This window comes from Theobroma cacao, chromosome 1 (genome assembly GCF_053813885.1).
Source record: "Theobroma cacao isolate CCN51 chromosome 1, ASM5381388v1, whole genome shotgun sequence".
Taxonomy (NCBI): domain Eukaryota; kingdom Viridiplantae; phylum Streptophyta; class Magnoliopsida; order Malvales; family Malvaceae; genus Theobroma; species Theobroma cacao.
In genome coordinates, this window is record NC_142639.1 from 12,443,502 (window position 1) to 12,515,590 (window position 72,089).

The window sequence follows — 72,089 nt, forward strand, 5'->3', positions numbered from 1 at the left end:
AAGGGATGGCTTCCATGCAATATGGAAAACGTTTATTGAGGAAGAAAGATGGGAAAAAAATAAGAAGAAGCTACTGAAAGTAAGGAGAAAGTGCTGGAAAAAATTAGATAATTTTTCTATAGTTGACTACAACTCCCATTATTTATGAAAATGCCATTACATAGTTGGATCATCAAATTCCAATTACAGTACTTAGTCCATTTGTTGGATCATCAAATTCATTGTACTCCTTAATAATTTGAATTTCATTGTAAACCATTGAATAAAGCACAAAATATTTCATTCAATAATATTTGCGTGATTGATTAGGCATTCTACTTCATATTTTTGCCCAGAAAATGATGTTCTGCTCATACTAATAGTTGTTCTTGAGATGATGCAACTTTCATCTACAAGTATAAAACATAATATAAAAACGACATAATAACAAATATATAGTATACAATAGTTAATTAAAAATTAAAGAAGAAACATAACTTATCTAATTAAGAACAAATACAAATATGTCTCAATCAACGTAAATTTGAGTTATTACAAATAAAGCATACAATTTGTCATACGAAATGAAAAATTAAGTTTCATTTCTAAAAGCTATCAAATCATTTCACATTTCTTGTACCAAGTTATTTCTCCAAGAAGTCCATGCATTTGATGTCTTAATGCATTGGATCGTATTTGCATTTTCCATCGCTTTTGATTCCACATACTCTTCATCCATTTCATTCTTAAGTGGATCATGTGTCATTTCTCTCCTAATGTGATTATGTAATAATGCACAAGCAGAGATAATTTTACGTTTTGTTTTCACTGGGTACCAAGACTTCTCTCTAAGTATTGCCCATCTCATCTTAAGGAATCCAAAATATCTCTCAATAACAGTCTTAACACTAGAGTGTTTGTAATTAAACAGTTCTTCTTTTGAATGAGGAGTGCGATTTTGTCTCCATTCATTCAACTGATAACGCTGACCTCTATATGGAGTTAAAAATCCCTTTCTATTTGTATACCTAGCATCACATTAGAGAAAACCTATGATAAAAAATTTATTTTTAGTACATCACTCTAAACAATGTTAAGCTAAAATAGTTAATAATTTAATGTATATTTTCCTCATACCTTTTGGGACTTTCAATCCATTTCTTCTATATATAGCATCTCGAAGAACCCTAGAGTCTGAAGCAGAACCCTCCCATCCAGGTAAGATATATATGAATTGCATATCTTGTGAACATACCTCTAACACATTTGTAGCAATTTTATTCTTCCTTTATGTATCTAAGCTTATCAATTTTCAGAGCATTGACTTTAATGTAAGTTCCATCTAAAGCACCTAAACAATTCTACTGTTTCCAATAGAATAATGACAAAAATTATCCTTTAGTTACATTTTTAATAGGTTTTTATACTCAAGCTATAAATGATTAAGAAATTTTAGTTTACCTTAAACCATTTCTATCTGAAGTCAATTGAATTCTCGGGGTACAGGCTCTGGCTTCTTTAGCAGTATTGATTGCAATCTTAAAACAGAATTCAAAACTATACCAAAATGCCTTCTCACTGTCTCACCACTTCTAACAAATTCTCTCTTTATGATCTTATTCTTTGCATGATGAGAAATTATGTACAGAAAGATAGCCACAATTTCCTCAACATTCATGTTTTTTGTTGGTGTAAGCCTACCAATGCATTGAAGCATATTACATAGTTTATAAAATACAACTCTATCCATTTTAATATTTTCAATACATGTTAAATCAGAATCAAACACCATTCTCCTAAACTAAAATTGCCTAATAATATGTCTCTTATAGGTACTAGTTTTGGATCTTTTACGCTTTCTTATATACATTAAAATTTGATAACATCCTTAAACCAAAGTATTAGCTAAAAGAATCATGTTGAACAGCTCAATGGCTAAGACAATAGCAGACATGATCGTTGCAGTTTGCTCTTGAGAAAACCCTTCCATTGTGTGAACTACCAATATAAAAAAATAATTAAAATCATGAAATATAAACATTATATAAAAACAACATATAGTAAGCACAAAGTTAACTTATCATGTCCACCTTAAGAATATTCAATTTAAAAACAGCATATACAAGCATCCATTTTTGATATGCAGGGAATATGTTGAAAAATTTTAATGTAAGTTCAATTGATAGTAGAAACCTATTTAATGGTAGCAATCAATGGCAAAAAAAAGAAAAAAAGATTGCACTGCAAGAAGCAGGACTTAAACCCAAGACTAATAATGCAAGCGTGACTAAGCAGGACTCTTTTCCTGCACCTTAAAATCTTTAAAAAAATTACAATGGTTTCCTATTATCAAGACCAAATTACCCTAAACAAGAAAAAAAAATAAATGGGAGGTCAAATCTTAAAAAAAAAGCCATGAAAAGAGTACAAATTCAAATTTAGGGTTAAAATGAGGTTTTTTGAGGTCAAAACGGTAGCAGACCGCCTTCGGCTGTCTGTTAATGCATAGATCTAGAAAAGTTACATGGATTCAAAAAAATCACGCAATGCATTAACAAAAATTAGTCACGCAATGCCGAAAATAAGTCACGCAATGCCTTAACAATAACTAGTCACACAATGACTTATCAAAAACTAGTCACGCAATATCCAAAGTAAGTCTCCCAATGTCCAAGGTAAGTCACGCAATGCCTCATGTTGAAGATTAGCCCAGAAATCCAACCTTGCTTGCTAATCAAGGGCCAAATTGTTTCAGTGGTAAAAACTAAAATATAAATATGAAGAAAACCCAAATTAATAGAAAAAAGTCAGATTAAAGAATACAAGAAGGAGATTAAAAAAAAAAGAAGAAAGAAAAAGAAGAATGGGAGATTTCAACCTACAATTTCAGATGATGAAGAAGTAGAGCTAGAAGAAGGAGGAGCGACTTTAGCAAAATGGAGAAGAAGCAACAGACCCTCAACCCCAAAAACGATGTTTTGTTTCGAATTGTGAGTAATTTTTTTAAAAGGTGATGGGTAAAAATGTCCTTAAAGACATGAAAGATTGCAATGTAATGTGATTGCATTGGTTTTGGAATGCAATAACATTACATCAATTGGCTGCAATGTAATGACGTCACATCTCTTATACCAAACGCACATTTAATGTCGACTGTTATAATAAAAAAACAAAAAGGGCATACGATAGCTTCCAATTGTTTCTTTCATATTCCAGTCTTCTCAATATCTATCGATAGCTGCAGTTTCATATTCCAACCGTTCCAAACTTAGTTTAAGGGTGAACGGAAGTTAAGCCACCAAAGTTGAACCGTCCTGCATTGTCTTAAGCAATGGCCGCATCTTCGAGCAGACCCAATGTCCATGACAATGGCGACCAAAGTATGAGTGATGATGAATACTCTCGCCTACAATCAAGGAAGAAATGGAATTGTCCATGGTAATTGGCTTACCCTTATTCAAAAAAAATGACACAAAATAGGTGAGTCACGCGATGCAAGATCAACTTGTGACGCAATCCCATATCATCTACTCATGCGATTCAATAAGAATTCGCACCGCCACTCCATTTATACTACAGGAGCGACTCCATATCAACTAGTAACGTAATTCCATAATACCCAGTCACGAGATTTCATTTTCTACTCACGCGATTTTAGAATAAACACTCACGCCATTCTACAAAAAAGTCATGTCACGCGTTTTCATATTAACTAGTAACGCCACTCCATATTTACTACTAACGGGAGTTAATATCTAATAGCCACGCGATTCTAAATCTTAACGGTTCACGTGATCCATATTTAATACTAACGGGAGTCAATATCTAATACTCACGTGATTCTCAATCTTAACAGTTCACGCGATCCATATTTACTAATCACACGATTAGTGGATTAAAATTTAGTACTCACGCGATCAAGTGGATTAGTAACGCGATTCCATATTAACAACTGACATGATTTAGAATTTAGTACTCGTGTGACTCTATAACAAATACTCTCGCGAATCAATATCAGCTGGTGATTAGATTCCATCCACACCATTCATGCCATTCAATAGCAACTTCTTACAACCCTATGTCACGCAATGCAATTCAACATGTCTTATAGGTTATAAAGTAAAGAAGTAAAGGGGGGGTTAAAATATGTAAACGATTGATGTTTGGCCTGACTTTTGCTTTTAAGAGGTAGATAAGATTAAAGGGCATGTCGAACAGGTACTTAATAACCAATTCACCCCTCTTTCATTGCACTAATATGGCTGTAGAAAATGAAGAGTCATCATCATGTTTATAAATAAAGGGAACCATTAACCATTTGAATCAAATTCAATTATCTTAATCAATCTTAGATAATTGAAAAAATGACCTCTAGAGATCCAAGAGTAGATAAGGGGAAACAGGCAGCCTCTGAAGAAGAGGAGGTGCCTTTGAGTTTGAGGGACTAGTTACACATATTCTAGCAAAAAAGCAAATCTAAAACACAAGATGTCTCTTTGAAAGTGGATGGAACTTGTATGCAAGAGCAACCTGAATGGTCTGATTGAGGAATGAAAAGTTAGATACACAAGATGTTCATATGAAAGAAAAAACCTTCAAGTCCAATGGTGGAGCCAGTGGAACTAGTTGGGGAACAATGGAGGTCCAAAACAACTGAACATGGGACTTGAAGGTTTTATCTTCCATATGGATATTTTGTGTATCGTACTTTTCATTCCCCAATCAGATAGTTCAGTTTGCTCTTTCATACAAGTTCCATCCACTTTTAGAGCAACTATTGATATATTCATAAGCTATCGATACTCAAGTAGGTCCTGAACAACTGAACGTTTATTGAAACAGAAGGATGGGAAAAAGACGAAGAAGAAGCTGCTAGAAGTGAGGAGAAAGTGCTGGAAAAAATTTGATATTTGTATAATTCACTACAATTCCCCTTGTGTAAAAAAATGCCATTGCATAGTTGGATCATAAAATTCCAGTTAGAGTACTTAGCCCATTTGTTGGATCATCAAATTCATTGTACTCCTTCATAATTTGTTTTTCTTTGTAAACGATTTAATAAAGCACGAAATATTTAATTTAATAATATTTGCGTGATTGATTTTGGCATCCTGCTTCATATTTTTGCCTAAACAATGATGTATAATAAAAGTAATAGTTGTTCTTAATGTCGACCATTGTAATCAAAAAACATAAAGGGCATAAGATAGCTTCCAACCGTTTCGTTCATAACATGTGCTTTAGCTTTCATCTGGTTGAGGGTTTAGGGTGTTCAACTCGATATTTTGTTATGATTCTAAATGGGGTTGAGTTATGGTTTGATATTGTCAATGATAATTGGCTTACCCTTATTCGAAGAATAAGACACAGAATAGGTGAGTAATGAGATGCAAGCGTAACTAGTGACGTGATTCAATAATAATTAGTAATGCCATTCCATATATACAACTCATGCGACTCCATATCAAATGGTAACGCAATTCCATAATATCCAGTCATGCGACTCCCTTTCTCTACTCACGCGATTTTATAATACATACTCACTTCATTCGATAACAACTAGTAATGCCATTCCACATATTACTCACGCGAGTCACTATAAACTAGTGACGTGATTCCAAAAAAAAAGTCATGTCCCACGCTTCCATATTAACTAATAACGCCACTCCATATTTATTACCAACGGGAGTCAATATCAAATACTCACGCGATTCTAAATCTTAATGGTTGACGAAATCCATATTTACTGTTGACACAACTTTAAGTGGATTAGTGACGGGATTCCACATTAACAACTGACGTGATTAAAAATTTAGTACTCACGTGGCTCTATAACAAATACTCCCGCGAATCAATATCAACTGGTGGCACGATTCCTTCCACACCATTCATGCAATTCAATAACAACTGCTTACCACCCTATGTCACACAATGTAATTCAACATGTCATATAGGCTATAAAGTAAAAACGCGAAGGTGGGTTGGCATATGCAATCGAATGAATGCTGTCATGTAAATTATGTAAAATACTAACAAACTTTATGATATGAATAAGAAAAAAAACAATGTTGTTCTTATTGGACCCGTATGCTTATCACATGAATGAATACAAAGAATAATATGTAAATGATACAACAAAGAATAATATGGAAATGATACAAAATAATGTTAATGTTAATTACAGAATGAATAAGAATAAACAAATTCAAAAATTTAACAACTTGAGCTATTGGCAAAAATCTCAAGGGTAAACTTTGTTCGAATGCCCTCTATGGCGTTTGCCTTCAGCGTCTGATCATCCGAGCCGATCAACGACTGCAACGCGGCTATAACCCAATCCCCGCAACTGTACGAATCTTTTTGCATCAAGGTCTTCTCATTTAACTTATATTTCATCCGTGACAAAGGTCACTTTTGACGGTGCGACCTGACAAAGTACCCTGCCTGGTGGCATATAATGGGAAACAATGATGTTAGTGGACTCATCTGCTTATCACGCAAGCCAAAATTCAGTGCATCTTTTCGACCGTACGATGAGTCCATTAACATCATAATCCATTTCACCAAGTTAACGTGCACTACCACCTAGTGGCCGTAAAAAATGTACGGTACAAAAATTGCGTCAACCTCATGCCATGGCAAACCCCACGGAGGTCTCCCACCCCTAGCATACTTAAGCAGCTCGTATGATATAATCGCCTCACTCGGTTTGAATGTCTTCTCGGTGGGCAAAGGTCGCATTTCTTCGCTCATTTGGAGCAAAATAAGCTGTCAATTACGTTATGCATAATAGTTAGATGCAATTAAGTAACTCTAAACCCCATACATTTGAATAATTACAACTCAGTAAAATATAATATACTTACATAGAATGTGGTGTCAATGATTAATATTTTCTACTTGTAGTGTTGTGGATGGTGCTTGCGTGCCTACTTACACAACACATTGATGCATGCATCAATCTGTTGGGTGTCCATCAACTCTGTCAATATTTCCAATCTCCAGGAAAATCAGGGCCCTCATGCCCTTCGATGTCCAGAATGTTAACCCTGCAAATTTAAAATAAAGTTATATTAAAATTATAGTATTGCGGACTGTTTAATAAATAACCTAGAACCGTTAACCCTAATATGGTCTACTATTTTCATTTTACTTCGCTTCGTCGTTTTTCAAGAAGGACTCATATTTGTCCTTCAAATCGTCCTTCGCTTTACGCTGGACTAATAGCGAGTTAACGTACGGGCTTTGAAGGTATTTGCTGGCCAAGATCACACGTGCATCTTTGGGCTTAGGTCGAGGTGGAGCCTCAACAGAAGGTCTAATCTCACTATGTGGGGGGGCTTCTACTGGAGTTGGGACAGGAGCAGGACTCGCGGAAGTTGTAGTTCCACTACTCACAAGATGAGGTACCTCTTCGACCTTAGACGAAGAAGGTGGAGCCTCGGGAGAAGGTGTGGGATGAGAATGCTGGGCTGCCTCTATCGAAGATGGGATAAGTGCAGGATCATGTTCAATCGAGCTACCGGGAAGTGAGATTCAAATCTAAACGATCAAAAAAATCAAACACATTATAACAGTGTATTCATCGTACATGTCATAACTCACACGATGAATAACATAAAACCTCATACCTCAAAACGGTCGTTCAACTGATCGACAATTCGATCCTTCAGCCTTTGCAGTGAGTGCTGGATATGCTCATGCAGTGACTGTGTCTGTATCTACATCACTCACTGGATCTCCAACTGCATTGACTGCTGGATCTCTAACTGTATTAACTACATCTGCATCTGCATTACCCGCTGGATCTCCAACTGCATTGACTGTTGGATCTCCAATTGCATTGACTGCATCTGCATCTGTATATTCATCTGTAAGGACTGGAAGTCTTTCTTCCACTATATCCGCATCTTTTGTAGCTCTCCCTTAATGTTCGTAGTCATTTGTGGACGCAGCGCCCAATTGCGCATCTCAACATGAGGGGCAGTACCCGAAGCAAGAGAAGGGGCAGCAAAGAAGCAAGACGATCAGCAACAGGAGAAGTAGCATGATGAGCAGCAGGAGATGCACCATGAAGAGTTGCACCGGGAGAATGAGGTGCCTCAGCAGCACCTCACTTGGAATAGACCTCCTCGTCCGTGGTGCCTCTCCGCTTAACGGCTCGTCGTACTTGACTTTTCCCTTTGCGATTCATTATTTTCCTCCTTTGTTGGGGACCGAATTTTGGCCGACCCTCCAACTTTCATAATGGAATGTATTACTGCCCCTCGGAGATATTAACCTCAATGTCCGCCCAGTATGCAGTCAACATATCTTCTGTCATTGGCTCCAATGTCCTTACTGCCCATAACTGCACCAAAACATACATTGTCATTAGGTATAACCCTTGCTACCCTATGACAATCAAAATAAAAATTAATAAAATAAAAAAAATATGGTTTTTTTACTCACCTTGCCTTCTCTCTCCAAACTTGCAATATTGGCGTGGAAGCTTGAAGGCCTCTCTTTACATTGCCATTTAAGCATTCTTAACCAAATCTGTCCGGACTGCAGCTGCCTTTCGAATAAGCTTATGATTTTAGGTATTGCTTCTAATGCCTAAAGCTGCACATCAATTGCGTAACATTTTTACTCACCTTATAAATTCTTATGCAAACAGAATAATGATAATGATAAACATTAGGCTATGGCAGACTACCTGAAACACCCATATGAATCCGTAGAGGTGGTAGCGCTTCTTCTTTGCTTTGCCCGCAGCAAGAGGTTCGAAACCCCTCAGTAGGTAATCCACGGTCAGACTCCACACATATGTGCCCCATGGGAATGCATTCCACTCGTTGATGTTCTCGACCAACGACAACAACCATGGAACCACAGATCGTCTGTAGTCTTGACCGAATAAAACATTCGTCGCGATCAAGATGAGGGCCATCTTGTTCGTGTTTCCCTCCTGCTGAAACTGCCTTCCCTTCAACGTATCTAAAACCTATTGGATCTTCACCTCATTCCCTAGTCCCAATATCTTAGGTGAATTCCTCCAGGAAGGGCCTCGTATCGATTGACAATGAGGGTTGGTAGGGGACCAAACTTCAGTCTTGTGACCAGACAGAACTCCCTCTTAGAAAAGCGAGCTTTTGTTTTCCCTATTGTAAACCATAACTTTGCCTCTGTGGCATCGGGTTCATTGATTCTGCGCAGCATTAGATTGTGCATTAGACTGGCGCAGAATAAACCATTGTCTGCTTCGACATCCATCATGTGCCCGAAGCATGTTCTCTTAAAGTTTTCCAGCTCATTCACTTGACACAGCATCTCACGTATCACGTGTAGATGCGACCACTTATAGTGGATGTTAATGCGCGCATTGAACCCCCACCAGTGCCTTGGCACACAAAGCAAGGACTCCACGTTTTCCTACTCTGTTCCTGTGCTGGCCATCTGCAACATAAAACAAATAACATTCCCATTTTAGTCATGTCAATACCATCATTGTCGATTAACAAAAAAAACTAGAGAAATTTTTGAAAAATGACCATCCTCATAAGCTCACTCAAAAAATAACCCTAACAGTATTTTTTATTGTTTTTAGACATTCCTGAAACAGAATAATTAATCCAAGTGTGGAGCATGGATTATTAAGTAAATCAACATATACACATTAAAGCATTACAGTTGACCCAAAATAATACAGAATGAACCCATGCAGATAAATTTCATGCAGTTATGACACTCACGCAATTTCCTACAACAATAGTCACGCAATGCCTAATCAATTAGTCACGCAATTACTAACATTAAATCACGCAATGATTTATAAACAAGTCACGCAATTCTAAGAACAACTAATCGAGTCACGCACACACTAACTGACGCCATGCTTGAACAATATTCACGCAAAACATAGAAACCAGTCACACAATGACTTATCAATCAGTCACGCTAAGTTGAACCCTTGTTCAATCACGCAACCCCAACGTGACCCCATGCCAAAATCCGTTCATGCAAAAGGTGTCAACCACCTAAGCACGCCCTAACTCACGCAACATCTAAACCCTCAACCGAATTCCTAACACATACATATCAACCAGTCATGCATGGCTGGTCACCTTTCCACCCCTAAACATTAACAATACCACCTTCATGTTTATATTCAAAAATTTCAAACAACAAAAATATCAATATGAACGTGCAACATGTATAGGTTTATGCTAAAAAACCTTAACCCTAAACACAATCAATAACCATTTTGTCAAAAAGCTCCACATGGTACAAAATAAAATAAATAAATTCATAAAAAAATATTATACCTTTCTCAGCGTAATGTCAACTTCCTCACATTGCTCAATATGTGAACTACCTTTGTACGAATAATAACCACTCCAAAAGGCTCCTACCACTGCCAAAATGCTCCGAAGTTGAACTATCGAGGAATGCTTTTGCAGACTTGCTTCTGAGGATATGTACGGTCTCTCGATGAAAATCGAAGAGTTGTGGTCCACATAAAGGACATACTTGACCCGTTAATAGGTTTCGGGTTGAGATGCGGAGCCTAACGAATGAGTTGGTTTCATTAAGGATAATTTTATCATTTTTTTTTCTTGATTAAAAATAGTTAAAATTATAAAAAAAACTATTCTCAAAAACGTCTTATCCCTGAAGTCCATTTATGAAAAGCACTCAAGCTCAAACTAAGTTACAAAAATAAGGGCCCAAAAGCAGCCTGCATTTAATAGGCACAGCAAGGCCCTGGAGTAAGCCTTAAGATCAAATTCAAGTTACACTTATCTGTAATTTGTTGTTAAAATCTTAAAAGTTAATACATATAACCAATATAATTCAAATGAGGGATATATAGGCTTGCGCAGTCCTAGTCAAGCCGCCCGAACCGCAGACGGCTCCTAATTGGTTCATTACATACCGACAATTGCCTTATGATATGCTTTAGCAGCTCGCATCTAGCACCGTTTAACTATGCTGTTTTTGGCTGTTCTGTCTGTTATTACTTATTATTAGTGATTCTTATCAGAATGTGTTGTACGTATTCAGCTAAGACTTCGTTTTGATCGCCAAGCCATCTTTGGAATACAATGTAATTATCTATATATTGATTCTCTAGCTAATACTTCATGAACTCTCTAACAGTGAACAAAACCGCGACAACCGATTAGCAAAATGGAGCGTCTTCCTCAGGAGATTGTTGTCGACATACTATCAAGGCTTCCCATTCCAAGTTTAGTGCAATCCAAGTCCGTGTGTCGAGCCTGGCGTAGCTTGATACGAGATCTAGTGCTTGTCAACAAGCATATCTGGCGCATGATTCAGAACGATCCAAGTTTCATTTTACAAAGCTATAACCCCATGCAAAACCAGCTTTATTTTGGAGATTTCTCTAGTCAAAACGATGGAAACGTGATCATGAAGAAACTTGCTATACCACCCCTGCCTAAATTCCATGTGGTAGGATCATGTAATGGATTGCTATGCTTGCATACGTCTCAGCAAAGCTTTGAAATCTGCATTTATAATCCTTTTACCCGGGATTATACAGAGTTGCCAAAGCTAACAGAGCACCCTAGATATAATGTGGGAGTGCGAGGATTTGGTTTCGATCTTACCACAAAGGAATACAAAGTTGTCAAGATATCATATCAAATAAGAACTTGTGGAGGCTCCTTTCCCCGTATTGCTCGATCTACTAATTCTATCATTCGAGCTCCGGTTACTTCACCTGATCCAATTGAAGCGGTGGTTCATATTTTAACTCTTGGTAGCCCCACATGGAGAAATTTAGGAACCGTGCCATTCCATTTGATGACGTCGCAGCAATCTCAGGTTCTAATCAATGGGAAACTTCATTGGGTTGCTTATCCTAACAGAAATGAAAAAAATAATCCTATTATATCCTTTGACCTGGCAACTGAGCAATTCCAGGAGGTCCCTAGGCCTGATTGCATTAGCTTGTCCGGCAGGCGATTTGAGCAACTTGTGGCTCTACGAGGTTGTCTCTCCTCGGCTTCTTATCATGATGATAATGAACGGTTGGAGATTTGGGTTATGAAGGAATATAATGTCAAGGAGTCTTGGAGCAAAGAATTTAGCATTGGAGCTTACGTGCCACCAATTTTGCAACAAGATGATACGTTCAACAATTCAAGGTTTTATATGTATAAAAAATGCATGCGAGTCTTATGGCAGTTGAGAAGTGGGGAGATCTTGTTCGAGTGCAGAAATAAAGCACTTGTTCTCTATGATCCCCATTGCAGAACATTCAAGGATCTTCATCTTACATTTGAAGGAATTTCAAAGTATTTCAAAGTAGTTGTTCATGTTGCAAGCCTCAATTGGATTAATACCTTCATCAACACCTGAAGGGTGAAATCATAAAAGAAAAAAAAAACATGTTTTTTTACTTTTGTTATATGCATGGATTTGTGGAGGATGTGAATGGCAAGTTGGCACCATCACTTTGGGAATAGTTACTCCACAAATCCATGGACTTAAAACCTTTCTTCTTGATGAGATTGATCTTTGCTTTTATGTTCATCCACTTGTACTTTGTACTTACCTTTGCACTAGTTGCTGAATTTATAAGTTTTTGATAATTTTCTATACCTGAGGGATTACACCAATATCCTCAACAAATTCCACTTAGATCATATATTCATCTATGCTAATGTCCACACTCAGCTAAAGAGGCAGGCGTAGTGTTGGATGTTATTTAGGCAATTAGGAGCTTGAGATGTTCTCTACTAGTATTTGCTACTTATTTATCTTCTTCGAGTTAATAGGTGCTTGGAATAATTGATTATTTTTTGCCTAAAATATGCTAGAGCCCAAACCATCAATCAAAATAATCCAAGTAAAAGAGATTAAACTTTCTCACTAGAAGTTTTTATTATTCAAACACATTGTCATTATTTTAATTTAGTTTCAAATTCAAATCATTTAACTTCCTAAAATAAACCAATAGGTTTATGACAAAGGGGTTAAAAACTAAAACCAGCCATCTTACTGGAGTTCTCCTTATCCCAAAGGGGTTAAGCCAATGGATTTAACTTCCTAATCAATGAGAAGGGTGATTTAGTTAAAATTTTCAATAGAAATTAAGTAAACAAGTTTGAAAAATCATATCGTATTCATTGATGAATATCTTTTCTTCTCTTTCTTTCTTTTGTTTACTTTATTGAAGACAAAATAACATATTCAATTAAATCGATTGAGGTGTACCAAAAATTGATTAAAAAGTTATATTTATATGGAAAATTAAATTCATTTTACTATTACTAATGATAAAATATATTTTGTCATAACTGGTTGAAATAAAGATTTAAATATAATAATAATGATAAAACTTACTATTGCAATTGTTTTCTTCAAGATAACAAGTAATTAAGAGCAATGTATAACTCCAATTGCTTGTCTTTTCTTTTGTAGACCAATACTATAATTGAAAATTTTCATTGACGTCACCAAAAATTCAGTTATGCTTCTAGGCCCAAAAGGCCTCTCTGAAGTTTCGTTTCCTATTCTGATTGGATCAAAATGGGTTACCCTCGTGGCCCCGCTTCTTCCACCACCCACCCACCCGCCATTTCTCTTTCCATCTTTGGGAACGAAAGAAGACAAGAGAATAGCTAAACATCTGGCGTGGCTCCACCTCGCCTAGGAAATACCGAAAATGGAACATAATAGATGTATATGTCAAGTGTTTAGAACAGAACAGCAGAGAAAAACGCACCCCTAAGAACAAACTTCTACATAGCCAAAGAAACCTTAATTCCTGTTGAAATTTATTGCCTTGTTCCAATCGTGGAATATGTTCTCCAAATAGGTACGTTGACCGTATGAAATCAGTTTCCTTCTGTTCTAACTGATCTTCACCATGTTGATTATTCGATAGCACTTTTCAGTTTGTCTTTGGAATTTGTTTGAATCATCTGCTTATTACGTTTTATTTTCTGTATTAAATCTGGGTTTAGATAAGCTGAATTCTTTTTGTGAATGATCGAGCTAGTGAAGGGGTTTCAGCCGCTGAACATGTCGATCAACTACTTGACATAATTTTCCAATTTAGAGTCAGTCCAAAAGGGTCTTTGATCAGATGCTGACAATCTTTTTCGTTTGTAAAGGGTGAAACCAAAAACTGCATGAGTAGAAAACCTGATTAGCTCAGCCTTCCAGACTTTAGGTGCAAATAATTGGCATTCCATTCCTTGGTGTCCTAATAATCCCGGTGACTGATATCTTTGTGTTAAATGGTATATTACTTGTTAAGGGAGAGTGATCGAGTTGGGGTCTTTTGTTTTATTTAATTATTTCAAAGGGGGAGACGGTTTTTCTGGTTGTTTTTTTGGTATGGCCTGACATTGTAGTTTTAAAAACACTCGATGTGAAAATAAGCATTGCTAGATGTGAAGAATGCACCCTATATGAGTAGTAAGGAGCAACAATACTTAGACAGGAATTCATATGATCAGAAGATGATCTTGGCCATGTTATAAAGTAAGACATGTGAATAACATTTTTTAGTTTCATGTAGGTATAAATAGTGACGTTGTTATTTTATTTCCATACTGTTTTTATTTTCATTTTTTAATACAAGGGATAGCTGTAATGACCGATTTATTATTTTGCTTGATTCCATAACTTGAGAAGGCAAATATTTTACAATGAGATGTTTCTTTGGTGAATTCCATACTTCCATACAGTACTACTATGTCATTGCTCATTACATTTTTCTGTTTAATCAATAGGTTGATGTTGTCGAAGTGCAGTATGTTTAACTATTGATCACCAAGCCGTTTACAGATATTGTGCCTTCTAAATTTCTACTTATTAATGCACTTACTTTTCTTAAAAACAGTTTAAAGAAAGAACAAACTTGTAATGCAGACCAACTAGAAGGATGGAGTGTCTTCCTCAGGATGTTGTCCTTGACATACTATCTAGGCTTCCTATAACATCTTTGGTGCAATCAAAGTCTGTATGCCGTTCGTGGAGAAGCATAATACAAGGCTCACTACTTGCTAATAAGCATTTATCACACATGTCTGATTATGATCCAGGCATCATCTTTCAAAGTCACTGGCCCAGCCAAAACCAGTACTACTTTGTAGATTTTGCTGCTTACCCTGAAGGAAACAAAATCTTAAAGAAAATATCATTTTCAACAAAGCATGCTAATTTGGTAGGTTCGTGTAATGGCCTGCTATGCTTCTGCAATGCTTCACAAATCCACATTTGCAATCCTTTAACCAAGGATTCGATAGAGCTGCCAAAATTGTTGAAGGGTCCAGGAGAAGTGGGAATTTTAGGATTTGGTTTCAGTCCAACCACAAAAGAATATAAACTGATTGAGATAGTTTATCAAAGAAAAAGGCCTGGAGTCTGGTCCCATGTTGCTGTGTCTAATCCATTTCAAGCTGAGGTTCGAATTTTAACTCTTGGTGGCTCCAGATGGAGAAGTTTAGGGATGGTACCTTACAGATTTATTCGGCAACCATCACAAGTTATGGTCAGTGGGAGACTTCATTGGAGATCTCAACTTGGAAAATACAATATTGATAACCAGCTCATATCGTTTGATTTAGCAGCTGAGACATTCCAGGAGGTCTCTAAGCCTGATTGCAGGAGCTTTAACAGGGGTTTTTATGAACTGATTAATCTTCAAGGTCATCTCTCTGCAGCCGCTTCCAATGCTAGTGGGGGATTAGAGATTTGGGTTATGAAGGAATATAATATTAAAGAGTCTTGGATCAAAGAATTTAGCATTGGAGGTTACCTGCCAAAAGAATTACAACGGATCAATGCAAGGATCCATTCCCCTAGATCAGTTTTTCGAGCCATATGCCGGTTCAGAAGTGGTGAGATCTTACTAGAGCATAGAAGCAAAGCACTTGTTCTCTATGATCCGGTGCATGAAACGTTCAAGGATCTTACATTTGAAGGAGCCCCGAACTGGTTTAAAATGGTTGTTCATGTTGGCAGCCTCATTAGTATCTAGGTACTAACATAACAAAGAAACTGTTGTTTTCTGTGAGTTTTCTTCTTGTTGAAACTAAACTTTGCTTTTCCTATAATCTGTACTGCCTTTTAAATGGTTGTTAAACTAAGGAGTTTTCTTGCAGTCTTTATTTTCTAGGATTACATTGATGCTTTCGAAACTCATCCATCTTAGATTCTACTGCCTGTTGCGTAGCTCTTGAAGCATTTTTCTACTGTCCCCAACTGCCCCTTGTTATCGTTAATTAATTATTATGACTTTCTGAATTAACCAGTTAATGAATTCATCGTTATGCTCCTAGACTCAAAGCCTAAATGGGATCAGCGACCTATTAGCCCACCACTATGTGCTTGGGAGATAGACGACCCTTTTCCAATAAGGTTACGTGTTACCCAGTTTACAATTTGCACGAACACGCAAATCAGTTTCCCGCAAACCAGCTACAAAGGAATCTCGCGTGCTTGAACCGGTTTCCGTAACATTCTCCGCACTAATGAAATCATTACAGTGAAATGCAATCAGGATCATCCGCTCATTTCTGTGAACCATGTTGGCATGTATCTAGATGTCCTTTTCCTTAGGAATACGATAGCTGAAAGCGAGTTCAAAAGAAGCAGGTTTGCAACAACAGACCAACCAGCAATAAGGAGCATCTTCTCAGGATATTGTCCTTTACATACTGCCTACGCATCTTTGGTGCAATCAAAAGTCTGTATGCCAAGCTTGGTCAAGCTCAACAGGTAGCCTGGTTCTTTTTAACATAAGCATTATCAGCTAAGGTTGACAATGATCCAGGATTGACCGTACATGATTTGTCCTTCCCAAATCAGCTCTCTTATAAGATTTTTTTGGCTAATAAGAAAGGATATTAACTTGATACTGAAGAAAATTCCATCCCAGCAATCTATGCTTAGGTATATTTTTGTGGGTCAATGCAATCACTTACTATGCTTCTATGACTCTTCCAAATGCAAAGTATCCTAGACATGTGGGAGTTCTAGTATTTGGTGTATAGATAAGTATAACCAAGGACAAAGGAATAGAAGGTTGTCCAGATAGCATGTAAAATATAGCACATACATTACTTGATGCAGTTTGAGGTTCGCATTTAAGTGGCTGGGAGTCCTGATGGAGAAATTGAGGAGCAGTACCTTACCATCTTCTTTCAGCAGCAATCGTAGGTAATGGTCGTTGGGAGACTTCATCACCTTTTTCGAGAAATTCCACGAAATCCTTAAACCTGATTTTGAACGGTAAGAATGATACTATTGTTATGAAATATAAACTAAGAGAATAATTATAAAAAAAGTATTTTGAGAAAATAAGAAGATTTTATTGAAATGTGTATTTATAAATGAAGCGAGAGACCTATTTATAAATTAATAATCCATTCTCTAGATAGAATTTACAAAATAAAAGTAATACTAAAAGAATAGATGGATAGATTAAATTCTAATCTTAATCCAATTTAAATATACATAACAAAATGGATATTCACATATATGTTCATAATAATCCTCTTGAATATTTATTTTATTAAGAATACGAATAGCTATAACTTTTCAAGGAAAAAAACCTTATGAAAAAAAATCCGAGTTAAAGAAAAAGAGTATATAATACTTTTAAAGAATATGCTTTTGAAATGCTATCTCATTAAAAACTTTATCAAGAAAAACCCAGTGAGAAAAACCTTAATGAAGGAAAAGAGTATAATATATTTTTTATTCCCCTGATGATTGCATTATTTAAGATCTTTAAAACGACGTATTTAGATTTTTAAAGTAATACATTCCAATCTTTTGTACCAACTATTCAAATGTCGTAGTAAAAAGCACTTTGGTGAATAAATCTACTAAATTGTTACTTGAACAAATTTGTTGAACACCAATATCACCTTTTTCTTACAGATCATGAGTGAAGAATAATTTTAGCGAAATATGTTTTGTTCTATCGCCTTTGATGTATCTTTTCATTAACTATGCTATGCAAGTAGTATTATCTTTATATAATGTTATTGGAATTTCATTTTTAGTTGACAATTCACATGTTTCTTAAATATATTGAGTTATAGATTTTAACCAAATACATTTATAATTTACCTCATGAATTGCTAAAATTTTTACAAGGTTCGAAGAAGTAGCAAACATAGTTTGTTTTACAAAACACTATGAAATAATTGTACCTTCACATGCAAATAAGTAACTTGTCTGAAATCGAGTTTTGTGTGGATCAGATATATATTCTGCATTTGCATAATCAATTAAAGTGGATTTTGGTACATTTGAGTAATATAAGCCTATATCCATTGTTCTTCAAAGATATCGAAGCATATGTTTAATTACATTCTAATGTCTTTGAGTTGGAGAAGAATTATATTTTGCTAATAAATTTACAATAAATAATATATCAGGTTGTGTATTATTAACAAGATAGATTAAGTGCTATAATTGCACTGAGATATGATACTTTGGACCAAAAGGTTCATCATCCTCATGAGGTCGAAAATGGTGTTTTTTCCAAAAAGTTCAAACCATGGCGTGTCACATATTCAAGACATGACATGTCACATATGCTCACCATGCTGTGTCACACGATCCTAACTTGCTTTGCCACATATTCTCATCATATCGTGTCACACATTCCCACCATAGCGTGTCACAAACTCTGAATCTTGCTGTGTCACAGTCGTGCCACATATTCTTAACGTGCCGTCTCACACATTCTCACCCTACTGTGTCACAGATTCTCTCCATGACGTGTCACAAACTCTGAACCCTGCCATATTAGATATGCTCACGATGTCGTTTCACATATGCTCACCATGACGTGTCACATTCTCACACTGGCATATCACATATTCTCACCATTTTGCCTCACATATTTCTTCTAAGTCGTGTCACATATTCTCTTCATGGTGTGTCACAAACTCTAAACCTTACCATGTCACAGCCGTGTTACTTATTCTCACCATGATGTATCACACATTCCCACCATGTCGTGTCACACATTCCCATTATGCCGTTTCACAAACTTTAAACCCTGTCATGACACAACTGTATCATATATGACCCGCTGTAGCACAACCATTTCGTGTTTTAGATTCACATCTTCCTCCTTTCGATTCACCACTGTATCAGGAATTTCTAATTTTACATCATTTTCGAAGTTTTGGATTCATCACGACATGTTCCTCATTCGGTTTAATATCATCCTTCTTGTATTATTTAAACGTTATGTCTAAAATATCTGAAAAATCACCTCCTGCAATATGATTTTGTTTGTTTTGTTTTGCACAAGCTTCTCGAAACAAAAATGGATGTTTTTGCTAAAAATTAAAAAGAACAAATTCTTTACATATTTATTTTCCCTAATATGCGCGTGTATGAAAGTATTCGTCAATGAAGATGTCTCATTAAAGGTATTTCTGTCTTAAAATCTTTTTTTTTTTGCTTAAAATAGTTAAAATTATGTGAAAGGTTATTTTTAAAAACACCTTATATTTTAGGACTAAAAAAAAAATTACCTTCAAAAAAAGGTGGTGAAAAGACTCTTTTGTTCGTGAGCCTTGAGCCATCAAGTGATTGCTTTCTCCACCGTGCTTGGCCTTGAGTAACCCGTTCTTGCTGTGTGCACTACTACCTTGTGACACCTCTTTCATTGAAGATTTGAGAACTTTTTCTTCTTCCGAAAACTTCAGGGGTAGCCTTGTGACCATTAATCTCCATCTGTTCCTTTTCTGGTATATTAATGCCCTCACGCACTAAGATGAGGATTCTGGCGAAATCGAAGCGCTCAAGGTTGGTGGTAGCGCTACAAATTTTGATAACCCTCCTTTATAATCTACCAATTCTATTGAACACCTTTCTATGCCAGAGATGGATTGGGAGGTTTTCAATTTTGACCTATTTTAGTTTCCCTTTCTCATCATCAAAGTAAAGAAAGGGGGAAATGGGATCGAACTAAATGGAGAACATATCTAGGTAGTTCTTGAGGATTATTTTCATTTCCTGTTCATCCCTATAAGTAATGAGAGTTTTTAATTCACCCAAAGTTTTGATGTAGAGAGAGATTCCCTCATAAAACAGTCTTGATTGTATTAGTTTAATGGATAAGTTTTCCCACATTAAAGCAACTACATTACGTCTGACCCATTCCAGGTCATTTTCTGGAATATGAACATTAATACCAGTCGGCTCCTTTTGTACCTTTGTCATAAGCTTCTCATTAATGATCTTTTGCTTCGCTCTGGATTTGTTTTCCCTGAGCTTTAAGAGGTCAATGCTTCTTCATTCGACATCTTAACCCCCTCTTTGCGTTGCAGATATAAAATCGAACTTGAACACATAAAATTTAAAGGTTGTAATCGATTCACAAGTTGAGTTTTAATTTTGAACTTGAAACTTTAAGCTTTAATTTCTCTCACTAAAAATCAAATCAAACATTTTTTATAATAATAGGCGTGAGACATAATTTCACATTTTTAAAAAATTTAAACAGAGAAAGATTTTTGAATAGTTATGTTTGTTCAAATTATTATATTTGTTGAAACACTTATATTTATTCAAAATGTTATGTCTATAAAAAATATATATTTTTGTTTTTAAATAACACTTTCTGATTTCCTAAAAATATACAAAAACAGTTTACAATCACTTTCTCCTTCTTTGTGAAATACTTTTTAAATTATTTTTATACTATTTTGTTAGAAAAACATTACAATAATTTGATAATTTTATCATATGATAATAAGTGTTTAGTGATTGATTTCGTAAGTATAAAACATAACCAATCATTGAATTTTATTGTAATTCTTGAAATTCATCAATTATTACCCTTTTGTACACCGATACTGATATAAATAAAGCTTTAAAAATAACGCCATTGATACATGCCTTAAAATCTTTCTCTAATATTTTCGATTTTCAAGTCCTATGTTCTAGCAAGTGAGTTGCGGTTGGACAAAAGTAATTTTCAAGTTTTCTGCCTGTTAAAAGGTGGTGGGGCCTCATTGGAGTATGGATGCGTATGACTGGTTTCGTAGGGGCTATGATGTAGAACATCTAAGGATCTTAAATCTCAAGGAATGCCTAACTGGTTTGACACAACCAATCTTGTTGGTGGCCTTAATAGAATGATTGATACCTTTGTTAGACATGTGAGCATGAAAATTTTGAAGCAAAATGCATCTTCTGCTGTCAGTTTTTGCCCACTTTGATGGCTAACTTAATATGGCTGCGCACCAAACTGAGTTATTGCTACTGTAAATTCACTTACAACCTCAATTTCTTTCTGGGATATCACCATCGCCATGCCAGATTCTCTTAGGAGAAGGTGAACAATTGAAAAGTTTAAAATATAAAAGAAAGATTCAAGGCGATGCGACAATTACCCACCTTCGCCGTTGCCTGCGGCAAAACAATCGGCTCTTGCATGCTGATTGGCTTGCTATTTACTAGCTCAGCTTTTCCAAATAGTCTCTGCCACACGCTGCAGCAAAAATTATACTAGCAGTAGTATAGCTTGAGCTTTTGTGCATACCGTTATAACACCTTTTCTGTATGGTTTTTTCCCAATTTAATATAACCTTGGAATTGTTTATACAGAAAATATACACTGTTTTTGCATCTAGATGTCCAACACTGCATCTTTATCCACCATGGCATTGGTTTTTTTTCCCTTTCTTTTTCATCCTGTCCTGTGCACGGCAGTGTTGGTAAGTTGATGAGCAAGAAAATGGTGTGTAAAACTGTACAAGCACATGGTTGCATCTTTCTGAAGTGACCCTGAAATTTTGTTTGACGAAATTTCAAAGAAAGTCTTGGGGTAATAGACGGGCTAAAGTTAAGGCACGTACCGATCAAATGGCTTTTGAAATGACCACAGCTTGGCCTGGAAGCAAATTAATCAAAGGATCTCATCATATTCTGTATGGTACCCTGCAAAGTCTAGCTCCCTAGCACTTTTTGCCCGCTGAAATCTCATTGAACACATTGAACCCTTTAGTTCACAAATAATTTCTTGGAAATATTGTTGCAATTATCTTTTTTTTTTCCTATCAAATTGAGCATTTATTTTAAACTTGGGTGTTTGGTACATATGACAGCAAGAAATAAAAGATTAATTTAATCAGAGCAAAATGAGATTTTCATACTGTGATAGATATTTGGTCAAAACTGTGAGATAAAATTTTGTTTACCGAAGAAAAAATAGATTTAATAGAGAGAACACAAGACTGAGTCATGCCGTGTTGGGCATGAGGTAAGCCACATGAATCGTGACTGAACATTTTCTCTTATTTTATTTAATTTTCATTTTTTGGAAGAGGGGGATAAAATCATGGCTCTTTATTCGCCTTGAGGGCCTAATGCTACCTTTTTGTTGTAGAAACAGCAGCAGGGAGGTAATTTCTTGGATTACCTTCGTAGTATTTCCAAGAAAAGATATGACCCATATTGTAAAATAAACGGCTCTGTGCTATTTATTTACTAGCAGATGCAAAGTGCAACGAAACACATAGAAATCAGTAATGTTACTATACCTGTTGTAATCTTCCTGGAAGCTAATTCTCAACATGTTCTTCCAAACTCTGGAATCCAACTTTTCATGGATCTAGTGCTTTCAGCTTCCCTCGGTAGACTTTACAACAAGGATACAAACAAAGCAGAAAGTTACGGGAACTTTCGGGGTTCGTTTAGCTATTTCTCAGTCTCATCTTTTACTTCCATTGCCACACATATCATCACGTCATTTTATTATTTGTTGTTTTTTTTTATTTACCTTGAATTTATCGTCTTGAGTGACTCTTATTTTGTATTTTTGGACCTTTATAATTAAAAGGGGCCCTTTGTAAAAAGTCTTATTGATCGGTATGATCACTACCAGCACTTTTTGAACAAAATCCTTTTGCGGGGGGAGGGCAGATACATACAGAGGCATCTGTCTTTTGAAGAAGAAAGCAAGAGAAAATAATATTTGTTTATTGCTATTCCTTTATTTTAAATTTGTCAAATTTTTTACCTTCAATTTTCAAGACTTAATGTTGCAGGGTCACTATCAGTAGGGCCATCTTTGCATTGACATGGAATTGATTCATAAAATTTGCTTTTTCTGCATTCATATTTTGGCCATATATGCTTAATTGGACGGTGCAGATTGTTGTGTCTATCAATTCCCTTTTGCTTTGTCCCGGTAATCAATGGAAAAATTAGAACTTTTCTACAAGGGAGTTTGTTCAATGATGGGTTGCTATAGAAACACTAATTAATTTCCTTGTGGTTTCCGTCTCCCCTTTTATTTTCTCTTCCTCTTTTATAATATTAATTTGATCTCATCAAAGTCTACCATGTTTATCTTCAACTTAGCTTTTTGATCCCCAAACCTACTCTTTGTAACCCATGTGTTTTCTAAATCTCTACCTAGCCATGGACTCGGATGATGAGAAACATGCTAAAAGAAGGAAAACCAACCATGACGATGATCAACCACAGACAACTGGGATGGAAATCCTTCCACACGAAATCATCGTCGACATACTTTCAAGGCTACCGATCACGTCGTTGGTGCAATTCAAGTTTGTATGCAGAGGATGGCGTGCCTTAGCTCAAGATCCTCTTCTTGCTGGTATGCATCTTTCCTGGAAAGCTGATAGCAATCCGTGCCTCATCCTTCACTGTGATTTTCCCATCCGAAACCAGCTTTATTTTGTAGATTTATCTGCTCACAACCAAGACAAAGAGAAGGTAAAAAGGTTATATGTACCTTTCCAGGCTACCATGCCTGAATTTGATGTAGTAGGATCTTGCAATGGTTTATTATGCTTATCTGATTCATTATATAACGATGCACTATATGTTTACAATCCTTTTACTATGGATTATATAGAGCTGCCAAAATCTAGGCAATATCCAGATCAGGAAGTAGTGTTTGGCTTTGGATTTCATCCAAAAACAAAGGAATACAAGGTAGTTAAGATAGTTTACTATAGGAATACAAGTAGTAGTTACAATCGTGCGCGAAGAATCATTTATCCGCAATCAGATGTTCAAATTTTCACTCTGGGAAGCTCTGCCTGGAGGAGTCTGGGAAAAGTATCATACCAGTTTGTAAGGCGCCCTTCAGAGGCTTTGGTTAGTGGAAGACTTCATTGGGTGAGTAGGCCACGCAGATATTACCCTGCTCGCCGGCTTATGTCGTTTGACTTAGCAGATGAACAATTCCGAGAGGTCCCGAAACCCGATTGTGGTGGTCTAAACAGGTGTAATTTTCATCTGTCTGTTTTAAGGGGTTGTCTTGCTGCAGCTGTTTATGGAAATTATGGGAAATTGGAGATATGGGTTATGAAAGACTATAACGTGAAGGAGTCTTGGATCAAAGAGTTCAGCATTGGAGCCTACACGCCGAAGTGTTTGAAACAGAATCTGGACCGAGACAGACCTTTGAAGATTTGGAAGAATGCTTCAAACGGAAAAGTTGTTCGAGTTCTTTGCTTACTTGAGAATGGTGAAATCTTGTTGGAGTATAAGAACAGAGTTTTAGTCTCCTATGATCCCAAGAAAGGGAAATTTAGGGATCTTGTATTGCAGGGGATACCTAATTGGTTTCAAACAGTTGTTCATGCAGGCAGTTTCAATTGGATTAACACCCCTCCTTGATTTGTGAACGTTGCAGCAATGAAAAAATGGATGCCTCTTTCCTTGTGAGTTGGCTGCTCTATAAGAGAAAAGTGCTTTTCATGTTTGTTTGTACTTCCTGAATTTAGGTTGTTTCTTACCTTGATACATCTCATTGTGATTTTATGAATGTTAAACACAATTCAAAATTTGGGAAATTTAGATGTTGAGTTTCTGCTTTACAAACTGCATCCATGCACTATTCCCTTCTGGAATCAAATGCATTCCTCTTTCCCTGTAAAAGTTAGATAACAATTCATCCCTCTAGGCCAATATGAGGATAATCTAACCAAACAAAGGAAGAACAGATTTGACAATCGTATAACGAGACAAAGATAAAAAGAACTCAACCACCATCAGAACAGATAATTAAAAATTCTGATGCCTGACAATAAACTAGTAGTATTCAATGGTATGAGGGTATTTCAAACCTTCAAGAAAAACCAAATTTGACTGCTCTACATGCATGTGAACAGCTTTTCTCTAGCTCCTAACTCACCTGCATTATAATTGTACTTTAAATAATCAAAAAGAAGTTGCAATAACCCTCTTTTTACATTTTTAGTTTTTTCTCAAATTAACTCTCACCCTCACTGTTTCATGCATGCCGTTAGAGTCGTCTTCAAGTTAGAGACTTAAAATGGAATTCAAGTGATGGGATTAATAGAAACTATCTTCCAAAAAAAAAAAAAGCTCTGAATTGGCCCTTGCTGTTCAAGGACAGCTGGAAAGGTACGAGCCTAAACAGGGAGCAAGTTCTGAAGAAGTGTGTTCATTTAATTTAGTATTATCTTTTCCCCAATGGGCTCAAATTTTTTCAAATGAGGAATTTTTCAATCATAAAGAGCACAGGACTGGTAGTTCAACCACTTAACCTTGCACCTAAAAAAATTCATGGAAAGAGAGAAAAGTCCTCTGATCATGCTTTTTCCACTGATCCAAAGTTGAATAAATGGCCCTAAAGTCAAGTCACAAGGGGCCTCGGATGTGTCCTATTGTGGCACATGCAGAGAGATTCCCTTCAGAAATGGAACTCTCCCCCGTCGAAATGTTCGAAAGTAACAATGATTTCCGTTTTACTTTGAAATTTTAAACTATTTCCACAATCTTGCCCCATCCTTGGCAGGTTGAAGCCGCTGTACTTTTTCTACTCTTTCTATAACGTATAAATCTTTTCTGCGTCCTGTTGCCCACTAATAAATGATAACAACAAAAGAAAACCAAAAAACACTGCACTAGACTATCTCTTTGTCGCTTTTCCATGACTATCTGACATCACTGGCAACCAATGCGAGCACAAGCGCAATCCCTGACCACATTTTTGGCTCAGTACCCACCTACATATGATCATATCCAATTCATCTAGAGATGCCCTTTGGTTTTCACCCTAGGAACATGAAATGGTCAGAAATCAGAATGGAAAACATTTCGGAGAAACCAAGGTCATTGATCTGCGTCCTGGGGAGCATTGGGTGGCAAAGAAAACTAATGCCTCCGGGCCTTCTACTGTAGGTCACAAGTTTGCATCGGTTGACCCCTTTAATCAATCTTCATCGGGTACATTACATATAATTTATTGCTCATAGATGAAAAGATTAGATCCCATAGTTTCATTTGGTGTGTTTCTAAAAATGGTTTCTATTTTTCGAGTAAGTGCTATATTTCTGTTTTTCAATCACTGGATAAGCCAATAGACTGCATTATTGCTGAAAGAAGAATATGCTACGGAATTTTGAACAAAACAAATGCACTGCGTCACTTATCCCGCTTTGGAACTGACGACGACTATCCCCCAATAGCCAAAATCTCCGGTAACGTCCATTGAAGCAATTGCTTAACAATCTTACTTTCAGAAATTCAATCTGAAAGCAAATGATGTATACTAGCTTGGCAGTGAAAATAATAGACTATGGATGCATTATATGCAGTTATTATTGAAAAGAAGGCAAGCTAGCATTGCACCAAGTACGAGAAGCTTTGCCTCCAGCTGCAAACTTTCAAAGATCATTTTAATTTCAAGCAGTAGCATATCTGCAGGACCACTAGCAAGCTCTGATTAACCTGAAACTCCCATTATGAAGCCAAACGTCCTATCGCCTATCCGTTCACAGACTATCTTGCTCATGGCCCAGATGGACAGGTGGTGATAGGCCTTGCCTTTAGTTTAACTTAGCTTTTCGGCTTCAGTGAAGGCATCCAAGCAAGGGAAATATATAGTTAGTTCAAGCTTTAAGGGAATTAGTGTTACCTTTTGAACTTTAAAGTTTAAGCCCACTTTCAAAAGCTTGGTGTGCACCACTCTAGCTTATGCTTTTTGTTTTTTAATGTAGCCAGAACACAACATTTTATGTTCTGAACTGAGAGGAAGTGGGGAAAGGAAACGAAAAAGGAGCGCAAATAAAGGGGAAGCGTCCGTATCCATTGCTCCTATGAAAGTTTCCCTATTTTCTTATGGCTTTTAATTACTTTTGGATTTAGGTTGTGTTTCTTTGTCTCATTCATTTGGACTAGGCTTTACTTTTTTGGGACTGGAGAAAATTGTAACCGGTCCTCGCCTAAAGGCCTAGCCCGCAACCTCCCCTTTTCCCCTTTTCTGCCTCCCTGTCCCATTAATCACTGCTGAAACACAAGTACCCCTGCCTATTAAACCCTACCAGAAGAATTCAGCTCGGGTAAAATCAATATTTTTAGGAGATCAGTTGTTATATTGATTGTTAGATAGATTTGGATTGCCGAAGGTATGGAAAGAGATTTATAGGAGCATATGGACTATTATATAGAGTTGTTGGTATCATATAGTGTCGTTGCTACAAAAGCTTTGAAATTAATTTTGTAGTAATTTTGTAGCTATACAATGCCTTCTGTTACAAAAAAATGTGTCAAAGTTAAGTGATTTTGCTAATACATTGCCAGCATTATAATTATATACAGAAGTTATGATTAAATTATTTGGCAAAGGCTGGTGCCTTGATACAAAAAGGAAAAGACACTCTGTTATGCAACTGATATTTGAATTTCAGCGACATATTCATGAACAAAAGGTGAGCAAAAAGTCTGCAATTGAGTTGTGGATTTGTCAGCTTGTTGGTTTGGAGAACGCCATGTATTTTAATAGGCCTTTCTTGATCGAAGTTCCATCCATAGGTATACGCCTTAAACTAGACATACACCAATCATGGGCAGGGCGAGGCAAAGCTTGTTTAAAAGCATTCGGGATAGCAAAAACATGTAACTTCCTCGATCTTTCCTTATATATTATGAATTATTAAGAATTCAACGGGCCCCTTCCTCGCGAATCAAAGAGGAGGCGGGCCCCGTTTATTGTTAGTATTGTGTTTATTTGCAAGTAGACATAATTTTTATAAAAAACAAAAAATTGTATAGTTAATTGTCATCAAGAGACCTAAATGTTGGAATAAATAGTGCACTTTGAAAGAAGAAAATAAAGATAACAAAAAGATAAAATACAAAAATCATTCATAAGGAGGGAAAGGATTTTACGAATTCATCACAGTCACTGGGTATTTTTGATTAAATGGTGAAGATTGAAGACACAGAAAGTTTTGCACATGTATGTATAAAGTCTTGCATATGTATGTATAGAGTGATGCTGATAAATCATAAGGTAGGATGAATAAGAAAGAAATACTTTGAACTGTGGAAGAATTAATCCTCTGCATTGCTTTCAATCAATTATAGAGAGATTGATTAAGTAGTGAAAAGAACTTAATAGTCAAAATGATTCGTCATAGGATTTTCTAAATAACTTGTAGTATAGGATGAGTTTATCCAAATAGGGAAGCAGGGAGATACAGTTTGTAGGTGATAGAGAGGGCGGAGAAACCTAAGAGGCAGAGACAAAGAAAGACGCAAAAACAATGCAAGAAAAGCTGAACAGGCGTGAGAGGAATCTAGAAGCCCCATGGCCATCTAAACGTGCATGGTTTGGTAAAAAATGAGTATTGTCCTAGCAGCTAACATAGTGACCTGAGGCCTCAATGCGCCCTGCAAGACTTGTAAAATTATAATTATTCTTCTTTTCTGCTTTTCTATTCTTTTAAATTCCTCTTTTTAGTCTTTTATATTATAAGCAATTGATGACTCTTAGCTTGGAAAGAATAAATTAGCTAGTAAAACTAAAAATCAATGATATAGGTTATTAATGTTGGCTAGAAGAAAGACATAGGAAATTTGAGGAACATGTGTATGTATTACAAAGTTAGCTGCTACCTAAGCAAAGCGTGCATTGCATGTTTACTTTATTGTATTAAGGCGATTTTTTATTTGTTAAAATGGGTAGCTAAAATTGAAAGGGGAAGCTTTGGAAACTCTATTGATTTGAAAAGTTGAGATTGGAGTCGGTTTCTCAACATTTGTAGTCAACAAAGAAAATTAGCTGTTGTAGACATCTTAAAAATAATAATAATAAAATAAAATAATAATAATAATAATAATAAATAAATAAATATTTTTAAATTATAATAAAATAAACTAAAATATAAAATAATATAAAAATAAATAAAAAATATAAGAAAAAAAAAAAAGGGGATGGCTGGGCGTACGCCCAGCCATCCCTTCCCCAACCACCCCGCATGATGGGGTTCTGGTCACCAACTCCCTGGTGCCAGAACCCCATCGCCGGGTTGTCCAAATTTTTGGACAACCCGACTCTTTAAAGGCTACTTGCAAAGAACAAGAGAGAGAACAACAAAAACAAAAAAAAATCCTAGATCTACTAGCAAAAAATACCCAACCACAGAAACAAAAAGCAAAAACAAACACAAAGCAAAAAAAGAAAAATGAGTTAGATCTGAAAAATGAGGGAGAGAGGAGTTTAGGGGTAGAGAAAAAGTTTTTTATTCGGGAAGGGGAGAATCGGCAGGGAGACCGACGACGAGGGAGACCTATCGGCAGGAAGTCGAAAAAGGAAAAAGGAGAGAAAGGCAGAGAGGAGATCTGCCGGGAGAGAGAAATAAAGAAGAAGGACACTTGGGCAGCTGGTTAAAGGCAGTACGCCGGTGCCGGTGGAAGAGGAAAGGGTTTTAGAGAGAAGGGAGAGGGTGCAGCTAGAGAGAGAAAATGAAATCTGAAAATGAGAGGAAAGGCCAAAAACGGGATTTATATACCCGAGTTTAGGGTCTAAACGGCGTCGTTTCAATGGAGTGAAAAGTTCAAAAGATCGACGCCTAAACGACGTCGTTTGAGGGAGTCCCCGGAGCCCCAAAACGGTGCGTTTAGGAGAGGGCCAGACGGACCAAGGGAGTGGGCTTGGGACACCCCGCATAACCCAAACAACTTGGGCTACCATTCTAGCCCAAGCGAGGTGAGGCCTTACCCATTTATTACGGATTTGGGCTTATTATTTTGGGCTTATCTAGTTTACTTAATTATTTGCTTAGTTTAAAATTGAAAAGAAAATTATAGAAATTTATCTTTTTTCTTTTTCTTTAAATATATTATAGATTTAGTTTACCTTTTTTGTAAAAATATATATATATATAAATTAAAAATACATATATAAATAATAACAATAACAATAATAAGTCAATAAAAAAAATATTTATATTATAAGTATATTTCGAGGCTTGCAAATGATAAAATAATAATAATAATAATAACAATAATAATAATTCATGATGCAACTATATATATTTCTAAAAATATATATATATGAAATAAATAAATAAAATAATAATAAAATAAATAAATAAATAAAATAAATGGAACAATTATTTGAGCATTACCACCTAAAAGGGGCAAAGAGTTGTCTCTTTCGGGTGGGTCACTTAAGTGCGGAGTTCGAAACGGATTTTCACCGAAGCGTCGGGATAAATCCGGATTCTATACCCCTATACCCATTAGTCCGAATAATGTTTGTTTTAAAAAAAATATGATAAATAATAATGTTAAATAATAACGATAAATATATGAAGAAGTCAATAAATTACCTGAAATTATTAAGCATGTTATTATTACCAATCAACTAATTAATAAATACGATCATATAGATTCCATCATTTTACACTGTCATTGCACGCCACTCTTATTTTGCAAATGGCGCGAGAATCCCGATGATGGGATTTCCCCGAGGAGTTTGTAGAGACGAGTTCTTCCGGGGATATCTCTAGGTGAGGAGAATTTTGAGACTTCACCAAAGCGTTGGGATGGTCTTCGAATAATTTTTCAATAAAGATTACCGACTCCATCATCTAAAATGAATAAGTCATGACATCATTCTACGCTTGCATCATATGCATACGTAAAATCAAGTGAAAAACTCAGTCTGTCAATTCAATAAAAATTTAATTAATAAAGTAGGGATTAACTTAAGAGAAGGCTATATATTAAGATAACTTAAGATTAAATGGTACCGTTCGTAGAACGGGCGTCACGGAGGTGCTAACCCTTCTCCATGCGTAATCGCACTCCCGAACCCATCTCTAAAAAACGTGGACCAGTTCTCATTCTTTCGACGGGCCTAAAATTAATTTAAGACTTCATCGATTAGAATCAGATTAATAGGTGACCAATCACACCTTAGATAAAAAGATTGGTGGCGACTCCCTAACCATTTAATTTTCGCCCGCGTCTGGCGGACGGGTTCCCGGACCCGCACGTTACGACAGCTGTAATATAGCTTTTGTGCATATCATGCAATAACATTAACAAAAGAACTATCATGAAGCACCCAAAAAAAAGCATAATAAACAAAAAAAAACCGAAATTACCCAATACTCAAAAGAAGTTGAAAACCCCATTTAATCACTAAAACTCCTAAAACAGAAAATTTAGCATGATCATGTACTCTGGACACAACAACTCAACCGCAAAAGCTAAAAACAATTTCTTGTAACATATAAGAGTCTTTAATAAATCAATTATCACAGCTATCCAAAAACAAAGCAAAAGGTTAGAAAGAATAGGAAAAATAAATTAAACAGGAAAAAGAAAAAAGAAAAATTGACCCACTTACAAAAGGAAGCTTGAAAGCAGAAAAAGAAAAACCAATGGCAATAGATATAAGTAAAAAAATACAACTAATTATCTGTATCACATTCACAAAGGAAAAAAAAAAGAAGTAACTAAAAATCATAAATGAAATAACTAAAAAAGAGAACGACATTACCTGAATAAATGAAAGACAAAATAAAAGCATGAAGAATGCAGGCAAAATAAGCAAAAAATTAAAATAAAAAATATATAAGTCAATAGCAAAAGAAGAAAGACATAAAGGAAAACACAACTTCAATAGAGGGGCAAAAAAAAAAAAGAAATTAGATATGAATCGGTAGCAAAGGAGAAGAAAACCACAACCCAAATAGAGAATAAAAATGAAATTAGAAATCAAAAGTAAAAAAAAAAAAAAGAAGCAAAATACCTCAATAAATGAATGACAAAATAAAAACACGAATAATGCAACAAAAATAAGGAAAAAACCAAAATTAAAAAAAAATCACCAGCAGGATCGAAGAAGAAAGATAAGAAAAGAACATAGAAAAAGATAAGAAAGAAAGTGAAAAAACCTAAGAAAGAAGAAAAACCTAGAAGGATTATAGGCGTAAAAACCAAAAAGGCATGCTAATTTTCGGCAAATACAAATGTTCTCTTTAGGCAAAGCACAAAGTTCAAATGCAAAAAACCAAAACAACCCCTTTAGTGTCCAAAACACCAAAAAATGATAGAGGGAGGAAAGGAATAAGGAGGGTAGGCAAACCAAAGAGGAAAGAAGAAGAATATGGACCATTTGAGGGCCAAAAGTAAAAAATGTCATGAAAATTTTATGAAAATCCAAGAATGCCCCTAAAGATGTAAATGGGTTATTGTTATTTGGGTACCTATATATATCCAACTCAATAACATAGGGTTAAGGTATCACAGCTATAGGATGGATTAGGGTGATGCTTTTAAAATCTGACACAGGTTCAAGTATCACCTTTAAGATACCCCAAACTCGAACCCCATTATATATAATGTTACAAAAAAAATTTATTTTGTGGGATTTGAACTTTTGTAATCAACTTACCTTTTCATAAATTAATAAATGTAATATTAATTTATATTAGTTAAACTATGATGAAAACGTAGTAAAGATTGAACTCATAAAAGGATGGGAAACACTCCAAGTCTTTGCCAAATTTGTCAACTTAAACAGGTATTTAACGGATTTAGATACTTAACGGATAATTGTTTACTATTAGAATTCGATTTTGGATAATATTTTGTAATTTTATACGGGTTTTAATAGGATTTGGATATTCTGATAGCTAATCAGTTTTAGGTTAAATATCTCAAAAATAACGAATACTTTACTCGTTTATATCTCTAAATGCCTCCTATTTCTTCACCACCAAGAAAATAAAAAACCACAAACATCTTTACCAAATCAATCAACATCACCACAAACACCCTCACCAAATCAATTAATACTCGAGATAGGTGGCACCCAATTGGTTGCCTCAATTGAAAGCCTAAACCAAGTGACACGTGTCACAAATCAAACAGTAAATGGCTCAATTGAACTATATGCGGTAGCACCAAACCCATCCACGTGGCCCTCAATTAGGCCATCTACATGGCACAAATTTGGAACCCTCTTGGGATTTCTTCTATATATAAGTGTTGATATGATATGCCTTAATAAGTAGTATAGATAAAGATAAAATCATAATTTTGATATGATTAACTAAATAAAATAAAAAGATATGCATATATAATTGTTATTATAATCTGACAAAATTAATTTAATTTCTATATAATAAAATATTTTAAATTACATATATAATGACTATATTATTAACAAAGTAAAACACAAATTTTAAAATAAAGAATATATATATATATAACATTTAATATTTGTTTCCTTTTTATAAATAAGAACATATGCTCCAAAACTTTGATTTTTTTTTTGTTAAAATTTTGATGTTTTGACATGTGGCATCCATAAGCCTTGTGTCAAAGCCACTTAAAAGATGTTGACAAACACAAGGCAAAGCATTGCTCAAGACTTGTTATCGAAATCCTACTATATGATATTTGAGATCTTACAATGCTGATATAAATATGGACTTTCTCTAAATCGTTTCAATCACACTCATTAGTAAATTATAAGTTGAATCGCATATCACATTTACGCAAAGTTCATGATTTATATTAGAAGGACTAAAGATAAATAAACCTAGGTTTCATATGTTTGATTGTGCAACAGACTAATGAATATCGAGTTGGAGAAGAAAGAAGTAAACCTGGGATCAAGAAGCTCATCAAATGCAATGTATAAATAAAAGGCAAGAAGGATGACTGAACACAACATTTTAAACACAACCAAGAAAGAAAGGCCTAATAATCTAAAAGCACCGTTCCATTTGTAACTAATTGTTTTCAAAATTAGCTAAGGTAGTTAAGATGAAATTATAGTCTTGTTTCTTTCTTACTTTATTTTTAATCAGTTGTATATATATTACTCATTATTGAGCCCTGATTGAATGAGAAAACTTGACATTTCTCATTATCTTTTTGTGTTGCATTTGTCCTTTTTCCTTTTTCTTATTCACCTTTTTTCATGGTATCAGTGCAGGAAGGAATCTTGGACTCTATGGTTGTCGTTTTTGAACTTTTAATGTAGCAAATTCATTTGCACACGATAAGCTCTTCATTGTCTTTTTAGCTCTATTAGTATTCAAATCTACTTGTTAAGTAGTTGTTTAGTTATCCATGGTTGAGTTTATTGAAACCAAATCAAAATCTAGTACATAGATCAGTAGAGTTTTACCCATAGTAGATCCCTTTCACCATATTGTCTACATCGCACTAACCACCCTAGTACAATATCTATCAACCCCAAGTTAACCACTAATAATTATGTGGCTTGGAGTAGATCTTTTTTACTTGCACTTTCTATCAGAAACAAGAAAAGATTTGTCAATGGATTTATAACCAAACCTAAGATAACAAATCCCTAATAATGGCCTAGCCACTTAACTCTATTTCACCACTTATTGCTTCAACTATTTTCTACATGGACTTAGCTATAGAAATTTGGAATACACTGAAGCTAAACTTTGCTCAACCCAATGACACTAGGGTATGCAATTTACAATATACCCTTGGGAAAATTAGTTAAGGTACTAGGATAATTTATGCTTATTTTAATGAGCTTAAGGACATTTGGAATAAATGAGAAGCTATCGCTCTCTACCACACTGTAAATGTGGTAAATATAACCTCAATTGCTTCAAAAAATACTTAGATCAATTCTAAAAAGAAATAGTTTTCAGGTTTTTGAATAGACTAAAATGAGTCTCTCTTTGTTGTCAGATCACAAATTATATTAATGGATCTTATTCCAAGCTTAGATATGGTTTATAGCCTAGTTCTAAGGGAAGAAACACAAAGAAACCTTGTTGTTTGAGCATAGCATGTCCTTGAATCTTTTGCCATGCTTGCCACAGTTGACAACAAGAAAAATTGAGGAAGGATATAATTTGTAATCATTGTGGAGAAAAAGGACACAATAAGAACAAGTGTTATAAGATCATAGGGGTTCCTGAGGATTTCAAGCTCACGAAAGGTAAGCAGAACTTCAAGAAAGCCAAAAATATTGTATCTGCAATTTCTGATGTAATAGCCAAGCATAAGCATCAATTTGAGCAAGAAGAAAAGTTGACTAGTACCGGTCCTATGTCCTAAATATCCATCATCAAAGAACCGGTTAACAAGCTAATGGAGCTCTTAAATAAGAATGGTATAAGCAACAATGAAGGTAAAGGCATTTCATCAAACATTTAGTAGACAAAGCACTTACTTGTGAATTCTACCTTTACAGGTATTATTTCATGTCACTCTTGCTTCAATACATCAAATAATTTGCCTATTAGACTTAGAAATATAAATATTTCTATGATTAAATAATATTGGATTGTGGATTTTGGTGCCAGTGGTCATATATGTTGTTCTTTAAGTAGTTTCATTCATGCTAAAGCTATCAAGAATTGCTTTATCCAACTACCTAATAATAAAAGAGTTCTTATGTCTCATGTAGGAACAATAAGGCTAAATCCAAAGTTAAACTTATAAAATGTCTTGTATGTCCCAAGTTTTATGTTCAATCCAATTTCAATAGGTTAGCTCACCAGAAAAAATTGTGTACTTTTCATTGATACGTACTGTGTTGTATAGGACATTCTCTCATGGATCGTGATTGAGGTTGCTAGGACTTTCTCAGGGCTATACTTCATGCAAGATAAAATCATATGAACAAGACATATCAAGTTTCTAGTTTGACAAAATAGTCAAGTTTCCTTTTAGTTTTACAATCAATGCTTACTCGTTTGTTAATTCTACCTTTACAAGTATTATTTCAGGCCACTCTTCCTTCAATTCATCAAATAATTTGTCTATTAGACTTAGAAATGTAAATATTACTATGATTAAATAAAGTTATTGGATTGTGGATTCTAATGCCAGTGATCATAGATGTTGTTCCTTAAGTAGCTTCATTCACTATAAAACTGTCAACAATTGCTTTGTCCAACTGCCTAAGAATAAAAGAGTTCTTGTGTCTCATGTAGGAATAGTAAGCTTAAATCCAAAATTAGTCTTACAAAATATTCTATATGTCCCAAGTTTCAAGTTCAATTTAATTTCAATTGGTCAACTCACCAAAACTAAGAAATATTGTGTATTTTTCACTGATATGTACTGTGTTGTACAAGACATTCTCTCATGGATAGTGATTGGGGTTGCTAAGGATTTCTCAGGACTATACTTCATTCAAGATAAATTAGATGAACAAGACATGTCAAGTTTTTGTTTTGACAAACTAGTCAAGTTTCCTTTTAGTTCTACAATCAATGCTTGTAAAACAAAGTACAAATGTTTTGAGTTTTGGAATTTTAGGTTAAGTCATGTTCTTTTGGAGAGAATTAACATCGTACATAAACAATTTCTAGATGTTTGTTGCTCAAATGAGCTGGTTTGTGAAGTGTTCTTTTGGCAAAATAGAAAAGCTTCCATTTTCAATTCAAGTTCAGAGTTCTACTTGTGCTTTTCAACTTATTCATGTTTATATTTGAGGTCCATATGAGACCCCCACACTATCTAGTCAAAGGTGTTTTCTTATAATTATGGATGATTTCGCACATTTTACTTAGGTTTTTCTTATGAGTAGTAAGTCAGATGTTTTGCTAATTATTCTTTTTTTCAATAACTATGTTAAAAAACAGTTTTATCTTTCAATCAAATGCATAAAATCAGACAATGGTTTACAGTTTAAGCTCACTGATTTCTTTGATAATACTAGAATAACCCATCATTTATTTTGTTACGGACATGCCTCAACAGAATAAAATTGTTAAGAGAAAACATCAACATATCCTTATGGTTGCTAGAACCCTAATACACCAATCTAATGTACCGATACATTTTTGGGGAGATGCAATACTAACTATAGTTATACCTGTCAAAATGGGCTTGGCCCATTGGGCCAGCCTATTTTTCATTTAATATAGGGTGGGTTGGGTCATGAAAATTTAGGCCCATATTTAGACCAGGCCTAGATGGGCCAGCCCACCAAATCAGTGGGTTGGGGTGGGCTAGGGCGGGCCAGCCCTATGGGCTAAAAAATTCATAATTTTAATTAATTTAATAATTTTATATATTTAATTATATAAAATTAATAATTTAATTATCAATAATATTACTTATTTTATATATTTTAATGTGTTTAATCTTTACTTATCAAATTAACAATTTTAATTTATGAATTAAATCATAAAATAATTTTATTAATAGAAAATTTATTAACTAAAATTATAAAAATGAATTTTTTTTTTAAAAAAAGAAATGGCCTGACCCAACCCAACACATGGGCTAGCAAAGGGTGGGCTAGGTTGAGGATTTCATAGCTCATATAAAAAATGGACTAGCCTAGCCCGACCCATATTTTTTCAACCCACGAGGGCTAGGGCTGGGCTGGGCCGAGCTGGCCCATATTGATAGGTCTAACTACAATGCATATCATCAATAAAATCCTAACTAAAGTGCTTCAAATTAAATCTCCTTTCGAGTTGTTATTTCAATAGTCACCTAGTTATGAACACTTTAAAGTTTTTGAATGCATATGTTTTGTATCAACACTATCTCATCATAGAAAAAAAAATTAGATAAAAGATCCACTAAATATATCTTCATTAGGTATCCAAGTAATTTGAAAGGTTACAATGTATATGATCTTTATGCAGAAAGAGTTTTAATATCTAGAAACATTGTTTTTCATGAAAGAATATTTCCATTTCAGTCTACGTAGCAGAGTATGGAAACAGATGCATTCCATCAAACACCTAGTTTACATAATAAGTGTTCTGATATTTTTGACTCAAACTTGAAAATTTTCCATCAGAAAACCAAGTACCTGCTGAGTCAACTTCATCCCAACCTATCTTAAGGTCAAAAACATCAAATACATTAAATTCAAATAATTTGTCATCTAATTTACCTATCACAATTAGTATGCCTACTTTTACCAACAATGAGCCTAATGCAAATGATAGTGACAATGATTTTTGAATAGTGATGCAAATATCAACTTACCAATTAGGAAAAGTACTAAAATCAGACACACTTTTAATCATTTAGATGCCTATCATGTATACTTTCCTTCACATTCAAACATTGTCATTGCACATCCAATATCAAAGCACTTATCAATTAGTAAACTCTCACCTGCACATAAAGCATTTACCATTTCATTATCAAAACCTTATGAACCAAGTACTTACCACCAAGCAATTGACCATTCTCATTGGAGAAATGCTATGGTGGTTGAGCTAAAAGCATTACAAGAAAATAGTACGTGGAGCATAGTACCTTGGCGTGCAAATTCTCAAGTGATAGGGTGGAAGTGGGTGTACAAAGTGAAGTTGAATGAAAATGGTGATATTAAACGATATAAAGCAAGACTGGTTGCCAAGGGTTATAATTAAATTGCAAGGTTTGACTACCAAGAAACCTTTAGTCTAGTTGCTAAGCAAACAACTGTCAAAGGTTTTTTTTTCCTTAGCTACAGCATACAACTAGTCATTATCACAACTTGATGTGAATAATGTATTCCTAAATGGGGGTCTAGAAGAGGAAGGTTATATGGAGATGTCACAAGGGTACAACATCCAAGGGGAGTATCCAAAAGGATCCAAGTTAGCCTGCAAACTACACAAGTCCTTATATGGACTCAAACAAACATCTAGACAGTGGAATGCCAATTTTACTTCATCAATTCTTCAACATGGCTTTCATCAATCTTCAACAGATCAATTTCTTTTCACTATGAACACAAGTAATGGGAATTTTGTTGCATTACTACTTTATGTAAGTGATATACTAATTGGAAGCACATCATCTCAAGAAACAATGGATGAGAAACACTACCTAGGTTCACAATTGAAATTGAAAGATATTGAAGTGGTAAAATACTTCTTGGGATTATGGATTGATAAATCACTTGAAGGTATTTCCATTTGCCAGAGAAAATATACATTGGATCTCTTGGCAGAGCATGGACTACTAGGAGCAAAACTAGTTTCTACCCTCATTGACTACAATCAAAAACTGCACAAGGTTCAAAGTGAAGATGAATTAGTAAACCCCACAACTTACAGGCAATTAGTTAGGAAACTACTTTACCTTACTTTCAACAAATTAGACATATCTTACGTAGTCTAGATATTGTCTTAATTCATGAACAAACCTGGTCATCAACATTTCTTAGTTGCTCATAGAGTATTAAAATACCTAATAGGGGCACCAGGTCAAGGTATTATGATGAAGTCCACATCGAATTTGAAATTATCAGCTTATCATGATAGTGATTGGGCAAGTTGTCCTGATTTTCAGAGGTCAATCACTAGATTTAGTATCTTCATTGGAGATTCACTCATAAGTTGAAGTCAAAGAAGCAGTCAATGGTAGCTAGAAGCTCAACTAAAGTAGAGCATCGTTCAATGGCTTCCACATGTTGTGAGATCGTATGGTTAAAGAAATTATTATCAAATTTTAGAGTTTGTCTTAAATATGCAATAGTACTCTATTCTGATAGCCATTCAGCAATCCATATCAGCAAAAATCCAATCTTCTATGAGAGGACTAAGAATATAGAGATAGATTGTCACTTTGTTCGAGAGAAGGTTTAGGCAAAAATAATTAAACCAATACACATTTCCATTAATGTCCAACTAGCTGACATCTTCACCAAAGCTCTACAACCAAGACAATTTCACAACATATTGAGCATGATGAATGTTCACAATGATCACATTTTCTCTTGAGGGGGAGTATTAGAAGGATTGAAGATAAATAAAGCCAGGTTCCATATGTTTGATTGTGCAGCAGACCGATGAATATGGAATTGGAGAAGAAAGAAACAGACTTAGGGACAAGAAGCAAAACAAATGCACCGTACAAATAAAAGCCAAGAAGGAAAGGCTTAGTATGCTAAACCCATCGTACCATTTGGAAATAATTGTTTTTAAAAATCGGTTCAAGTAGTTAAGATGTAATTATAGTCTTTTCTCTTTCTTCCTTTATATTTAATCAATTGTATATATGCTACTCGTTATTAAGCCTTGCTTGAATGAGAAATTCTAGACATTTCTTGCTCTCTTCCTGGATCGTATTCGTCCTTTTTCCTTTGTCATATTCACCTTTTGTCAAACTATAAACATATAATTCATTGATATATGACATAAAATTCATAATAAGAACATTGTGTATAACCCTTTCCTCTGAAACTTAAATTGTTAACACTTGAAAATTGATTTGAAGATGGTATAAGTGATGACATTGCACTTGTAAAATTCAAATGCTGTTATATCCACCTCATAAATATAAAAAAAGAATAACATATTCATATTTTTCATTTATATATATTTTTTGTACAAAACGTAATAGTAATGCAATATATATTTTTTAAAAAGGTACTTATGGAATGCAATATATATTAAAAAGTATTGATTGTTATTACAATTTTTATTTATATACATAATTTCACAAAAATTAATCATCACTTATCTACAGAGATATCCCATTTTTAAAACCAAGCTCGGACTTGACCTAACCCACCGATTTAACTATTATTTCATTATTATAATAATAAAATATTATTTTATATTAATGTTTTAATATATTTCCAAAATTCAAATTAGATAAAAAATATAATTTATTAGTAAAATAATATAATGGGGTTGGACTTGAGCTTACAAGTTTATGTACAAGTTTGGTTCGAGTGGGCTAGGTATGCGGGCTTGGCCAGAAAACTCAAATTCTAATTGAATGACTATATTGAGAGTCATTTCAAGATGTAAAAGTTTAATTTTTAATTTAATAACATCAATTGTTATATTATGATAATAGTCAATGATCTATAAAAAAAAAAAAAAAACTGCTAAATAAATATAAAAATACATAAAAAATGATTCAATTTCCTTGTTTTCAAAAGATTTCTCGGTTTTTTTTTTACTTTTGAAAGGTGTTAGACACTTGTTACTAAATAATTCAGATAATTAAGTAGTAACTGTTGTCTATTTATATAGGACATATGTAAATCTTATTAGGAATAGAACACTAATTCGATTCTTAGTAGGAGTTAAATTATGCCTATGCGGATGCACTCAAAGATTTGGGTCCACTTGACCTGATTCATATTCTAACACAACATAGAAAGCTTAAAAGAAGCGTATGTTGGAGATCCTTAAAGATTTTTTTTTTCTTTTTTTATGGTTGTAGATTCAAGTCCATATCATCTTATTTCATATTTTATTTGAAATTTTTTTAATATAATTTTATTATTTTAGCTTTTTAAATTGATTAAAAAAATTTATTTACCTGCTAATTGAAATAATATTTATCAACACATTGCAACTAATCCCTGAAAAGAAAAGATAATTATCAATAACATCCCTTACATTACAATCTATTGACAAGTTGAGGTTATAAACAATATTTTAATAAAATAATTTTATTTAATACTTAAAAGTTTAGCCTAGAATTTTATAAATACTATACTATATACACCTTGATGTGTTATACCTACAATCAAGTGCCTTCTCAAGCCCCCTAATAGCTGCTAACACAATCCAACTTGCTTTAAACTTCCTAATAGCACAGCAGTGCATGTTAAGTAGTTCTTCATACATTCCAATTTTCACACAAGTTAGAATATGAAGATTCAAGTTGAAATATATATGGTTAAAGTGGTTAGGCAATAAAAACTCACCACTTCCAATCAAAGAGGAATTCAATATTATATCTGAAAATTTGGCTCAATGATAAATGTATCCCTTGCTCAAAAAAAATGGGGTTTAAATCCTCCTTCTTTCAATCAAAAAAGAAAAAAACAAGAATTCAATGCCAATTATGTGGAGAGAAATTAAGTGATGATGATCTATGAACAATATACAAAATTCATATACTTAAAAAAATATGGACTTGGCATATTGCATACAAGGTGGCAGTTGGGAGGTCAAGAAACCAAAAAAACAGAAAATCTAGTGTAAATAGAGAAATAAATATATTTCCTTGTAAGAGAGCCTTTACCATGCAGACAACATAAACCATACTTAACCTGAGACTTCTAGAATCTGGACTCTAAGAAATTTATAATAACTAAGGAATCTGCAAATGGTCCTTTAAGACCAAAATTGAAATTGCTACTGTACTTGTATTTGCAGACAATGGAGATCAAGTAGTGTACAGAAATGATGATTTAACTCTGACCATCCGTGGTCCTTCTCAGGTGCTCCAGCACGAGTTTTTCACCAGTGAGGTGTTCAACCAATCCTTCCATTTCAGAGAAACTAAATTAAGAGCCCAAATAATCAAATTGGAACATATTAATAAAATTAACATTAATACCCTAACACCTGGGTCATTTAGTTAAAGTAAATATAGATAACATTAAAAAGAAGGAAGAACAATTATATTCAGATTACTACCATTAGTGTAATCTCGACAGTCATGAAGCCCCACTCTCAAATCAGCTCCCCATGTGTTGTTGAACTTGTAGGCTTTACCTACAGCATCCTCATTGGAATATCCAACAAACCAACATTTTCTCCTAGGCAGTTTTGTTAACTTCCTTGCTAGAACAACACCTATTGAAAGTGTTATTGTAGTACATATTTTGAAGGAAAAAAGTACTGGTGTCATCAATAACAAAGCAATGCCAAACTTTAAACTAATCCACAATAAACGTTTCCAGCAACCCAAATTGGAAAATTTGCTTTTTGTGGGTTTATGTATGTTAGAATTGAGATTGTTTTTAAAGATTTAACTCCTCTAGGTGAAATCCAACTCTTGTTGATGCCTTTAGTTTCTGCAAAATAGTGGCAGAAAACTAAGCAAGTTTTGTTTAAGTGGTCAATACAACAGCTAGTGGGAGTAGGTTAGCTTGATATACTGCTACGCCAGACTACCAGCAGAAGTGATGACTTAATGCTGAGATATTTGTACTTATTTTGTAAGCAAATGACTGGTGTATATGTATGCTTTTGCAGATGAATCAAATGTGAGAAGTTTTCTGCATCTTTTCTTCTTGTTCTCTCTTTCCTTTTCTCTGCAGACTTTATCAAGGAAAACAGCTATTCTCCTGCTTCTTCATTCTCTGTTTTGTTTAAGCTGTATTTGATTTGTTTCTTCACAATATATGTTCACACATCTGTCCCTAAATGTTGGCAGTTTATGGATATTCCATCAAATGTTGTAACCCAAATTATAAAATATTCTCAAAATGCAACAAGTGTGACTAGCAGAAATATAAGTTCTTATGTTCAAAACCCGTTAGAAAAAGCATGCCAGCTGTATACCGAACCTAACTAAGAGGAAAATCTAACATAAGCAACTCAATTAGAAAGAAAATTCAGTTCAATAATCAATCTATAATCTTATATCCCTTTTTCAGAAATATGGATTGCTTGGATTCATTAATCCGTTTAAAATCTCTGGTCTGTCTTCACTCAATCAAGCTCCTTGTAGATTGCTTGGATTGAGGCTTATGTGCTCAAAGGCAGAAATTTATGGCAGATCCCAATTTCTTAAGGATGCAGCGGGAGCTGGAAAAAGCTGCTTCAACTCAGACAGGTTGCCTCTAGGTTTTTTCAGCAGAACAATGGGGGAGAGATATGGAAGGTTTGCTGAGCAAAAAAAAAAAAAAAACGATGTGGAGGTTCCTGGAGTTGATTACTCTGCTGCCTATGAATGGAATGAGATCAGGCACAAACAGGTGAAGATTGAGTGGCATAGGCTTGTATGGTTTCAATGTCACATTCCCAAGCATGCTTTGATTGCTTGGATGGCTGCACTTGACAGACTTCCTACTAAAGACAGACTGCTTTCATGGGAAACTTCCATTAGTGGGTTTGTTTGTTGTTCCAACATGAGCTGGAGACAAAAGATCACTTGTTTTTGACATGTGATTATCTAAAAACACACCTGCCAGCTTGTAATATTTGCAGAGAGCTCTCTGGCTGGAAGGAAGAGCTGCATTGGGTGGTTAAAAGACTCAAAGGGAATGCTTATGTTTGTCATATTTGGAAGGAGAGAACCAACAGATTTTATGGGCACATTGCAAGGACCAGTTCACAGATTTATTGCAATATTGTAGACGCTGTTCATTTGAGGCCTTATGGTTTAAAGAATATTGGTTATAATTCTGTTGATAGGGATATGAACAGCATGGGGACTAACTAGCTCCATTTTCAATTAGTTTCTGTATTGTTGTCCTGGCAGCTTGCTGCATGTATTTGTTGCTGTCTTGACAGCTTGTTGTATTTGTAGCAATTTTCACTGCTTCTTATGGGTAACACAGAATTGACTAACGAAAAAATAAATCCTACATCCCTCTTCGATTTTTGAGAATCAGACTCATACATTCGTTTCAAGTTACATGAAGAGTGATGACAATCTGCATGCAACTAAACAAATAATCTTGAACCACAGAAACAAGGCAAAACAGAATGAAGATCACAGTTAATGCTGAACAAAACATTCTTCGGAAACCAATGGGAGATTTCTGATTTTGAGGTCTCCTTGAACCAAGCAGGCAAGCAATATGAAAAGGATGTGATATGACTGACATACCTTGGAGGGCTGCTGAACTTTCAAATCTGATACATTGATAAATTTATAAGCCAAGTAGTCCATAAATAGTTAGGGTTGAAAATTTCCTTAAAGATCATTTAAGTTGTGAAAAATAATGTTTGACAGTGCTCACCTGGTACTGCTCTACCAGATAGAGCTGCAAGTGCTGTGTATATGTTTTCTGGATCTTCAGGTTGAAAATCAAAAACAAAGGCCTGCATATAATTTTCAGACTGCATCAGTGAAAGAAGACTGAAAATCCCTTCAATGTTAACCAAATATATCAACGAGACATGAGAATGTAAACTAAAATCATCATACATCCTAAATCCTAAGTGTCCACGAACAAAAATGCGTCTCCAAGCTGACAGTTAAACTAAAATCTATGCCACCAGGACACTTGAAAATAAAATTCAAGATAACATTACTGGAATTGAAAGTGATCAGAACAGGAGTTGGTATGGCAATAGATAATGGGATCAGAATTCTCATGTGCTCTTGATTCGAAAGTCAAGTAAATGCTTGAATTTCACTATTTGAGAGGCATTTAGATTTCTAGGACCATTCCGTGTAGCTGACTATTAAGCCAGTTTTGGCACTAAGATGGATCAAAAGGGAAAGAGATGACTGCAAGCGGTAAGGGCTGCACTTATTGCAGCTGCTCTACCTAGAATATTCATTTACCCATAGGAAAACTTTAAGAACTAGCACTACTAAATTACAGCAGAACTCTGTCAAATTCTAGTCGAAGATAATTTTGCCTAAACTTGTAGCTTGCCACCTCAATCAGTTAGGGAGTTGTTAAAAACAATTTGCAAGAGGATTTCATCCCAACAACCAGAAAATGAAATCTTAACAGAGCAAGAAGAATGCCATTACATAGTGCCGACTTCAGATAGGTTTTTCAGACAAAGCTAGGTCCTACTAACACAACAGTAAAGGCCCAAAAAAGAGAAAAGAAAAAACAGAGACGCAATAAAACTAGTATGGGGATAATGAAGAGGAAAGAACCTGAGAAGGGAGAGGAGAAGAAGAGGGTTTGACGATGACCATGAAGTGCTGCAAGTCCCAGAAATTGAGGGAGTACGCGGTAGACATGAAAAGCTGGGCTACGCCCTTTGCAGCTCTTAGTGGCACTGCTGCCACATAAACTTCATCTTTGCCTCTTGTCAGTGTTGATTTTGTGAAGGAAAGAGAAGACATTTTAGCTATTGCATATGGAAATGAACCGTTAAAGTAGTTAAAAAAGAGATGATCTGAGTATAGTAAAGAGAATCCACCCAAACAAGGTAAGGCCCCTAATGGGCCTCCAAGAGTCATAAATAAATTATTATTATTATTATTATTATTATTGGTCTATGTATGTATCAATGTATGGGTGGTGTCTGAGTCGTTTGCTCGCAATTCTCTAGAGATGGTCTTGAAGATGACTGAAAATTATAGCCTGATTTCTTCTGATGGAGACAGAACAATGGCAGCGTGTACACTTGAGGAAATGACTGATTTGATGAAGTTAACACCAATTGGCTCGGTTTAGGAAAGCGTTAAATACAAAACTCGGTATAGCCTGATCAACTTAATAATTTAATATTGGCATGACCAACCACTGAATTATATTAATGATGGATCATTTTCATACTTAATGAACGTATTAATTTGGTTATTTACAATTGTTCTTAAAATAGAAAAGTTTCTTTTGATATTTCTACTTTTAACAGAGTAGAAGAAAAGGAAAATGAAAGTTGCATTCTAAAATTCTCATTAAGTCTTCGAGTTGCTCGAAATAGGAAGCAGTAGGAGGGAGATCAAATCATACTATTAAACCAGCAGAATTTGTAATATAAAAGATCGAGACTCACCAACTGTCAACACACTCCATCACACTATCATGTAATCAGAGACCACATTTTATACTAAGTTAAAATGCCCAATGCTAGAAACAAATGTGGCAAGTGAAATTGGATGATATTGTAATTTCATTTTTCCAGATCAGGAAGTTGGAAACGGACTATGACCATGTATGAGATTTGTTGGTTTTATGATTCTAGACTTAGAGCGAGGCTCCAAAGGTAATCACCTATGATCAGGGGCGGCGCTAATTAATTTTTATTGAGGAGGTCAAAAGTTAAGAAAAATAAAAATTAAAAATTTTTAAAATTAATATGTTAAACTTAATCATTAATAATCAAAAGATTTAAAATAAATAATAATTTTATATAACATGTAAATAAAAAAAATAAAAAAAAAACTTATAATAATACTCTAGAAAAATTTTGTTCAACGATGGTAATATTTTTTTAAGTATAAACAACTAAATTATTTATAAAAAACTTATTATCGATTTTGTTTCGAAGTCTTGTCTTTATAGATATAAATGACTAAAAAATTAATTTAGTCAATATCTAATATTCTTATTTTATTATATTTAAGTTTATAATACTAAATATTAAACTATAATGCATAAAATATAAATAGTTAAATATGATATACAGAATTAATAATTTTTTCTTATACTCAAGATAATTTTCTTTCAACTAAATATAAAACATAAAGCACATTAAAAACATATACTTAAGATAATTTTTTCTTATATAATTAGGATTAATAAAAAATAATATATTAGTGAAATTTTAAACAATAACCAATAATACAACACTTGAACTTATATTTGAGATTACATATACAATAATTAATTTTTAAAAATTAAAATCATTAAAAAAAATTCATATAACAGAAAAAAAACCATGACAAGTAGGAGATATAATTTATATAACAAAAAAAATATAATTGATGATTTGTAGAAATTTAAAACAAAAAATCTATAGAAACTTAAAATATATGAGCAAATAGAATATAATTGAAAAAACTAAAAAAATATAAATAATAATAGTAATATAAATGAAAAAAATTAAATAAAAACTTTACCTCTTTATAATTTCACAATATAAGGACAGAAAAGAAAAAAAAAGAAAAATGGGTGGAGAAACTTAAAAAATTAAAAAAAATTAAAAATTTGAGTAAAATTAAATAGAGTTTGTAAGATCATTTTATTATTTTTAATTATATTAATTATTTAATAAAAATTTATTTTAAAAAATTATTAAAAAATATATAATATATAAAAAATTTCAAAATTTTTTGGGGGCCATTCCAAAGGGACGCTCCGCCCCTGCCTATGATCATTATCTTACTTGACTAGAACGTCTATGGTTTACGTTCTTATCATGTTAAATTAAGTATTATATGTAATTGTCTAGTTTCTTAAAATTAACAGACTACCTAATAAGAAGGTCTATAAATAAGCATGAGGTCTTTTCCCAAATCACGAATACTGTTAGTCAAAAAACTAAGGTGAAAACCAAACTCTCTTCTTTCCATAGAAAAACCACTCTCTTTTGTGAGACTAAGGTTTTTGTATTGTCAAATGGATGGTTACTGCTCGATTGTAGTATATATCACCATGGGTTTTTGGGAGCCAATAAGCTCATAAAACATCCACAATCAAGATCTTAGAGTCACTCATGATCAGCATTAGTAAAATTATTCTGTAATTTTCTTAATCTATATATTTTTCCTACACCAATATCATAGCTAATTCAAGAATTTTCATGTTGTTTTGATCTTTGGAAAACATGCTTAACATGCTAAAAATCCTTAATTATGCCTTTGTTTCATGATTATCTCGTTTTTGAAGCTCTTATGAATTGTTAATGACAATTATAAAAAGGCATGTTTCAGAGTATCATTTTTTCATGATATGATGCACATAATACCTAACAAAATATGAAAATTTTGAGCATTATGTAATGACTAAACAGGGAGAATTACAAAACACTAATCGTTTGACTTGAAACTTTGATTGATTTTTCTCTCTATCATCAATGAATTTTCACGTATGATTTTTATATAGATGGAATTCTTGTATGATAAGTAATCCATGATATATTATTTATATAATTTGGAATTGTGTGTCGAGTCACAATTAGATAATCATGTTATCGTGTATCCGTATAACTAGTGACTCATTTATATATTAATATTTTTATGATAATTAAGATTTATTGATATTGAATTTTAGGATATTTGAAAAATATTATGATATTAATAATTTTTGTTGCAAAGTTGAAAAATAGAATTCTATTTTACTTGTACATAATTTAATTTAATTATTTTAATCGTATTAATCCTGTGTTAACTGTATCAATCATATTAATCGTGTAGACAAGTTATAACTCGTATAAATTTTAATCATGTCGTGTCATATAAAATTTAACTCAATACGTTTAATAAACATATTAGCTATATCGTGTCATGTTACACGATTATTAAATATATCCATGTACGTGTTTAAGTGTCACACCCCGTTGCCAAATCATGACCAGCGCGAAAGCGCAATGGACATAAACTTTCATCACAATATTGGTGCCCCTGTCTATGAACAACAAAAGAGGATATTGCAACTAAACAAAATAGAACAAAACAAAATAACCCATTTGGTATGGTACTGGTGCAGCTAGTGAATACCTTAAATTCCTACCAAGGTTGTCGAAAGAGGATCCACCTCAGAGATAAGCTCTATCTAACTTGAGATCTTAAAACAAAAATATGAGATTTTTAAAAAGAGTGAGTACAAGATACTCAGTTAAGGATAAGGAAGGAAATGAACATTAACGGAAGAGTATTTAATAAACCATGCCACTAGTTTGAAACTATGCAATTTTATTTGAAAATATGAAACTATGAATGCACATACTCAAAATCCATCATATTTTATTTATTAAACATTGATATAATCATGTTCTGGAAAACCAAGGTCTTTATGTCTCAAATCACATGAAAAGGAATATTTTTTTTTCAAAAATAGGGGATAAGTATCAATACACCAAAAAACAAGCCTTGGGACTTCATTCAAAATCTGTATGCTTTGGTGTTTTTCTCATTTCAAAACTTTACCACACTTGATCTAATCACACAACTCAATAAATATTCTAATTTTCAACACATTCATACAACTTTAAAGTAATGAAAAGCTTAAAAAATATAAATTAAATCATCCAAGCATCATGATTAAAATTTAATACACCAGTGGAGCAACTTAAAAAGCACAAAATACAAACATATCACACATGATAAGTGGCCAACCCATATAGCTAGTGCACTCGGACCTACTGACTTCAATATCACTTTTGCCATCCATCGGCCACAAGGCTAGCGCCAGTTACCCCTTTTTCCCTTGCTAGCTAAGGTGGTCCTATTCTGTACAATAGTTAGCAGAACCACTGCTATCCCAAGTCCTTACTTAAGTGCTCCACATTGAAAACATTTTCCCATAAATTTCCATATCCAACATGAACAAAAATAGTATATTTATACCACACATATTATTTCATAAAGTAAATTGATTATAGAACCATATATGCTACTAACATTTAATGGCTCTCTAACAAATTAATAATACTTCCAATATAAACATAGTTGAAGGCAAAACATACAATACAAGGGCTCATGTCCCATTCACATTATTTATAGCATTGATCATAACATAATAAAAACGTTACATGCATTTATCTAAAATAAATTAACTATGTATCTTTCACCTTTTATGTTACCTTGTATATGGATACGGGTTCGGGTTTGGATAATTGGATACCCATGAAGAATATTTTAATAATTTTTTTACTAATAAGGGTTTTTAAATGGGTTAGGGTAATTATAAGATAGTGGGAATGTATTAGGGTTAGGGTTAAGGCAGTAAATTTTAAAATTATACAGGTAGTTAATAGGATTCAGGTATTTGATTTTTTATAGAATTAGGGTTCAGGTACCTCAAATTTAACGGGTACCCTACTCGTTGACAACCTTAGACACTTTTGGGCTTGGCTGCAAAGGATTGAACATTTTGTTCAAAATGTATTGATACATTTGTCTCGATACTTTTGAGATAGTGAGCATTTGTAAAATTTCTATCGATACATTTTAAGAATGTATCGATAGATTGAGTTTAACTTTGCAAATTTTGACTTTTTTCAGGAAAATGTATCGATATATTTTTATTTCTATCGATACTTGTCCAAATGTATCGATACATAATGAACATGTATCGATAGATTTGGATAAGAAAGTACTTTTTAAAGTCCTTTTTCATTGTTCTTCTTTTCAAACTCATTTGAGAGTACTAAGGAATGTCTAGGCTTGATTTATCAATACTTAAAGATAATTTTGGTCATTTTTTTTGTCATTTCAAAACAAGAGATCAATTTGAAAGTTACAGAGCTAACATACATTGATACGCAAAACAGCTTCATTAGAGGTTTAATTAGGCAAAAAAATTGATCTTAAAAGATATTTTCACTTGTCATATAGTTGTAGATCCTTTGACAAATTGAGTTATGCTTATGTGACACATGTTAACTCTTTAGGACTTCATAAATGGTTCTTTTTATTCAATCTTTGTATTCAACTTTTAAGATATTAATAATATGTATACATTTTTTATTCCATAAAGATGCATTTATGTCTATATATTAATTAGCACAAAAGATGTAAAAAATATATCAACAAGCTTGAGATTGGCTTACTTACATAAGAAATCACTTATGGCACCTTTAAAGGCAAGCAAAGATGAAAGATAAACTTCTAATGCTTTATATAGCAAATAGAGCTTGAAATGTCATCTTGATTGGTTCTAAGTGTCTGTTTGGACTGACTTTTTTTTAGCTTATCTATCTCTTAAAAGTAAAAGTCAAGCCAAACAGGATTTTGAGAAACTCTTAAAAACATAGCTTTTTTTAAAGAACAAAATCTAAACAAAAAAAAAAAAAAAAGCTTGAAGAAAAGTTCCAAAGATGAGCATTCTCTTCTCTTTTTTTAAAAACTCACAAGCTTTTTAGGAAAATTTTTCTTTTTTTCCAAAAATGTCTTCATTTATTAAAAATAATCTCAACATTACCTTTTATGTTAATTTTAATCAAAATTAGAACTTATATAGGTTGTTTTGCCAAACAACTTATCTATAAAAAAAATTTTATAAAAATAAATTTACCAAACAGTTTTAACTTAATTTTAAAAATTATTATTTTTCATAAGAGCTTCATATAGCTCTTAAGCTAAAAAAAAGAAGTCAAGCCAAACAAACTCTAAGATGAGGTCCATTCAATAAATAATAACTAAGGGACCAACAGTGGATTAGCCCACAATCCAGCCTATACAGTAAGCTAGTTGTGAGACCTAATTTAACGCCTAGAATGGCGAACAAATGGAGAAATTAAGTTAAGGGTTGTTGAAGGGCAACTAGACTAAGATTTGTACGATGTTTTGGAGTTTGACATACCGACATAGAAAGAAACCTTCCACCATGGCATGTACTTCATACTACATGTGTCTTATGAATGACACAAGAGGTAGAAAAATGGATCCCTGTATCTTCATCATGTGAGTTCTAAAGAGGTTAATAAAACTTCATTATACCCTTTATGACATTTAACTATGTCATAAAGTGAGGAATGGATGTTTGTTACTTTAGTATATTAGCTAAGACCATGGATGATTCGATTATACAGGACATTATTGGAAAAATGGTTTTTCTAAAGTAAGTGGCATGTGAAAGGGATTCAAATCATGCTAAGGTGATCATACACAGCGGAATATTATTACAATTTTAATCCCCTAAGCCATGGATCACTTTAATTGAAACTAATCTAGAAAAATCACAAGAGAAAGATTTTGACATACTTGAAAGTTTAATGTCTGCTTTCTTCGGTGGAGTCTTCCTTGGCTTTTCGTTTTTGACTTTTGTACATCAACTAGGACTTATCAAACTATAGCAACACAATTGTCCTGCCTCTAATGGTGATCCACACAATGATTTGCCGAAATCTCTTCACTAAGAGTGTGTGAATCACTAAGCCACGTTTGTACTAGCAAACTCTCAACTTTGAGCTCTCTTGTATTTCTCTTTTTTTGGCTATGATCTTTTCTCAACACATAAGAAAATAAAACAAGACTCTTCTGTACGTTCAAGAAGAGGCTAAAGGATTCTTTTGTAAAGTGAATTGACTTACTTCATATCCAACAAGGATTAGAAAATGTCTAGGGCTAATTGGGCCTTTATTTAATACTCCATCAAATCATATTTGATTTAGCTCAATACCTAATTGGATTAAGCCTTTATAAAATCAATTAAATCACATCTAATTGAACTCAAATTAATTTCTGCAATTCACCTTATGTGTGTGACCCATTAGGTACTCAACATGTTGGTAATAAATATAAGTTAATTCAACTAAAAATTTATAATTACATTTATAGATCATCAGCAGCATCTAACAATACATCATGACCACCCAAATGCTAGGAAAGTCAATATGGTTTGACTAATCTTTTAGTGTACATTATTTTAATGTAATTGAATCTTTTCATCATATATCCCAAACAGATAGAAAGTCTGACTCGGTGTCTACTTTCTAACTTATCTTTATTAGTCCTACACCTTCCATGTTAACCTATTGAGATTGCCTTGGCCAAGGACTTTTAGTCAATATAAGCTATGAGCAAATGAGATATATCCCTTACAAATTATTTGGGGTGATGAATCCTCTTTGGACTACTTATTCATCTTCGCATGCTTCATGCTATACCCAAAAGCATCTTGTTTAGGCATCTGATTGCCTTCAGACTCGTAGAGGTGAAATTAAAGCATGACAATTCACATACAAGATGACCTGGTATCACAAGTTGAAGGATTACTTACACTACTCATACAAGAGAGTATTTTTATAGACACTTGAGTAAAATACCAAATGGAACTCTCATAGCGGGTCATGTTTAGTGAACTTGTTCCTTAACAAGTACCCATATAATATCTCCAAGTATCTCGCGTACTTCAACTTATGAGATCAGTTGCTTACTTCCAAAATAAGGAGGCTTAGCATGTATCAGCCTTTGAGCATTATCAATGTCCTTTTTTTTTTACAATACAATGACCAAGAACATATTTAGGAATAAGGCTTTGATGCATAAAAATCTCTTAATTATAATCTTTATAATTTCTTTGTAAGGCTATTATATTCCAAGGATTTTATCTATATAAGTCTCTCATAACTCTTTATAAATAAACTTATGGATAAAGAAATACCTCATACATTATATAAAATATTCATAATGTATTTAACATAAAATATAACTAATTAATGTAACATTTTACAAGTACAAAACGATTGGCTTGTAGGGTTTACACTACCAACATAAAGACAAAGGATAGACTATTTGATACTGCATCAATGCAATATATTTAAGGTTGACACATGATGTTGCTTCTGAGAACTATGAAATAATTGTAAATATGAGTTACAAAGTGAAAAAAGTTGAAGTATGCTTATCGAGGGATTTGAGATACTCAACTTAATGTGATCAAATAAGTTTAGGGCATACAAGATACTATATTTTTAAAGAGATGATGGCTCTATGCTAGCTCTAAGGAGGTTTTAGTATAGAGCTCTCAAAAATTCAAATGAAGTACTATCACGCAATCAATTAGCCAATATGAACTTGGCAATGGGAGGCCGTGACAAGTCATTTCCATATGCTTCTTTCGGAAATATGAACTTGGCAATGGGACAATTAAGAGAGTGGTTGGAGGACTTCGCCATCATGTGTACGCAGTAGATGTTGAACTTTTTAGAATAACACCCATGATAATCACCCTATTTGGATAGGAATATACTTTACCATTTTATCTTGGTAATGCAAACTGTAAGTAGGTACAAGGTCTTTCATTAAAATAGAACTACAGCTAACCAAAAAAAAATTAAGGTGAAAACCAAAGTGTCCCTTAGAAAAAAATCAATCTCAAGGTTTTTATATTATGAAAAGTGTGTTTCTTGCTTGATTTTAGAGTAATTTTTCACCTCGAGTTTTTAGGGATCAATAGGTTCATAAAATGTCCAAAATCAGAATTCTGAAATCACTTTGCATTACTATTGAAAAAGTCGAAGCCTGGTACAAGTTTAATCAAAGTAAAATTATTTCTTAATTTTTATAAATCTGTATATTTTTCCTACAAACTAAAAATTAAATCATTTAAAGAACCAATCCTGATCTCAGATTTTGGGTATACTTGAGCAATTGGATGAAATTGGACAGAGGACAATTGTTGAACAAAAGATACTAGGACTTATTATTATCAAGACAACACGCACACTGCCTCTTCTAATAAACAAACAAGCAAAATAATAAATTTAAGCAACTTGCTTGGGACCAAGAACCATCCCTTAAGAGAGAACAGATGAGCATAAAAACCCCCCCAATGCAACTTTAACACTGTGCCACATGCCAATGTATATTTAGCCACATGGCAAGTTGTCATTGGTTGGCCATTTCCATTCCCCGGTCCCAAGCCTCACCCACATGACACCATCCTTATTGTAACTACATAGAAACTAATTGACTTGACATGCAAACTTAGCTAACAGTAGCCACTAGACAGACTTCCATTGATGATTGATCTGTATCTCACAAGCTTATTACTCAGTCTTCTCAGCTGGGGCTTCTGTTTCAACCTTCTCCTCAGCTTCAGCTGGTTTTTCTTCTTCCTTAGCAACTTCCTCTTTGGGTGCTTCAACTGGGGCCTCTGCTTCTGGTTCTGCTGCTGCCGCTTCGCCAGACTCCGTAGTTTCTTTGGTTTCTTCAGCAGGTTGCTCAGTGGTCTCCTTGCTCTCCTCGACAACTACTGGCTCCGGTACTGTTTCCTTAGGAGTGTCCTCTTCTTTTTTCTCAACCTCTGGCTCCTCAGTGACAACCTTGGCCTCTTCTACCACCTCCTTGGTTTCAACTTTGGTCGAGGCTTCAGGTTCCGGAGCCACGGGTTGTTCAGATGCTGCTTCAGGCTCTGCTTCCTTTGGCTCTTCAGCAACAGGTTCCGTTGCAGGAGCTATGGCGGCTACCTCTTCTGTTGTAGTTTCTTGAACCTTGATTGATTCTTCAGTTTTCTCCTCATGAAGTGCAGTTTGAACTGATGCAACCTATAGAACACATCAAGTAAGAAAACATACTTATTACTGAATTGATTATTGGGCGATCAGAATCATTTGCCACTTAAGTGAAGAGTCAGAAATGTGAATTGGATACAAACAGTCTTGTAAATCTTGTTTGAACTAAGCTTTTTAGTATAGTGATCAGCTTGTAACTATTACAAGTGATTGCATTATATCCTTGTCTTACTGTATATAAAGAAAATCAAGTTTCTAAAAGATGAAGTCTAACAAAATATGTAGCGCAAAAAGGGATTTCAATAACGAATATCAAGATCATAATCGTTTGACTTGATCTTCATTTTCACTATTCCAATCAGCTCCATCCTTAAAACTAGATCAGGTGACAAATGGTATAAAACTAGGTGCATAGATGAGCTAATGAACGCAAATGAATTGAAAAACCAATCTCAAATGGAGAACTTAATAAGAATTCAATACCTCAGCAGCAGCCATAGGATTCCCAAGGAAATGTGATTAGAACTACAAATAAATTTGGTAGCAGGCACACAATTGAAGGCAAGCAGAGAGAAAGAACGCTTTGAGATATGCAGAGATGATCAAAAGAGAGTGGTTTATATAGAGGTGTAGAGGCCTAAAAGTTTATGAGAGAGGGGGGGCGTGTGCAATTGAAGAATCTTGGGATTTGACACCTCATCTCACTGACTACAAGGTAATTAGCATGTTCGGCAATAATGTTAAAGGTCTGTCTTAGAGATGAGGTTATGCTATATTTAATTACACTTGTTTGTAAATTTTTGATTGGAGAGCCAAATTAATAATGGCAGCCATTTTCAGCTAAGCCATCATCTTCTCTTGGTTTTGTAATTGTGTGCTTCGTGCAGTCGGGCTTGGAGGTGACCTGACCATCATCCATTCATGTTCCAGCACACACATTTTAGTCAATTTACTATTCATTTACCATCTGTTAACTATGCCACTAGCAATTCCAACTGTTTTTATAGTCGGCAAATCATCCAATAAACAGTTTCTTTTAATAAAATTTCCTGTTCTTGCCTTGGACTAGGCTATCTAAAAATCAGCCATAACAAGGTAAATCTGAAGTGTTATTTTCTACTCATAAATTGCAAGAGACCCCTTTCAGCTTTAGGACCGAAACAGGTGAGCAATTAAATAATATTAGATTGGAGAAGCAAGTGATCAACAGAGGCAGCGCAGCTGATATGGAAAGTTTGGCCGACCAGGCCGCACAAAGATTCAAACCAATAGGTATGATTTACTTGGAAGAAACGAATCAAATTCTGATGTGGCAGGTTACATGGACCACGACTTTGCGCCTTCTTTTGGTTAAAAGTGGCAAACCTTTCGCCATCTGATGAGAAGGCCGTGGCCCCCACGTGGGACATACCCTGATGCTGACATTCATGACTGGCTGTTGAGTCATGTTGAGGATCTATAGTTTTCGGCCCTCTTGGCTTAGTTGGAATAACTCCTTTTTTTTTTTTGTTCTTTCAATAAAATCCGGGGCATTGTCAGGTGTTTAGGACACGAGTTTACAGTTTCTCTACTTGCCTTACCAAATTTACTTTCTGGATAGTATCAAAAATAGATGTTTCAAATGAATAAATTCATTCACTTCCAACAGGGTAAGATCTTAAATACGAGCACTTGAGACCTGTGGTCTGAATGCTAGACTCGCAACCTTCGGCCACTTAGATTTGGCCCCTTCAAATTCACCGCACCGCCCCCCTATAATGGGTGCCTGTTTTCTAGGTTTGAGGTTTAACGCCACTATTGCTAAAAGCAATAGGTTTATTAATTATACACTTTTAATTACTTTTTTTGCATTAAAATTTGTTTTTTTCTTTAATAACCTAAGCATGTGTGAAGACATCTATTCCAATTCTTGTAAATAAATCATGTGACTCGAAAGTACTGCTTTTTTTCTTCAAAATATTTATTTTTATTAATAGAAAAACTTAAACAGTCTCACAATTCAAAATAAAAAACTGCAAAGAAAAACATATGATACAAAACACTTAAAAAGAGAATAAAAATATTACATTACTATATATGTTTTACTTAAAAATCATTAAAAATTTACAAAACTACCCATAAATGATAAACTAACAAATGACATAGCTCCTTCTACTTTCAATCAGCAACACGTACTGAACATGTTTGATGAATTCATATTTTTTTTTAAATAATGCATCTGCAAAGTGATTAATTATGAAAATCAATATTATTCTGACTTTTTTTATTCTTTTAAAATTTTTAATACGTTTGCATCTAAGCTATATTCAATGACATGAATATATATATTTCAAAATCGGATTAAAAAATATGTTATATATAATTTAACATATTCATAATATTGCTATTTGGCACTCACTTTTTAAATCCCAAAATCGTAGGCTGGAGCTAAATTGAATCGGTTCCTAAGAAATTGATATAAACGGTAACAATCTCCGAAACTGTAAATTGACCAAAAATATGGTGGTGTTGAAGTTGAAGCGAGCAATTCGATAATTTCAGTCTGGATTATTCTTGGCATGTTGTGGATCCCTGAAGCAACATGCATGCTTGCTAACTGAAAACTTCGTACGATAGCAGGCACCTGATAGTGCCTCGAGATTCGTAAAAGTCGGACCCTCCTGGCTGGTGGTGACTTGGCCTCCTACCAGCTACAGTACAGTCCTACGTGCTGGTTCACAATTCCCATTCCAATTCAAAATCCAACGAAGCAAAAACAAATCTCCTTCTCTTGTCCTCCTTCGGCTGCTCTGTAAAGTTGGCCAACTCGGCTTTTGGGTTGTTTCTAATTCCTGCAAGGGCGGTGGAGGCCCCACCAAAACTGGAGCCCACATGGGACAGTTGCTGCTGCTCACCACCGATGGAAATGTGACACGTTGCATGCACATCACCGACCACGTGGGATGATTTTCTCCGTACCAGATCTTGTCATTTTACTTGGATTTCATTGGGTGGTTTTAGAGGAAGAAAACGACCAAGACCCGGGGGTGGGAGAGTGGGAGTGGGACCCTACGGTGGCCGTGCATGATGCATCCGTTGACGGATTTGATGATCGAAAGGCTTTTGTGTGGGTACATCATCATCTGAATCTGTTGTTGGAATTAACCCCTCTATGTTCAACGCCATGCATGATTATCAGGGTAATTTCTTCATTTCGGTGGTATTGCCAAAGTGGCATTTACCTTATTATCAGCACGTTAAAAGTCAAGCACAACACATGTAATTTATATTAATTCAAGTTCATCAAATGTACCCCACATTAATTTCAGATTATAGAAATATTGATCCTAAAAGAGGTTTAATCACGGCCAAATTAGTTATTAACAGAGAAATATTAACGTGTTCGACAACTTAATCATCATGTTAATCACAAAAAATATATACGTTTATATCATGACCAATGCACATCAGCTAAAATGATAAATAAGTTCTTAAACTATTTTTAAATAATTTTAACAAATTCTTGCTTTCTATTGAATCTAATTAAATTTTCATAATATTATTTTTCATTATCGGATCCCTTATTTAGTCAAAATGAAGAAGCGGACATAACATCGGCTAAGACTCTTGTCGACGTGGAATTTACAGGACAAGTGGACTAATGACATGGAAATAAGTCTCAAAATGTAAGGATGATACGGATAATGTTGTTGCAATTATTTTCTTGCATTTATATTTTCATCACCTTTTTTTTCTCTTCTCTCTCTCCTTTCATATTTTTCACTAGCCAACTAAATGTCCATCATAATGTTTACATATTATATAAACGTAAAGTTAGAGAAAATTGTAAGAGATAACCTTCTTCATAAGTTTCATTCAAAAATATCATTCATTATAATTTTAATTATTTTTTGTTAATTTTTTACATAATTTGATAACAATGCCCTTTAAACAATTTTGGATACATTAAAATAGTTTCAGTGTTTTTTATTCCACCATTCAGATAAAAAATTTAAAATTAAATCATGATTTTTCTTTCTAATCAAATATTGTCTATCTCGTCACTCTAAATAGCAAAAATGACATCAAGCTCTTTGTTATTTTGTTTTTTTTTTATGGTGGATCTTGGGGTTTTCAAGGGTAATGAACAGCGATTTTGCTATTTTATGGTAATTGCAATCAGCATGATGAATTTTGTAACTGGATGCTTTTTGGAGATGTCTATGTTGATAAGTTGGATCTGATTGGTTAAGATGATGGGCTCATGGAAAAAGAACAACTAAAGCATGTTTAATGGGTTTTATTATGATTCACGATTTTGTTGTGTTTGGGATTGAGATGATTGTTAAGCATGTTTGTTGGAAATTTTGTTTCTTTTTATAGGATTTTGAGTAGGAATTGTTCAGAAAATATTTTGTAAGAGGAGTATATTTTGTTTTTGCATGAAGGGAGTGAGCAAGGCCTTCCCGATAGGAATATATTTTGTCTTGCTTTGGAGGGTTATGGAGTTTTGTAATCTCTCTTTAATGAAATGCACAATTTCATGGCTTAGCAAAAAAAAAAAAGTAAGTTTTTTAGATTCTTAGGTTTATTGGTTTATTCACAAAACTCCAAAGTTGAGGAGTTGAAATTAATTAGACATTTCTATACATTAAAACTCTATATGACTTTGGTAACTTAAACCTAGTTGCGAGCAGGCAAATCAATTAGTTATTAGATATTACATTACTGGTTTTTAGACATTGTATCACTGGTTTTTAAGTATTGCGAGACTGATTTTTAAACATTACGTTACTTAATCATTGCATGATTGGCTTTTAGGCATTGCGTGACTGGTTTTTAAGCAATACCTAAGTCACGTAATGCCTTACTAACTAGTTATGCAATGCCTTACTAACAAGTCACATAATGTCTTACTAACAAGTCATGAATGTCTATTAACTAGTCACGTAATGTTATATCAACTAGTCATGCAATACCTAAAAATTAGTCATGTAATGCTTTAAAACTAGTCATACAATGTCCAAAGTCAGTCACGTAATGTTTAAAAATTAGTAACACAATGCCTAAAAATTAGTTATACAATGCCCAAAAATCGATTACGTAATGCCTAAAAATACCAAAACTACTAAATTCCGTTTAACAAGATCAATAACTTCAAACAATACGCCATATTCCATTTAACAACATAATTAACGAATATGCTTACTTGACTCAAAATGCTCAAAAATTTTTCTTCATATATCAAAAATCACTCAAAAGTGCTTAAAAATGCTTAAAATGCTCAAAGGTTTTTTTCATGTATTAAAAACTACTCCAAAATACTCAAAATGCTTAAACGTTTTTCTTTTTGGTAAGGAATACTCCAAAGATGAATGGTCTGAAGAGGAAAGCTCAAAGCATATGAGTCGGTTTGAGACTCAAACCTAAATATACTTGACTTGTTAATAGGTTTCGGGTTGAGACGCAGAACCAAATAAATGGGTCGATTTCATTAAGGGAAATTTTATCTAAATTTTAATTCTCTTGACTAAAAACAGTTAAAATTATAGAGAGTCTTATTTTCAGAAACGCTTTATACATGGGACCCATTTATAAAAGAACTCGTAAAGTTATGTCTCATTTTTTGATTAGAGAACATTAAGAATATTCTTGCACATAAAGCAATTTTAGATTAAAGAAGAAGAAGATTTTAATATACTAAATCAAAAATCAATAATGGTAAATCCTGAATTAAGTATAAATTAACAATGTGTAAAGTTTGAAAAATATTGTCCAAATAAAGAGTTTATATAAAAATTCAATAAGAATTAGTCTAACATTGCGACGAACTACAAAATCATGCTTCGAAACACTTTGGTACAAAGATTTTTTGTTGTCTTTTTTACTTAAAACTTCAATATGGGGTTTTAAGTTTTCAATTTTTACATTATAGTACCAAGCAAACCACAATTTTACAACATAATCACAATATCAAATCAAATTAAAGTACAATGGACATGTAACACTTGAACTTGAACTATATATATATTTTTTTACGATAAATTATTTCAAATCTAAAGTTTCGTTCTAATTCATCTTCAGTCTATTAATGTTCAAAATGAACATTTTATCTTAAAAATTCAAATCTCATTAATTAATATTAAAAAATACCAAATTATTCATGACTATAAAACACCAAAATGCATATTTCAATTTAGATTACACATGTACAATTCAATTTATTATTTAGGGTTCTTCTTCATCATCTCCAACCACTAAAAACCCAAGCTGATCAACTGGTGCCAGAAGTAAGGAGATTAAATGGAGAAAACCATTGAGGTCCAAAGCTAATGTTGATGCTGCTATCTTCAAATTAAATGGTGAGGTAAAGGTAGGTGCGGGTTATTGGAGTAGGATCTTAGTGAATTAATGTGATTATGTAAAGTATGGATTTCAAAAATTTATTTTATAAAGGAAGCAAGCAATCCAATTACACAAGCGGAAACACACATTATTATTATTGCAAGTAACATTATCACACAAAAAAAATAAGAATCTATTAAGTAAGTGTAGACACTAAATTAAAAATATAATAAACAAAAAATGATGAAAAAAAGGGGGAGAGAGGTACGACTGGCAGGGTGCGTCCGCACCCTGCCAGGCACCTCTCTCACCTGCCAGACGCGAAGAATTCGCGTCTGGCAGGATAGTGGAACTTGCCCCTGGGTGCCCAGGGACAAGGCAATGGGGCGCCCCCTCTCCAGAACCCGAGAATCGGGTATAAAGGAGAGAGGGCACTGTAGCATTTCGGGGGGGGAGAGGAACCTGCAACAAAAATCCCAGCAGCCACACAAAAATTCCACAAAAAGAAATCGAAGAGAGATATCCAAAAAAGAACCGAAAAGGAGAAAGCGTGTTCAGGGAGAGGGAAAAAGGGAGTCCGGCCAGAGAAGACCGATCGACGCCGCCAGATCTGTCGCTGGAAGGAAGAGCCGACCCAGGCGAGGAGCGACGCCACCGGTTGGGGAGGCCGACCGTAAGAGAACCCGTCGCGCCACCAGATCTGTCGCCGGTTGGGGAGAGCCGACTTGACCCACGCCGCAAGGAAGAGTTCGCCGACACGAGAAGGAGCCCGACCATCAACGCCGCCAGATCTGTCGCCGGAAGGAAGAGCCGACCCAAGCGAGGAGCGACGCTACCGGTTGGGGAGGTCGACCGTAAGAGAACCCGTCGCGCCACCAGATCTGTCGCCGGTTGGGGAGAGCTGACTTGACCCACGCCGCAAGGAAGAGTTCGCCGGCGCGAGAAGGGGCCCCGACCATCGACGCCACGAGATCTGTCGCCGGAAAGAAGAGTGTAGAGAGAAGTCAGAGAGTTTATAGGTAGAGAGAGAAAATGAAAGGGAGAAATGGGAAGAAAAGAAAAAATAGGGGGGTTTTATAATTAGTGCTTAAAGCTAAACGGTGTCGTTTTGGGGAATACGTTTGGGCAGTTCAAGGACATTCAAAACGACCGCGTTTTGGCTCAACAAGGCTGAATACTTGGGGCATGCTCATGGGCTTTCTGCCGGACTGATGCGTACTGGGCTAAGTCGGGCTTGAATCTTGGGTAAGTTTTTGGGCTTTTGTTTATGATAGTTATGATGATTTGCTTAATGTAGCATTTTGTTAGTAAAATAATGAGAACATAGTATAATAACACGGTAATATAGATTAAAAATATAAAAAAATAATAATAAATAAAAAATCAAAATCATTAAAATAGAAAACATAAAAAAATAGGTAAATAACAAAAACAACAATAATAAAATAATAATATAAATGAATAAAACAAACGATAGGCTAAAATATTAAATTAAGAAATTAAAAAATTATTATTAGATTAAGCATTAAAAATAATAAAATAGGTATGAGAATCAATATTGTAAAGTTAACTCTTTTAAAAATATGTATATATAATTAATAAAATGATTTGCCGATGATGGGATAATCGATCGAGATGCGAGAAGTCGCAATCCCGAGTTTATGTTCCCTAGGCTCGAAATCCGAATCAAGGCCCCACCAGTATGATGGGAGGGTCTCGATTTCAAGATTCCGAAATCCTTAGTAAATAAAGAGCTTGATTATACAAAAAATTACTTGATAAAATTACTTGATAAAAATAAATAATAAGTAATAAATAATGATAAAGTAATAACAATTCAAACATATGATAAATAATTAATTTACGAAAATATAATATACATGACATTAAATAAATAAATAAATAAATAAATAAATAATAATAAAAATAACTAATTTAAAATTAAATATTGAGCATTAAGTGGCATAAACTATAAAAAATGTAAAGATAAAGATAAAAAAATAATAATAATAAGAAATAAAAATAGGAAATATGATAATAAAATATATAATAAAATAAAAATAATTAATAATAACAAAAAATATAGATAATTGCATTAGCATAGCATATATGTATTGCATCATACATATCGTTGCATATAAATATTTCTGTTTTCGAGTTTAAGCCCCGATGATGGGATCTTTCGGGGATCCTGCGAAGGCGGGTATTTCTCGAAAAGTTCCTTAGGTGAAAAGATGTCATCGGGTCCCACCAGTATGATGGGAGGGCTCGAGAACCATCTTTAATAAAAGGCTTTTGCCCGAATTAGGTTCATTATGCACAAAAATATTATTTTAAAAAGAAAACGTACGATGACCCCAATGACGGAAATTATTCGTCGAATTTGCGAAGGCGAGTTTCTCGGATAATTCCTTAGGTGAGAGAATATCCCGAGTCCCACCAGTATGATGGGCGGATTCGGAAAATATCCTCGATAAAAGGTTATTTGTCCGGCATTTTTATCTCACGTCATGCATTTCATCTCACCACCCATTTGCATTCCATTTTAGGTTAAATAGGAGATAAAATAAAAAAATAATAATTAAGGAAATCTAGTGAAATTAAAAATTAAAGCCCAATAGGATAATCTAAAAATGGTACCGTTCATGGAATGGGCGTCCGAGGGGTGCTAATCCTTCCCCGGGCGTAACCGTACTCCCGAACCTAGATCCAGAAAATTGTAGACCGGTTTAAGGTTTTTTTCGGCGGGCTTAAAATTAATTTAAGTTTTCATCGATTAGAATCGAGTCAAATAGGTGGCCAATCACACCTAGTAAAATATAAAAAAAAAAGATTGGTGGCGACTCCTAGTTAAATTTTTTAGTGAGTTTTCACATTCACGTCTAGCGGTCGGGTTCTCGAACCCGCACGTTACGACAGCTGGCGACTCCACTGGGGACAAGAGAGTCGAGCCATTAAAAAAATAATATGTTATCCAAGGCTTTAAATAATCCACTGCTTCCTTAATATTAATGATTTGTACTGCATATTTTGTTTGGTACACTAGTTTATTTCGCATTTATTACTTTGTTGCTTCTAACACTTGTGGGGATTTAGGGTAGAGGGATGTGAGATTGTTACTTTGAACTCATGATTTCCTTCACACACACAGCACATTTTACATTCATGCATAAACCCTCCACCCGGGTTATGTCCTTTTTAGGAGGAAGTTTAGTAGCTACGCTCTCGTGAGGTGATAACCTCCGCACGGGCTAGTGAAGACTCCCACTCAAATCGAACCTAGTCCGTTTGAAGCCTGTAATGGGTGAGGACCGGGGTGCCTTACTAGTCCGTGTGGACGACAGTGAGGAACGATTTGGGAACCTTAGCTCTGTTCATAAACCCCGCTCAGCATATAGAGTACAGAGAGCAGCTTAACCTTAGAAAGAGCCATACCCGTGAGAATATACCTCATAAATAGGTACACATGAAGGAATTTCTTCCACTCCCTTTATTTTAAATTATGCCTCGAGATAATAAAGTGTCGTGGAGTAGACAATAATACCCATGATATTGTTTGTTATTCTCTCATTATTTTTAACATTTCATTATTCTTACCATACTAACTTAAGTTTATTTTGCTTGTCATGCGCATGTTACATGTTCATTTGCATACATCGTAATTGCATATAGGAGGAATATTGGCTACACAACATTCAACCTAAGAGATCCCAGTTATATCCATGGCATCGTCATCAGCAGGCCCGCTCAACATATACAGAAATGACTATGAGATAGAGTTACAGATGAGGCAGATTCAACAGGAAAAAGGAGACTGTTTGACCCAAGGACATATCTCAATTTTACCCGAGAGAGTTCACTTGGATCTTCAGCAGAATGACTTTACAGAGATGGTAGGAATTTGGGAACAATGGAGACGTGCTCACCGAGACAATTTTCAGAACAAGTATGGACACATTGCATGGCTCCTATATGTACCAGTCGATGACCAGATGCTCCGAGCCATTGTCCAGTTTTGGGATCCCTCATATCGTTGCTTTGTCTTTAACAAGGTGGACATGACCCCTACCATAGAAGAATACTCCTCTCTGCTCCGGATAGACCATATGCAGCCTGACAAGATCTATTGGAGGGCCCAGAAGACGGGACACCGACGAAAGTTGGCCAAGTTGTTAGGAATGACTACGGTGGAAGTGGATCAGCATTTGAAGAAGAAAGGAGACACAGAATGCCTTCCGTGGAGTATCTTGAACGGATATATTAAAAAACACATGGAGGATGAACAAGGTCTCTTGGCTTTTGCGATGGCAATTTACGGCTTAGTGGTCTTCCCGAAGGTTCTAGGTCATGTGGAGGTGTCAGTCATAGACTTCTTTGATCAGGTGACAAGGAGCATCAACCCGGCCCCGTCCATCTTAGCTGAAACCTTCAGATCCTTGAATTTCTGTCGACGCAAAGGTGAGGGACGATTCATCGGATGTGCTCAACTCCTAACCATATGGATCAAAAGCCATTTCGAATGCCAAGAGAGCAAATTTCGAAAGCTTTATCTGTCTGCGAGTTGTCCTATCCTTGAGTTCTGCGAAAGTGAATGGCCCGACTACAAAAGGAAAGAAGAGTGGGTCGCAAGGCTCCGGAGGTTAATGAGCATTGAAGTGACTTGGAGAGCTCCATGGATGCCACGAATGCAAGTAATGTATAAATGTGGGGACAAGCCGTGGGTACCACTGATGGGACCTTGGGGAGCCATCAGCTATGCCCCAATAATGGTGCGGAGACAGTTCGGATCTGAGCAATTTGTGCCCATGACTCACCAGCTCGACCAGTTAGAGTTTACATATGGAGAGCCGGAAACGCTAAAGAGAATTGAGGAAATTGCTCAAGACTGGAAGAAAACTTGCCGAGTAGATCAGGGAAGGGTTACTGATGAAGTCACCACAGGATATCATACTTGGCATGACCAAAGGGTGAAAAATGTCATACATCCCCCGAAGAACCCATCCAAACATCCCATAAACCCAGAACCTCAAGACGTCCTGTTGGAGAGTGAGTTAACGAGGAAAAGACTTGAAAAGGAGATGATGAATATGAAGCGTAGACATGAGGATGAGCTAGAAGAAGTGAAGAAAGAAACTGCAAGAAAGGTACGGGTGGCTTTGAAAGAGCGGGATGAGTGGCAAAGCAAGTTTGAGGAAGTGAGCGTGGCAAATTCTTCTCTGTTAGCCCGAATACAAGAACTCCAAAGTGCCAACAACGCTTTGCAGCACGAGGTACAAAGGAAAGAACAAACCATCCAAGAGTTGAAAAATGACTGCGACATGTTGGAAACTGCCATGGAGGGCTATAAGGCACAGTATGAAGCAGTAAGGCAAGAATATTTCCAAATGAGGGAAAGAAACAATTCATGCGCACAAAGCCTTCAAAGGAAAGAAGCTGAAATGCAATGGATACTGAGACAGATGAGAGAAGTGGCATTTAGAGCTCGAGTAATGGCAGACAAGACTGAAGAACTCAGGCGAGAGATCCTTCCCAAGGATGAATTGAGTGAGCGGTTGATCAGTCACCTCAAGATGGTTAGGGACCAATATGACAAAGTCGGTTTTTCTTTTTGATAGTTATGTATGGTTTTAGACAATGATGTAATTGGATATTTAAGTTTTATGGATGCGGATTTTCTTATGTTAAATGTTGGATGACCAATATTTTTCCTATTCAAATACATTTCATTTGCATCATAATGCATGATTCAGATAAAAATAATAAATAATAATGCACTCAATATAAAATTCTAACTTATTCCTTGAACTAATAGAACAAAATTCCAGAAAAACAAATTCTCCACAGATACAATACAAGAGCCCGTTCTAAGATCATGGGGGACGAGCATTCAGAGAGGATGGATAAGATTGAGAAGAAGCAAGAAGAAATCATGGGTCAGTTATCAAAAATTTTGGAGTTAATATCTACAGATAAAGGAAAGAAAGTGGCAGGGAGTTCTGGTACACCAGAAGCCGTTCAACAGACAGAAACCAATACAGACCCCGTGTATCCACCAGGATTTACACCTCCACCTGCAAGGAATGCTTCTATTCCCATGCCATCCATGGGTCAATATCCATTTTTTGGGATGCCAATAGGACCACCACCGACTTATGCTCAACAAAGGCCAATTGGAGGGGCAAGTCCTTCAGATCCCATCTCTGTACCTGATTTGGATGATCCAAAGGAACAAGAGAAGCTCAAATGTGGATCCGTTGAATCGAAAGATAATCCCGATACTCATCAAAAATTTGACCTTTTTGAGGAAAGACTGCGCATGGTAGAAGGAATGGGAATGTATTATTCTATGGATGCAATTGAGCTTTGTCTGGTTCCAGATGTGGTTATACCCCCAAAGTTCAAAGTTCCAGACTTTGAGAAGTATGATGGAACCAAGTGCCCGGTCACACATATCACCATGTATTGTAGAAGGATGGCCGCATATGCTCATGATGACAAACTCTTGATACATTGCTTCCAAGATAGCCTTACTGGTGCTGCAGCAAAATGGTACGTCCAACTGGACCGCAATCGAATCCACACGTGGAAAGACCTTGCTCGGGCGTTTGTAGCTTAGTATAAGCACGTTACAGATATGGCTCCCGATCGCCTTTCTTTACAAAACATGGAAAAGAAAACCACTGAAAGCTTCAAAGAATACGCTCAAAGATGGAGGAATGTGGCCTCTCAAGTTCAGCCACCCTTGATAGAGAAAGAAACCACTGTAATGTTTGTTAACACCTTGCGAGCCCCTTACTATGAACGATTGGTTGGTAGTGCCACAAAGAACTTTGCTGATATGGTGATTTCGGAAGAAATGATAGAAACTGCCATTAAGCAAGGGAAGATAGAAGGAGGTGATATGACAAACACAAGGAAAGGGGGAACTTTCAAGAGGAAAGAGGGAGAAGCCCAAGCCATCACTTCAGGACAACACCAAGGAGGAACATACAACCCTTACCAGCCATACCTACCATACCCCTATTACCCAGCTTTGAACAACACTTCACAAAGCCCATACCCATACCCGCCTATGCCAAATGCCTTCCCTAACCCGTACCCATATAATCCCATCCAACGAACACCTTACTCACCTGCTTCCACACCTGTTACAGCTTCAACCACACAACAAACAACACCTTCAAACAACCATACTACCGGTGAATCAAGAGAATGGCGAAACAAGCAAGAGAAAGTGCAGTTTGACCCAATCCCAATCCCTTATGCTGAACTCTTCACTCAGTTAGTTGCAAACCATCTAGTAGCACCCTTATACATAGAGCCATTAAAACCTCCGTTCCCGAGATGGTATGACACTTCCGCCCATTGTGATTATCATTATGGAATCGAAGGTCACTCGATTGAGAATTGCACCGCATTCAAGCATAAGGTGCAGGGGTTGATCAAGGCAGGAATCCTGAACTTTGAAAAAAAGACAGAACAGAATGTTAACAACAACCCACTGCCAAATCATGCTGGGGCGGGGGTAAATGCGATCGAAAGGGAGGTGTATGTCAAAAGGAACATTCGGGAAGTGGAAACCTCCATGGAGAAAGTATTTGAAGCCTTGGTAAAAGCCGATATGCTCGAGGTGTGGCCTGAATGTCCTAATGTGAATGACTCACGAGATATCCAAATACTATGTTGCTTGTATCACAAAGGATGTGTGGGACATTCAATCCAGGATTGTAGTTCTTTCCAGAAGGAAGTGCAAAGAATGATGGACGAATCAAAGATCGAGTTTTATACGGAAGCTTCAGAGTCAGCAGTAAACATGATATCCAAGGAGTCCACTCACCCAATGAAGATAAAACCTTTGACCATTTTCTACGAACCAAAAGGAGAGTTTGTGGAGGACAAAAATCGTGCCAATATGATCATCGAAGTCCCTAAACCCTTCCCCTACAAAGACAACAAAACTGTCCCATGGAACTACAACTGCAATGTACAAGTTTCGGAAGCGAAGAAATGGATAGCTGAATCTCAAGATGATGCTGCCAATATAACTGGTGTTGGAGGGATTACCCGCAGCGGACGCTTCTATTCACCGGAAGCATTCGAGAATCTCAAGAAGGAGAAGGGAGAGGAAAAAGAGCAAAGTCCTAGAGAAGAAAAGGTACAACCTCCGGAATCGACAGATGGCTCGAAAAGATCGGTGACAGAAAAAGAAGCTGCCGAATTCCTCAAGTTCATCAAACATAGTGAGTACAATGTAGTTGAGCAATTGAACCGGATGCCCGCTCGTATTTCACTACTATTTTTGCTCCTCAGCTCAGAACCACATAGGAACTCTCTGATGAAGATTCTGAACCAAGCATATGTGGATCATGATATCTCAGTTGAAAATTTGGACTACATTGTTGGGAACATTTCGGTGGGTAACATAATATCCTTTAGCGATGAAGAAATCCCTTCTGGAGGTAGAGGAAATTACAAAGCCTTGCACATCACTACCAAGTGTAAAGGTTGTACCGTCGCAAAGGTACTGCTTGACAACGGATCGTCCTTAAATGTGATGCCCATGAGGACCTTGGCCCGTTTACCCATCAACGTGTCCTACATGCGAAAGAGTCAGATGATCGTAAGAGCTTTCGATGGGACAAGGAGAGAAGTAGTAGGGGACATCGAGATACCGGTAGAAATTGGCCCATGTACCTTTACCATTGAATTCCAGGTTATGGATATTGCTCCTTCATACAATTATTTATTGGGAAGACCTTGGATACACATGGCTGGGGCCATACCTTCATCTCTTCATCAGAAGGTCAAGTTCATCGTGGAAGGGAAAATTGTCTGTGTTAACGGGGAAGAGGACTTACTCATAAGCAAGCCAGCAGATACGCCTTACGTGGAAGCAGCGGAAGAAGTGCCTGAATGTTTCTTTCGATCCTTCGAGTTCGTTAACACTACGTATGTGGGAGAAGGAACCACACCGCCTATTCCGAGACTTTCCAAGACCACCAAGATGATTGTCAGTCAGATATTAGGAAAGGGATACCGAGCGGGGGCAGGATTGGGAAGAGAACTACAAGGCATTAGAAGTCCCATACGTACTACCAGAAATGAAGAAAGGTTTGACCTGGGGTACAAGCCAACTAAGAAGGAAAGAGAAGAAATGATAGCCGAAAGAAGAAAAGAAAGGTTGGCTCGCTTTAAGGGGCATGAGTTGGAAATCCGAGGAATGACATATCCTCATCTTTACAAGACATTCCGATCTGGAGGTTGCATCTTTCCTGAATCACTCACCGTTGGGAACCAAGAATCAGTGTCAGCTTTAGGAGGGACTTTTTCTGATTTATCAATATGTGCAACGGAGGAAGGTGAAGAACAGTCAGAAAATGTGGATGAGATTCCTACTACATACCTTGGGCCACCGAATCTAAAGCTAAGCAACTGGACCACCATGAGTTTACCAGTCACTTGTGATTCAATTTCAAAGTAATGCAAACTAAACATCCATGCTTATGCCCAAAAGCATTGGAATTTTATGTATCGGGCTTTTTATCATTAATCATTTTAATAAATTGACATGCGTAATGCATTTCTCATATCTCTTCTCATAATTAATCATTTCCATTAGTGCCATTTCATCCCTTTATTTTAACTATTTACCTATACAATAGCTCTACATATTTCAATTCCCTTTACCTTCCAGGATTCCAAATAATGAATGCAAAGATGATAATGACAGTGGTCTTGAAGTTGATTTTGAAAAAGGTACAAGTGTCAGTGAACTTGACAATACAGGAAACGTGGAGGATTATGATTTAACTCCGGACTTGTTAAGACTAGTAGAACAGGAGGGGAGACAAATTGTCCCACATCAAGAGACACTTGAAACAATTAATTTGGGAGATGAAGAAAATAAGAAAGAAGTTAGAATTGGTGTGACGTTGGTGTCAATGGAAAAAGAAAAACTAATAAAGCTACTTCATGAATATGTAGATGTGTTCGCATGGTCTTATC

General features: G+C 35.1%; 4 protein-coding genes and 1 pseudogene across 8 annotated transcripts; 3 read left to right on the top strand and 2 right to left on the bottom strand.

Moving 5' to 3' along the window:
- The first annotated feature begins 11,151 nt into the window (after positions 1-11,151).
- On the top strand, positions 11,152-12,348 carry LOC18612381 (F-box protein At3g07870-like). Its single transcript, XM_088803057.1, has one exon. The coding sequence runs from the start codon at positions 11,152-11,154 to the stop codon at positions 12,346-12,348; it is 1,197 nt and encodes a 398-aa protein (XP_088659183.1).
- Positions 12,349-13,586: 1,238 nt separating this feature from the next.
- LOC18612382 (F-box protein At3g07870 pseudogene) lies at positions 13,587-16,112 on the top strand (annotated as a pseudogene). Of its 3 annotated transcripts, none has more exons than XR_016024253.1 (2): positions 13,587-13,810; positions 14,733-16,112. The product of XR_016024253.1 is annotated as an F-box protein At3g07870 pseudogene, transcript variant X2 (transcript). The 3 variants fall into 3 exon arrangements; XR_016024257.1 differs by having other exon boundaries at positions 14,872-16,112; XR_016024252.1 differs by having other exon boundaries at positions 13,588-13,810; positions 14,843-16,112.
- Positions 16,113-23,213: 7,101 nt separating this feature from the next.
- Positions 23,214-24,813, top strand: LOC18612384 (F-box protein At3g07870-like). The gene has a single exon (XM_007049157.3). It carries the CDS (start codon positions 23,377-23,379, stop codon positions 24,631-24,633), a length of 1,257 nt encoding a protein of 418 aa, XP_007049219.1. The 5' UTR covers positions 23,214-23,376; the 3' UTR covers positions 24,634-24,813.
- Positions 24,814-42,186: 17,373 nt separating this feature from the next.
- On the bottom strand, positions 42,187-46,070 carry LOC18612385 (PTB domain engulfment adapter). Of its 2 annotated transcripts, none has more exons than XM_088803036.1 (4): positions 45,787-46,070; positions 44,909-44,990; positions 42,633-42,791; positions 42,187-42,494 (listed from the first exon to the last, which is right to left on the bottom strand). In XM_088803036.1, exons 1-4 carry the CDS (start codon positions 45,976-45,978, stop codon positions 42,430-42,432), a joined length of 498 nt encoding a protein of 165 aa, XP_088659162.1. In that variant the 5' UTR covers positions 45,979-46,070; the 3' UTR covers positions 42,187-42,429. The 2 variants fall into 2 exon arrangements, with proteins under 2 accessions (XP_088659162.1, XP_007049220.3); XM_007049158.3 differs by having other exon boundaries at positions 42,187-42,477; positions 45,787-46,056.
- Positions 46,071-54,922: 8,852 nt separating this feature from the next.
- LOC18612387 (uncharacterized) lies at positions 54,923-56,397 on the bottom strand. Its single transcript, XM_007049161.3, has 2 exons — positions 56,244-56,397; positions 54,923-55,793 (listed from the first exon to the last, which is right to left on the bottom strand). The coding sequence occupies exons 1-2, from the start codon at positions 56,256-56,258 to the stop codon at positions 55,296-55,298; spliced, it is 513 nt and encodes a 170-aa protein (XP_007049223.3). The 5' UTR covers positions 56,259-56,397; the 3' UTR covers positions 54,923-55,295.
- Between the last annotated feature and the right edge of the window lie 15,692 nt (positions 56,398-72,089).

Coding starts and splice junctions, on each gene's coding strand:
- LOC18612381 (XM_088803057.1), top strand. CDS start 11,152: ATGGAGCGTCTTCCTCAGGAGATTGTTGTCGACATACTATCAAGGCTT.
- LOC18612385 (XM_007049158.3), bottom strand. CDS start 45,978: ATGTCTTCTCTTTCCTTCACAAAATCAACACTGACAAGAGGCAAAGAT. Junction 42,792..44,908: donor ATCTGGTAGAGCAGTACCAG/GTGAGCACTGTC, acceptor CACTTTCAATAG/GTGTTGTTCTAGCAAGGAAG. Junction 42,478..42,632: donor CTGTCGAGATTACACTAATG/GTAGTAATCTGA, acceptor CTGAAATGGAAG/GATTGGTTGAACACCTCACT.
- LOC18612384 (XM_007049157.3), top strand. CDS start 23,377: ATGTGTTTTCTAAATCTCTACCTAGCCATGGACTCGGATGATGAGAAA.